This window comes from Solanum dulcamara, chromosome 9 (assembly GCF_947179165.1).
Source record: "Solanum dulcamara chromosome 9, daSolDulc1.2, whole genome shotgun sequence".
NCBI classification, from domain to species: Eukaryota; Viridiplantae; Streptophyta; class Magnoliopsida; order Solanales; family Solanaceae; genus Solanum; species Solanum dulcamara.
Genome location: NC_077245.1, coordinates 70,888,939 through 70,961,027, shown reverse-complemented (window position 1 = coordinate 70,961,027; position 72,089 = coordinate 70,888,939). Strand labels below are relative to the sequence as shown.

Below are 72,089 nucleotides of genomic sequence, written 5' to 3'. Positions count from 1 at the left end.
TATTTTCTCTACTATTATAGAAGCATAAGTCAAACAACATGATATCAACATGTTAATTTATTGTCATTAAATTCATACTTAGGGATAGTTTGAATTTTTCATGAGCATAGTTGCAATATATTTTCCTTCCCAATTACGTAAATGGTATCATACTTAGGAGTTAGGGGCAGTTTGTTTGCATTATATATATGTTATTATTAATATTTTCTTTCATTTCAAATTATTTGTTTGAATTAAATTTGATATGAAGTGTAAGAAAGTAAAGAATATTTTTAAAATTTTATGTTATTAAATTAAAGATATGTAGAATGTACTAAAAATTTTATTAATCTTGTGATCTTAAACATATGATGTGAAACGTTAATGTACCAAAGTATCCTTTAATAATTTGTGATATTAAACATGTGACATAGAAAATTGAAATTAATTAATAGTTATCAAAAAGGGAAAATGCATTTTATAAAGAAACTAAAATGGAAAAACAGCACAAACAAATTAAAATAAAAGGAATATATATCTACAAAATAGTTCTTTTGATTTGTCATTTAAATAATTTAAAGTATATGATGGATAGGGAATCAATTCACCTAACACAACTGACTGACATAAATATTCAAATTACTTACACGCTTCAAAACAAGTAGAATTTATGTGGTTGTTGATACTAATATTTTCCGATTTGAATTTATTAAATGACATTTGCTCTATGTTCAAAAGTGAATTGTACTATTAGCTGTCGAGATAGACAAATCTATTTCATGAATTGAGATATTTCATGAGATTAATTATCACATTATATATATTAGATTACTTATCTCTATCATTATAGTACAAATGAGATAAATAATCTCTAAACTAACTAATATAAATAATCAACTCAAGATAAAATAGTGTTACACCTCATACCAAACAATTCACTAATACATCCCATCTTAATTTATTGAGCCCGTACACATAACATCTAGTTTACTTAATAAATGAGAAGAGAAATTAATGTGATAAAAAAAATAAAAATATTAAAATTAAAATAAATAAATAAATAATTTAATTATTTTTTTGTTTATTATTTTTAATAAATACATATATATATATATATATATATATATATGACAAGTAAAATAAACGTTAGGAAGTAAATGCTTTAATTAATTCCTGTTAGTATTCACTACTGCCATTAATACTTTTGGATTTGGTCGGCATGAGACTTTTTCATTATTTTTTTCTGATTCTTTATGTCTCTTACTAATAGTTGATTTATATATTAGAAAAAAATGAGAGCACGATAAGATTTCACTTTACCTTTTTTTTATTATTATTCTTTCTTTTATTGGATAATCATGAATCTTTAATTGTTTCCTCCGTAGGCAAGACGTATTATTGATGACGATAGCTACCTGAGGTACTTCTTTCCAATTTTTTATTTTTAATTGTCTGTTTCTTTTTCTTTTTAAATTGTCTAGGATAATTCATGTAACCAAATATTCTCTTCACATCACACATGCATATTGGCATTAGCTGTATAATTTTATTTTATTTTTCCATTTAATTATTTGAGAGTTGAGAGCAATAATTTCATTTAGCTGGCTTTTTAAAAAAATAGGTAGACGTGTCTTATTACTCTTCTTCTATCCCAATTCCCAAAATATTCCTCTGATTCACTTTATTACTGGATGACAAATGGATTTTCCATTTTATTTAAGAAAAATATAGCACCCTTCGATCTAATATATGTGATTTTGTTTGATTTGACATAAAATTTAAAAATAAATTAAAATTTTTAAATACTTGTGATTTAAAATCATGTCATAAATATTTATACAATTATAAATTATCTTCTTAAAAATAAAATAAATATATTTTTAAATTGCGTTCTATATCTCGAGGCTTACATCTAATTCAATACTACATAAAACGTCCGCATCACAAAACACGGTGAGAATTCATCCAACTCATGTTTGGTTTTACATGAAAGAAAATAAAAGGTAAAAAATGACTACATTCCATGAATGAATCAAAGCAGATCAGAGGGGATTTGGTTTCTGTGATATATACATCTCTACTTGTATATTAGAGTGGTTTTGTGTAAGGAATAAATATAAATAGTCATGAGATAAAAAAAAGAATAAAATTTTGGAGGATCCATCTCGTAGATTTTCGTGTCTGATAATGTATGATTTCAATCTACAAAAAATTTGAGTTAGTTTCTTGGAGCTCATGGTTCTTTTTTTTCACTTGCTCCGAAATGACTTAGATCAATAAAATCAAAGATGCCATTGAGATTTATTGGACAGTATTTATGATATTTCATATACATTTTAATAATTAATCGAATAAATAAGTCAGCTTTAAAACAAATTTATTGTTCTCTCACTTCATTCTGAATTACATCTTCCCTCTCACTTAAATTGATTGAGAATTTTGTAAAGCAATGTGATTATTTAATGAATTGAGATTACACATAAAAAAATAAAAAATAAAAATTGTTCATTCAAGTGTACGAACAAGACCAGCCAAAGTAGTCCATTATTCTTTTCAGACAACTACGGTATATCCTCTGTGTTTGTCTTTTTAAGGATGTGTTCGGTAAAAATAAAAATAAAAAATCACGAGAAAATATTTTTAATTTTATTTTTTTATATTTGAATTGTAAAAGAAAATATTATCATAAGGGCATTATGAAGCCGAGTAAAAGTAACAATGTAACGTGAATAATATCTCAAAAGATTATTTAATTGTAATAATTTATCTAATAAAATCATTAAGTATTGTTTTGTATCAATAAAATCTCTCAATTTTAGATTTTTATCTTGCAAAGATTGAACTAAATTTATTATTAAAATAATTCGAACATGACAAAAGAATATTTTTTTTATTTCATATATAAAAACATGAAATCATTATGCTTATTCTCCTTGTTTCTCATAAGGCATGATGTCACGATCCAAATCACAAGTCGTGATGGCAGCTTATGTCCCCAACCAATAGGTAAGTCAATTCAATCATTTTATCAATTTAATTAATTAAGTAAAGTAAAAAATAAGCGACAAGCAGAATATCTCATACGTTAAGTCTTTCATAAGTATGAAATGCGGAAAGCTAAAACTACCACCCAAAAGTTGGTGTCATAAGTACGAGAGCTTCTAAAATAGGTTTCAAATATGAAGCTAAATGACCAGTTTAGACGTAATAAATATCATGTCTGAATATTAAAATAACAGAATAAATGAAAAAAAGAGGGAGGTGTGGGCCGCGGAACAGCCAAGCAGCTCACCACAACTCCAAGATAACCCAAGTTCAGACTCAAAAAGCTCCACGAGATGCGCTCGTATTCGAAATCGAATCTGCACCACAAAAGAGTGCAACAAGTATAGTATGAGTACGAAACCACGTGTACCCAGTATGTCTCATTGACCGACGATGAAGAAGTAGTGACAGGAGTATATATATAAAATTCATTCTCAAATTTTACAATTTTACATTATACTTATCAATCAAGTCTCACCAAAATAGGGGTAATCAAACGTCACAAAATATTTAATACATAATCAAGTAAAAATAAAAAAGATAATGAGATACAATGCAACACCACGAGATGATATGCCTCAAATACCAAGTAATCTCACACCCGTATATACACAATACTTCTTGGAATATACTTCGAGAGTTTGTGACCCAAGGGGGACTCGCGAGGTCCATATACCGACACAGACGATCTCTAGGTGTCTATGCGAACGATCTCCACATGTCTATGCGGACGATCTCAACGCACTATCATAAAATCAAACCATCCCCAGCATGGACGATCTCTACGTGCCCAATTTATAACCATAAAATGATCTCTCAGGGACGATCTCCACGTGTCAGATCTTTACTCATACTCAATCTCATGTTAATGCATGTGCACAATATAATATCAACAACATAGGGGATGATGATGCATCTCAATGAATCAAATATCAGTATGACATATAATTACTCCAACTATCACAATTATACGGGTTCAAATAAGAAGCACAATCACACAAAATAAATCAATCAATAATACATCAGCTAATGCCCATATGCTTTGGCATTCTCAAATTACAACCCTTCATTCTATAGTAATAAACTTTTCCTTTATAACACCGGTACTCGTATCAATGCCCGTCACACCATTGATACGAGACCCCCATCTTTCACCCTTACCCGTTATTTATTTCAATTTTTAATCTTTAATTAGAAAAACATTCTTCAACGAAGTCTAAAAGTCTTAATATACCTCGAATGTCGAACACGTGTCACGAATTCTCAAGATCTTGCCTTTTACTTTCGTAAGGCTTCAGAACGTTCTCAATCTATCAAACATGCATTATTCGTAAGTAAACGAGTCCGTAGACACTCATATTGTTATATGTCTAGCCTAGACCCAAAAACTCACCCCAAATCTATAATTAATTACTTAAATTTTAAGCCTGGAGTTAAATTTCAATTTCTTCAAATATCATAAATCTAATGATATTCATATAATACAATATCCTTACTATTTTAATATATACCAGCATGTCAAAACCAAATTAACTATGAAATACTCACGGACTTCTAAGAAACTAACGAGCATATTATAAGCGAATCTTATGTTTTGCCCCTACGGTTACAGAAAAAAGTATTAACGGACAGCAAAAACTTGATCAGTTGCAGGTTTGGAAAGAAAAAATTGAGATTTCTTATATACAATTATGCAACAGGAAGTAACACTTTGTTTTCTTTTCCTTTTTTTTTTTTGGCCCAATGAATATTAACCAATATCATGTAATGATTGCATCATCTCCCCCATTGATTCTTTCAACGGGAAAAGACAAATTTTCAATTGTATTAAAGGACTTCCTATCATTAAAATAGTTAATATACAATCATGAAAATCTATTAAATATTTATTTTCATTACAAAAATATTTATTTCATTTATATGTAAGATCCACAAAAATCTATCCATTAAAAAAAGAGGGAAATGTTATAGTTGTTGTAATATAAAGGGAAAAGTGGAAGTTCCACGTCGGTGGGACAAGTCTTTTAGACTCTTTCAAGGCCTAGCCCACTTAATCTATTTAATTGAGTAAGTCTTTTTATATATATTTAATTATATATATATATAATAACTTTAACTTGGATTTGGACTGGGTCGGATTTTTAATTAAATTGAAGATTTTATTTTTTGTAATTTATTTATTTAATTTAAATTTTAATTAAAAAGAAAGTTGCGTCTGTTTAGAAAATGAATGACTGTTCAGAAAGGTCTCCTTAACAGACTCTATAAATACGATAATTCCCTGATGTAGCTTTTCAATTGCATATGTAGTTTTGGCTTTGTTGTATCCTGATAAGGAATTGCTTGTAATCCTTTTAAGAATATACGGATAATAACTCTTGAAAGATAGTGATCTTTTACGCCTCAAAGCTTTAGTTTTTCTCCATTGTTATATTTTCTAACAAAAGTAAATCGATTCATGGAACAATCATCAATTAACTTAAATGCAATTTGTGTATTAAAAATCATGTGAAAAGCAATTTTATTAGCAATACTTTGATAAAATAAGTTATATATTTCTCACTTGAAAATACATAAGTACAAGGCATTGTCATTCATTCTACTTTTTTTTAAAAAAAAAATTGGTTTAATTTCTTTTCAAAAAAGTTGATTTCGTTATTTTACAAAGAGCTCTACTGGAACTGTTTTTTTTTTTTTTTTCAATAGATAGATTTGTGTGGAACTAGCCTATGAAATGAAATAATTTTTTTTTTTTGAATGAGAATAAATATTTAATGGATACATAAGCTAAAAATTGCTTGTTACACATATATCCTATTTTAACAACCCCCTCCCCCCCCCCCCCAAAAAAAAGGATGTATAGTAAAAAAAATTATTTTTGTTTATTTATGGGTATCTGTTTATATTGATAAATTTAGTTGAGTGATTTCGAAAAATATAAATTTAAAGTCGAGTAATTTTATTGCTACAAAACAAAAATAACTTTGTTAGATTAATTCTCATAGATTCCCTAGACGGATTTCTAGATATTAAACTAAATGTCGCATTAATTCTACACATAAATGACTTAGTTTTAATCTATTTACCAAACATTATATAAAATCTAGAAAATTAATACATCAATAATTTACTTATTATCCAGCTACCAAACGAGTAAACGACCCCTCAATGCAATGCAATCTCTAATACCTGAATCTCTTTACCCACATGAAGTGATGGACGAAGACAATCATGTTGAAACTGTTATCTCCAAATTAATCATGTAATACGCGATTTGAATTTAATCAAGTTCCGGTACAAACTCAACAAAACACCCTAATCTTTCTCTTTGAAAAAAACAACCATGTAAATCAAAATTTTAAGGCCAAACTTGCTTGCAAAGTAATTGCTCCCCCCCCCCCCCACGCCTCTCCCCGTCCCCCCCTTCGATTTCTAGCCCTTGATATGAGTATTCCATTTCATAAATTCACAGCTCCGCCTCTACTTCACTTCCACTCGCACTTAACTCTTTCTTCAACTCTCCCTCATTAATTCCTTCCGAATTACAAATTCATCCACCAAATCAGCTCATCGGAAATGGAGAACCCGCAGGCGAATCGGATAATAAATAATTGCGTCACAATGTTGCCGCCAAGAAGGGGACAAGTAAAACGGATGATTTTTAAGAAATTGCTCAAATCGGTGGATTCTTTGATCGGCGGTTGCTTCCGTCCGAAACGAATTATCCCTCACAAATGACCAGAGAGATCTTCATTTGGTTTTGCTCTGTTTTTCTTAACTTCTCACACGACGAAAACAGATTCAGAATTTAAAGTTTATACATTCTTACGGTAATCTCAAATTGCATTCATAGTGAAATATAGATATATATATATAGCTATTTCGTTGATTTCTCAATACATATACATAAATCTAGATTCCGCCGCTGTTTCTCAGCTAACAAACAGAGCTCCATAAACATTTATTTTTGGGGGTGGGGGTAACTTCTGAATTTTGCTCCTTTTTTTTTATTATATTATTTTTAGTTGATTCATATTTTTTAATTTCTGCGCTTAGGAGCTTAAACTATGGAATTTCTTTTTTATATGTCAGTGTATCGCTGTATTATACTATAGATACTTTGTAATTCTCTTTACTGATGCTAAATAAAATATTTACTTCCAATTAATTATTCTTCTGGTTCAAATTTGTCCAACTGACGACATCACTAATAACTCAGCGTTGATGGTGATTCAGAGTGTAATTTTATTTTTATTTTTTAATTTTTGTAAAGATTTGTATGGAGTAATATATTAGGAAAAGTTTGTAATCTGATTTTATTTTATTTTTGTGTTTTCTTTAATTTATTGACGATTTTTGGTATGTAAATACTTTGTTTGTGCCCAAAATTAGACTCCCTATTGATCGGTTATTTCGAAGTTTAATGATTTGATTATCTATTAAATTGTTATGATTTAATAAAACAAATTGAAAAATTATTTAAAAATAAGGTGATAAATTAAATGAAATATGCACACGAGTTATCATATTGCATTTTGCTAAAAATTAAATACTGTCGCATTTTAGAATAACTTAGAATTTGAGACACTAAAATAAAAGTATGAAATTAAAGTTTAAGTGATAGACTTTATATACCAAATGGGATACATATATATAATCAATTTACTAGTTTTTCTTTATTATATAAATTTGGTGTAGGAGAAGAGAAAATGGAGAGGAGATTAATGTGGGTAATCAAATTACTATCGAATTATCAGTTAATTTATTAAGAAAAAATCTTAAATTATTAAGAACTGATAATTCAATGATTAAAAAGATTAAAATCATTATCAAAATTACTAAATTAATACATGTTGTTGATATATTAATAATTTATTAAATTAATACATGTTGATATATTAATAATTTATTTTTAATTTAAATTATCAATTTCAATTTAATTTTAAACGTCGAACCCAAAATTTATTGAACATAAAGGTGTGGTTATGTCAATAAAATAGCTAGAATTAGGACATCAGCATCCATATTCAAGTGGAAACAAACTTCTAATAATATTATTATTAATGTATTGAACATAAAGGTGTCGTTATGCCAATAAAATAGTTACAATTAGGAAATCAGCATCCATATTCAAGTGGAGACAAACTTCCAATATTATTGTTATTATTTAGTATTATAATAATATGAAAATATCAGGACTCACGTAGCAAATTTCAATTTATTAATTAAAAACATAGTGATTAATTGAACTTGGTCAAAAGAAAAAAGATAGGGTTGGTTTAGGAAACGTGAGTGTGAAAATAAGTTAAAATTCCTTTATTATAAAAATGTGAAAGTTTTGTCTTTCATTTTGTTTTAGAAAACGTGCAACTTTTTAAAAGAACTTTTAAAACATAAATTAAAGTCTACTTCAATTATTATCTTTCTGATTATTTTTAAATTATACTAAAAAATATAAAGTAACTAAAAATCTTATTAAATAAAGAGTAAATATGAAAGAAAAAAAATTTCAATAATTTTTTAAAATTTTAAATAATTTATTTATTTTGAACGATAAAAAAACCCTCAATAATTCACGTCAGAAAGTAGTATTTATGACATAAAATGATTAGTTAGTTTTTAGCTGGCAATTCCTGTTCACTAGACTAGAATCTAAGTGAAGACAACCCATTTAGGTGATATCTGTGAGGGGGGATAAATAATTTTGTTAGAAAATGGATATACATGTTAAAGAAATAGCAGCACTTCAACTTTAAGAATTTCAGCGAACTCAAAAATCAGCAACGAAATCATATAAAGACTTAACTTTATTTATAAGAAGATGTATGCAACAGGAGGAGAAGATTTTATATTGAAAACAGAAAGAAAACCTCTCTATTTATAGCCAACAATAGGTGCGAACTCACCTATTCAGAACAAACTCATTTGTTTAGAACATATATGTTGTCTTTTGAGAAAAGAAATGTCTCTTTGAAAGGAACAAGTCATTTTCGAAATATTTTTGCACATGCACCGGACTGTCCTTTTATTAAAGAAGCTCACGATTCTATGTATCAAATAAATGTGACAATACACTTAATTTTTTTTAAAAAAATAATCCTTCACATAAAATGCTAATAAAAAAATTACAGTTGGCTCATTTATGCTTAAAATATTTTGAATTGGACATCACAATAGAAATAATCGAAGTTAACGCTGAATGTAGACAGTTCATCAATTTCTGGATGAAATATCCATTTAATGTCCAAGCCTGACTCAGACTTTTATCATTCAAATCGCAAAGGGTTATATTTATCCGTTCCTTTTAAAGTAAAAAAAATATTATTATTTTTTTTGCCTTTTAAAAATTTGGACACTGGTCCATTTCACATACTTACAAAAAAACAACCCAAAAGAAAAACTGATCTGTTGTGAAATAAGTCGAATTGAATTAATTCCAAATGTGAATGCAACTTTTCAAGAAAATATCCAACTGATTAGCTGTACATCATAGTAGTAAAGTTCATTACTCTTTCTTTATATATGACTAAGTGAATTTCTCCGTACTTCGTATGATCATGAAAGATTATAAGAAGTCAATATATATTTATTTAAATATATAATTAATTTTAAAAAAAAAATAGTTGATTAATAATTAAAATAAAGTCATAAATTACTATTACGGATTAAAATATTATTACGGACCAAAAGAAAATATAAATTTACAATAATAATTTTTTTATGTAAAAGATAAAATAAAGAGAAATCATAAAGAGAACTAAAAAAACAAATAATTAATGTAATATTATTCTTATAATCTTAATCATTAAAAAATAAAAAATAAAAAAATACAAAATTAATAGGCTAATGTGCTCATTTCTACAAAGTCTTACACGGCTTCTATTTATAGGAAATAATTTATATAAAATACAAAATAAAGAAAAATCATAAAGAGAACTACAAAAAGTAAATAAATAATGAAACATTATTTTTACAATCTTAATCATTAAAAAATAAAAATAAAAAATACGAAATTAATCGGTTAATGTAATCATTTCTACAAAGTCTTACGATACCTCTATTTATAGGACTATAATATAAATACCAAATAATGTCATAAATATAACTATTAATTATTTTAGGGGTTATGATAATAAAAATATGAAAGCTATAAAAATAAAAATCATTAAATTTTGCATTAAAGAATATGAATGAACAGTTAATTGACATATTTAATATAGAGTTATAATAAAGATGATAAACTCACGGGACTCAAAACATTATTGAAAATTTATGGAAAAGAATTTAATTATGTGCAACAAAGTCATAACTTATAAGTTACTACTTTGAACTAAAAGAAATTACAAATTTATGACAATTAAAACTTTATATAAAATATAAAAAGAAAGAGAAATCTTGAGTAATAAAATAAATAAATAAATAAATAAATAAATAAATAAATAATACATTATTATTACGATCTTAGTCGTTAAGTATTAAAAAAATACATAAAATCAACGTACAATCTTCTTATATAAAGGTGAAAGTATAACCATTAAGAAAATTTGATGGAAAAATTTATATTTCTAGTTTTGTTATTATATATAAATATAAATTATTATTATTTTCTTATAATGAATTTATCATAACGGTCATTTAAAAAGTCTTTTATATCCTACAAAGCAATAAAAATTTATAGGATAAACGTTCTATCATACAAAGCAATCACCAAAACTTATAGAAAGGTCAAAATATAGCCATTAGGAAAGTTTGATGGAAAAATTTATTTGCACAACGGTTTGACTTCTTTTTTTCCTACATGGTTATGTAATTTTTTTTTTCAATAGCTAGCTTTCCTCTTTTGTATTTTTTTTTACTTTCTTAATTAAGTTTTTTGATTTTATACGATTTATCTTTGTGTCTACTTTATAACTTTTTATTCAACACTTCTATTGATATAATATACTAAAGTTTTACATCACTTAAAACTCTTGTCAAGTTCTTACAATAAAATTCATGTAATAAAAAAATATGATTTACATATAAATAATAAAAGGATTATACCTTTACGTCAATAATCTTGTTGGAGCTTGCTTAGATTTTTCTCACTAAATTGCTTGATTGAAGTTCGAACTGTTTATCAAAAGAACATCACGAAGAAGGTGAAAATTTTTCATTGAACAAAATTTATTCAACACTTTTATTGACACAATATACTAAAATTTACATCACTTAAAACTCTTGTCAAGTTCTTACAATAAAATTCATGTAATAAAAAAATACGACTTACATGTAAATAAAAAAAGAATTATACCTTTTCACCAATAATCTTGCGGGAGCTTGCTTAGATTTTTCTCACTAAATTGCCTGATTGAAGTTCGAACTGTTTATCAAAAGAATATCATGAAGAAGGTGAAAAATTTTCATTGAACAAAAAAAAACATCTGTAATAAAATAAACAAATCTCATATAAGTAAAAAAAATCTGAAAGCAATATATAAGCTATAAAATATTATTTTATAAAGTTATAAATAAAACTACGATTTTTGGCCAAAAAGATGAGTAGGCTTCACCTAGTTAATCCCTAACTTTACTATGCATATAAATTTGCTCATTTCTTTTGTAACAAAATTTTCTTATGACTCTATTTATAGGACATAATATAGAATACCATATTGTGGAATTTCACTGGGTTATTGTTGTTGTTGTAATATGGAATACCAAGTGATATCATGAATATGACTCTTAATATGATTTAGGAGTTATGATTATCATTAGTCATGGGAGTAATGGAGATAAAGACAATTGAATTTTTATATTAAAAAATATGAATAAATGGAGTAGTAATTGACATGTTCATTTTTACATAATAATAAAAAATAAACAAAATAGAAAAAATTGTCAAAAAAAGAGAAAAAAGATAAATAGATTGCGGGTGCCACATCACCTTTTCTTTTATCTAGCTTTATATTATATATAGATATAGATTAGTTGGCACATTGGAGACATTCTAATGATACTGGTCAAACTAAAAAATATTCTACCCACCACCATTGATATCAATATCAATGACAATAACATATTCAGTATAAATTTATTGAAAAAGAGTTAAATATATATCTATTCAATTGAAAATAGTTTAAATATATTCCTCGTTATACTTTCGGGCTAAATATACCCTTCATGTTATACTTTCGGTTCAAAAATACCCCATCATTATAATTTGGTACAAATTCGCCCTTAATTTTAACGGAAAAATGCTTGAAAAGATCAAAATTAAATAACTCATTCCCAATTTTAAATATAACCCTAAATCTTCATTTGTTTTTTTCCCCTCAAAAGTTATTTATATTTTAAAAATAAAAAAGGTGAAATGTGTCACTTTAGTAAAAAAAAATAAGTTCGACGGGAGTTTACATTTTTTATTACCATGAATGTTTGATTACTAAGATGATTATTATTATAATTTATATATGATGTTTAATCAATATTTTGAATAACATTTGATAAATGTTGAATCGCTAGCACGGTATTTCTTCGCTAAATTTTTTTTGCATATATATTTTATACCTCATTAATATAGCTATATTAATAAGAGATGTGAGTAAATTTTTAAAATTTTTATAGCATTTTCTGTCTTATCATTTTGTAAGAAAAAAACTCAAATCAATACTTGAAAATTTTATTTATTCCTAAAAAAATCAGATATTTAAAACTAGAAATGTGTTATTTAATTTTGTCCTTTTCAAATATTCTTTCATTAAAATTAAGGGCGAATTGATATAAAAAATATAATGAGAAAGGTATATTTGAACAAAAAATATAACATAAGAGATATAATTAACCCAAAAATATAATAAATAATATATTTAAATTATTTTTCAATAATACAGGGGTATATATGACCCTTTTCCGTTCACATTAAGTATCATAATTTTTTTTTAGTAATATGTACAATGACACAAGTCAATTGGCATCAACTAAACAAAGTATTATTGTGATGAATTCATTTCGTACGTCGCTTATAATTTTTTTTAAAAAAATAATTATGCTATATTGCCACGTGTACAATTTGTAGCATCAAGTGTTTACTCATCATAAAAGGATTAGTTTAGTTTTTTTCTTTTTTAAGTAGGAAACTTAGGAGCAAAGATTCAAGTCATGACAAATGACAACAATAATATTTGAGTCTGTTATAAAAATTATTAGCTAATTTAAAGATAATTTAACATTTTTCTAATTAGCTAATTATTAGACATTCTAGAAGAATCTATAGCAATATCTAGATTAACGTAAAAATTTACTCAAAATCCATGTAGGACTGGGTTCATCCCCTTCCATTGACTTTCTATTATCTTCAAAAGGAAAAATCTTTGAAAATCCCAATTGCAATGTGCACTTTTATGTACTTAGCTGGAAATATGATATTTTAACTTTCAATTTTTCTAATTTTCCTTCTTATTCAATGAACTTTTAAAAGTGGGAGGACTGAATTTTTAAATTGAATAATATATGTAGTCAACAATAATAAGTCATGTGATTTTTAAAAAAAATTGGAAAAGTCATCAAGTTTAGAGTGTTATAGTTTGAGGAATATTCTTTGAGCTAAAAAAAAATAGGTTAGAGATATTTTTAGACTAATAAATAGTCAGGGGGGTAAAAAAAAATTAAATTTGAAATATAATTTCAAGTTGGGTTTAAAATTTTCATGACCAAACATTAATTTTTAAATATAAAAAAAATATTATTCCAAAAGGAAAATAATAAAAAAAATATGATCAAATGGGTCCGTAGTTATATATTGTAATTGAATACTGAAGTAATTTGTTCAAACACTTATACAATGTGAACTGCAAACATCTTTTGAAAATTATAAATTGATTATTACTGATATAAAAGTTCATTACAAATGTTTATTTATTGAATGTTGAAGTTGATCAATACTTAAATAATATAATTATTGTAATTTTTTTTTGGAATATTGTAGGTTGTATTTTGCATTGTATTTATCGAAGTCATGCATGTGTATTGTATATTGCTCTACATTTATCAAACATTCTTTAATTGTATATGGCTGATATATTAATTGTACATTGTTTCATATTTATTTAATGCGTTAGGGCATTATTGTGTAAAAATGTCAGAAAAAAAGGGTCAAATTTGCTTTTTACTATTAAAAAGGATTGATTTTACCCTCCATATTATTTGTACAAAAATATCCATACCGTTACTTGTATAGTTCAAAATATACTCCTTCTATTTAATATAATTGATTTTTTGAGAGATTTTTCATTGCTCAAAATAATTGAATTGTTCAAAGTTTCAGATAAATGTTTGAAACTTTTTCCATATTTGCACTTTCATTTATTGAAGTTTTATATTTTTTAGGAGATAAATCACATTACTTGCAAAGTTATATTTATGATTTTACAAATGACAATAGTAAAAAATATAATTCAAATTATGTCCTTGATTATTTTTTTTAATATATATGCATTGACTCATAAATTTAGTTAATATGAAATAGATGGAAAATCATTTTTCATTACAGTTATTCAAAATGCACATTCAATTTTATGTGACATTGACATTTTAGTGAGATAGAATGTAATATGACACGTCATCTCAGCACCAACCCATTTTACCCTCCATATAATTTGTACAAAAATATCCATATCATTACTTGTATAGTTCAAAATATATCATTTTTCACTATAGTTATTCAAAATGCACATTCAATTTTATGTGATATTGACATTTAGTGAGTTCGCATTTTTTTTTCTTGGAACTAGCTCAACTCGTTAAGATTTTGACCTTTTTTAAAATATACGAATTTTACTTTGCTTCTGAAAGAAAATCAACATATTGTCATAAATATTTTTACTTTTTATGAAAAAAAATTATATTTGAGTATTATATTTTTGGAAGAAAAGTTTACATCTCTATAAATTGAAGATACCTCTTTTCATATCACAATACAATAATATCCACAATGTAATTATTTAAAGAGTTTTATTTAAAAAAAAAATTATTTTTTTATGATTTTAATATTTTATTTTATATATATTCATATTACCATATGTAGGTCAATGAATCAAATTCGTATCAAATCATATCAGTATTAATTTTTTAATATAGTTTTTTTTGTCATTTAATTTTTCGCTAATTATAATTTGTACCTTCTACATGATGTCCTAATTATTTCGATTCCAATAAAATCTGCAACTGATATGCGAAATTCTTCGCATGTGCATTGAATTAATCAGTTAATACAAGTGAATTAGACTGCACTAAATAAGTTGGATACGTCATAAAAGCGTGATGAAAAGACTTGTATTACCTCTTTCACCGACTTAATTGGGTCCTCCACATTGATTAAAAATTCAAAAATTAAAAGATAAGATTTCATCTTTGTTCAACACTTGACTGTCTGTCCATTGGTCAAGTTTCCTAATGAAGAAGAATTTCTTGTATTCACACTTGCTGATTTAGTATGTCTAAGAATTTTGACCATTGAATTTATAATATTAAAAAGTAGTCTTTATAGTACTATTGAAAAAGTAATCCATTAATATTATTTACATTTATATACTTTTGCCCATAAACTTTGTGACTCGTCCGTCTTTGCTCTAGATATTATTATTGTTAGCTCGTAATAATTATATAAAGGCAAAATCGAATCACTTCGATATCGAAGCGATAATGACAAAAATGAATATTTTTTTAATGAGAAGTAATTTATTCTATTTTGCATCGTTTAAAGTATTTTTTTTTATATAATTAGCCAATTATTGAACCTTCTAGAAGTAATTGTAGTATCATCTAGAATAAAGTGAAAATACTCAAAATTAATCTAGGACTAGGTTCAACCCCCCCCCCCCCCCCCGGCCAATTAACTTCCTAATACATCTTCAAAAAGAAAAATCTTTGAAAATCCCAATTGCAATGTGTAGTTTTATGTACTTAGCTGGAAAATTGATATTTTAAACTTTTAATCCTTCATCTCTTTTTATAATGAACTTTTCCAAATTCTTATCTGTTTTTGAAATTGTTCTTTTAGAGTTGAAAGTCTAAAAAGACATTCAAGCCAAAAGTAATTAAATTTTATTCAAAAGTAGAAGAGCGTCAAATGACCTTTTTTGAAAAAGGGGCTCAACCTACATGAACTATTTCTGATATTTTAAAAAAAGTGAAGAGACTGTCAAAAATTATCTATTACGTCACACAAGATAGAGGTAAGGTCTATGACCCCATTCTTTCCAAATTCTACTAAAAAGATGACAATCAATATGTTATTGTTGTGTTCGAGTTATAGTTCAAACACTTGACTATACAATGGTTGGTAAAGTAGCCCATTTGTCATTTTCCTATCCTAATTAAAAAAAATATTCTTATTCACATTTTGACCATTGAAATTATACTAGTACTATTTTATTCAGTAAAGAAAATTCAACTAAATTTGTCTATTTCGAGAAAAAGAAAAGGGAATAAGGTTGTCTGAGTGTGAAATTAGTTGAATTGAATTCATTGGAAATTAATATGAAAGTTGCAGGTCAGTCTTTGAAAAATAACTTTATGTAAAAATTGTCATCCTATAAAAGGTAGCAAAGACTGACCTGCAACTTTCATATTAATTTCCAATGAATTCAATTCAACTAATTTTTACTAATCATAAGATGCCTGGAACTTTCATCTTATGATTAGTGGCAATCATAAGCTATTGTTTTCCCTTTCTGGGACAATTATTTAATAAGTAAACAATAATTCACCATATTTGATATTTTCTCTTCTAATTTATTGTTTTCTTTTGTATTGAAGGTTTATTAGAAATAGTTTTTTTTTTTACCATACCCAATATAAACCTTACGCATGGATCATATTGAATATGTTATTGTAATTTACGTCCTTTTAGATTATGATAAAGTTTAAAAAAATTATAACGATATTTTCATATATATTTTTTTTGCTGCTATAACGAAATGGTTGAAATATTCCTACAATTGTGGGATAATGATTGTTAGATTAGTTCGCTTCTAAGCATTTTTAACAGCATGCTATAAATGTTAGTAATAAACTTGATATTATTTGTGTGATTTGTTGTATTAATAAAATTTTGAAAAGGAACCATTAAACTATATGAAACAATGAATGAGACCGATTCTCCCTTAATTAGAAGTTTCACTTTCGAGTCTTCGATATGAATTTTTTTTGTAAGGAGCAATACTCCTGAATAGGACCAATTCGGCTCAAATTCAAATTAGTCGAACTCCAATACGAGTACCGTAAAAAAATCATATTAGTAAAATTGGAAACTAAGGTTGGCCAACCCAGGATCCGACCAAACAAGGGGCCCATAATCAGCCCAGACCAAGAAATCATACTTGGGCTGAACGTTGTCAAACTGTCCTTTTTAGCATTTTGGAAAACTATATAAAAAACCCTTTCAAAAAAAAATTGCCATAAATTTTATATTAGATTTTAAAAATTTATTTTTAAATATCTGTTTAGTCGAAATTTAATCAAATTTTGAAAATATTATCTTTAAATATTTTCAAGTTTCAATTCCACTCAACAAAACTTTCAATTTTTTTTCAACTAAGATACATGTCCAAATACATTTCAAGTTTCAAAAATCATAACTTTTAAAAAATTAAATTTTCAACTTCAAATTTTATGATCAAATAAAAGCTTGAAGTTTCATTTTTCGAATCTCAGGCTCTCAGCCAATGTTAGTCATTGATTTATCGTAGAAAATATATAATTATACCCCAATATTTATACAAAATAAATAAATACAGCACTCGTTTTTTTTTTGGGGTGTTTATTTCGATCACTCAACTCTAATGAGTAGTGTCATTTGGTATAAGTGTTGGGAAAAAAAAAAAAGCTTCAATGATTGATATGCTGAGTACTATTTTCTCTATGGCTCTGTCTCAAAATAAATAGCATTTTGCAAAAAAATTAATAACAAAAAAAGTATTTTTAAAAATTTAAGACAAAATTTAATATGATTTTTTAACTATATTTTTATACTCATTTTTCTTAAAAAGGTTTAATTTTTAAAAAATATTTATTAAATATTAATAGTAGTTTAGTGTCACGCCCCATATTTCTCACTTCGCTAAATGAAGAGCGAGTTTTAGAAAAAGAGTTTTTCAATTTAAGTACCTATTTTGAAAAAAGAATTTATGTTATCCAAGTCGTCACTTGAAAATAAATTTTGTTGTTCCATGTTATCTTAAAATCTCTAATCAAAAGGGAGTTGAGTTTTTATTTTTATTGGTCTACGAACTAAAATTCAGATAAGAAATTTTGTCAATCGAGAAAAAGGTATCAAACACCCCTTGAGTTCCGTAATTCTAGCACAATCGCTTTATTACTCATATCTGGCTGAACTTAATTTTTGAATATCTTATGCTTATGAGCTTAAAAAACTGCTTATGTCTCACCTTCTTTGATTTATTTTAAATTTGTTTCAAAACTGTCTTATTTAAGTAGTGTATGGTGTACTGACACCAATCTTTTTTAGTTTTGCCACAAATTATTAATTTGTTTGTATGTCGCAACTAAAATTTGCATAATGCTCTTCATATCATAATATTTACTTGTTATTACTATTAGCCTAATCATGCTCCTAACAGTTCAATTAAATAAAATTTAATTATTAAAATCATTTAAAAATTCAAATCTTCTTGTAAAAGTCGAAAGGCTATAAATCATTTTTTTGATTTAAACTTAATCGTTCTAACTCACTAAGAAAAATGTTCAACAACCAAAGTTTATTACATAGATCAACATAAATATGTTAATTTAATACTCTAAATAAGACTCATCACTAAAAAAATACAAAGAAAATTACATATTTTATTTTATTTTACTTTATTTTCTCAACAAAAAAAATAGGAAGACGGTATTATTAAGCATACAAAGTGAAAAATAGCTTACTTCATTAAAACTAAATTTCATTCAAATATCAATTAATTTTATAACGTAAAGTATCGAATTTCATTATAAAATTGACATAGCGTCAAGTATTGAATTTCATTATTAAATTAATTTTATTCTAAATTTAATAACATCAAAATTTTCAATCCATTTCATACTATAAAGTCAAAGTTAAACACACATAAAATTTGAACAACTTATAATCATTAAAATCAAGTCTTATACAATTATAACAATAAATATCAAATGTTACTTTTATGAATATTATTTTTTTAAAAAAATAAATCATGATAAAAAATCACAAACTCAAAATTGTAAAAGCAAATCTCGAACTCCACTTTATTTTTCTTTTTTCTTTTTCTTTTGTTGCTGTGCGTTTTTGTTTTTTGTTTTGCTCTCTTCTATATTGTGCCTATTTTTTTCTCTGTGTGTGTGCTGTGTGTGAATGTGTATGTAGTGTGATGATTTTTCTTATTTTCTTTTTTTGTTTGTGTGTGTGGGGTGGGGGGTTGTGTGTGTTGTGTGGGGTGGGGTGGGGGGGGGGGTTGTGTTGGTTGTGTGTGTGTTTGTGTTTAGTTTTTTTTTTTTGGTCAATAAAACATATAAATAATATATAATGATAGAGATATTAGCTAATTATTTTTAACGGATAAAAATATAGAAAAATTAAGTAGCTAGTTTTAAATAAACGTAATTGAAAAAAATATTAAATTACTAGGTTATTTATTAATTATTTAAACAAAAATATATTTTTGTATAAATTTTCTTTTTTTTTTGAAAAATAGAAACAAATTTTATCCTAAAATGTAATTCAATTTTTTGTAATTTTCAAATTTAAATTTATTAAAATAAGATAAAAATAAAAATATCTAATTTAGATCTAAAATAAATATTTAAACACTAAAATGTGTGAAACTTTATGTTTGGTCAAAAATAAAATATTCACATTTAATAAACTACATGTTATAGTCATTTGCATTTTTGATCAATTTAAACATAAGCAAATTATATCAATGTGATTAAAATAGTTCTATAGCATTATTATTATTACACTAAATCTAATAATCCTATGTAAATTTAACCATTATACTGTAAGCTTTTAAAAATATTTGAGCCTATTTGGATTGATTTAGTTCGAGTGTTTTTAAGTTAAAATAACTTTTAAATGATTTTGTGATCTGAGTAAAAAAAAAATTAAAAATCTTTTAAATAATTTTAAACCAAAATAACAAAAATAAATCATAAAATATATCCAAGCAGACTCTTTATAGCGTATAAGAATGTAAGAGCCTATTTACATTGATTTTTTATTTTTGATTTATAAGTCAAAAATTATAAGTTAGAAATTCTAACTTATACCTTTTATCTTATTTTAGCATTTTAGATTAAAACTGAGTGTTTGCAAGTACTTTTTTTAATTTATTCAAACACTTCAAAAATACTTAAAATGAGTCAATTCAAACAGGCTATAACTCGTTTGGATTGACTTATAAGTTGATTATAAGTTGTTTTCAGCTTTTTGAGTGTTAGACTGATCAACTTAAAATCATTTTATACTTAAAATAAATCTAAAAAAATAATTAAATTTATTTGACTTAACTTATGTTAAACAACTATAAGTTTGAGATACCCAAATCAAAAATTATTGATATGTATTTCACACATAATAAAAATTTAGGGCATCACATGGTACTTTTCATTCCAAATATTATCAACCCCTATCCTAGGCTGCTGCACCTTTTTTGGGATTATTATTCTAGAAGATTCTTCCTAATCTTAATCCTTAAGCAAGAAGGGGAAAAACAGTTTTCCTTTAACTTCCAAATAAACAGAATAATAAAAGAAGTCAACTTCTAATAAGTCTGATTGTTTATTTCCCTTTATTTATTTAAGAATTTAGTTTTGTAATTTTTATTAAGATAAACTGCACTATTTTACCTAATGTAAATCTAAATCAATTATGTAAATCTAAATCAATTATGTAAATCTAAATCAATTAAATTTCGAATGCCAAATAATTATAAAAAAAATCTCCTTAGTACTAATTATTTTCAGAAAATATTTTTTAAAAAATAAATAAATAAAACAAACAAACGTCATTAACAGTAACTGCAGTGAGCTAAGCAATTGTCACTGCACTTAGCAGCCTTGGCCCCCAAGTAATTAAATTTTACACTTTAGTCCTTCAACTCACTGAAACTGCTATTTAAAGGTGGACTCTTTTAACAAAATTTTTTAAAAAATTCCTCTCATTTTCTTCACTCTTAAGTCTCTGTTTTTTCTCTGTTCTTCACTCAAAATCAAAAAAAAAGAAATTCACAATCTGGGAAAAAAATATGGAATTAGAATACAAGAAGAAGAAGCGGAATTATCTTCCTCCACCAAGACGGGGACAAATAATGGTGAAAATCATGAATTCTTTGATAAAATCTGCAGCTGAGTTTGTTAATGGCGGATCGAGAAATAAAAAGGAAAATGGAAAATCCCCAGGAGAATCTCCAAATTGTTTTGATTCTGGTGCTGATTCTGATGGATCATATAGATGATGGGTGTTTTTTTACAAGTTTTATGAAGATGGGGGAGTTTTAATGTAAATAATGGGAAATTCTGTTTCCCCTGTTTTTCTTCCTTTACAGCTTCATGTTTATAGTATACCTTTTTTTTTATTTAATTAAAATCTCTTTATTTTTATTTTGTTTGTTGTTGTTTCATATTTAATTATTATGAGTGTATGAAATATTGATTATGAAATAGAAATGAGTCTATTTGTTGTATAAATGCCCAAATGATTCAATTATTAAGAGTGTGTTGTAAGAGATCAGCAATTATTAAGCAGAGTCTTCTTCCCTCTTTGCCTTTAATTATATCGAAAAATGACTCATAAATTTTATTATGATCGATTGTTTCATTAATTATCTTCGGATTTCATTATCAAAAAGTGTTTCCACGATTTTTTGTACTAATTTCTCCAATCATATTACAAATTTTCCTGGCATAAATTTTACTTATTGTTAATAGATGCGGAAGCTTTAGTTCAGGAAGAAATCTTGGAATTTGTTCTCTTTTTAACAAGTACTACCCTCCAATTTTGATTTTGAATATTGGATCACCAATTCACCATGTGATAAAATGTGCAAGTTTACAAGATTTCAGGATGAACAAAGACCATATTTGAATTGTAAAAGTCTCATGAATTCTCCTACTAATTAAATATTAATTTCAGTATTGATTTGACCCTAAGTTTAATATGGTACTTTATTTGACAAAATTATAATATAGAAAAGTGACAAGCTTATCTCCAAAAGATTTGATATGCCTTTTGCCTTCTTTACATAAAAAGATTATTTACACAATAACAATATAAGTGAAGTTTGGAGATAATAAAGAAAAGAGTCCAAATCAATCTAGAGAAAAAAGTAATCCAATTATAAGAAATATCAGATAGTAACTAAATAATAAATGTACGACAATAAAATAAAATAATAATCGAAGTATAATAAAAAAACAAATAGTAACAAAATCAAAGGACAAGCAGCTTCGTGCTTTCCACAACTTTTTATTTAAAGTCACGTCTTTAGTAAGTTAAAATTATGTCATGCCATGACTAATCACTTTCCTTGATGCTTTTTTGGGTCTAATTCTACCTCTACTTTTCCTTGATGTTTTTTTTGGGTCTATCTCTAATTCACACCTCCGCACTGGAAAATTCATACATTCACTCTTCATATGTTCGAATCATTTTAGTTTTGCTTTTCGCTTCTTGTCGTCCAGGAAAGTCACTGCCACCTTGTTATATATATTCTCATTTTTAATATTAGCTCTCCTAGTATGCTCACACATACCTCACAACATTCTCATTGCTGTCACTTTCAACTTTAGAATGTTTAACTGACCGACATAACTCCAACCTATACAAAATATGTATTTAATATATATTACAATAATTTTTAGTTATTTTTTTAAACATGATTTTTTCAATTGAAATTCATTTCTCAAAATTTAAAGTAGAATACATGTTTTGTTTAAATACAATTTTAATTTTTAAATATTACTCATATTTTAACTTTAACTTCAAATACATTTTTCAAATATCGCTCAATTTACGTCCAAACACGCATCTACCTAATTTCAATGCATAATGTTTAATATTTACTTGTGCACTTTCTAGCCATACTTTTCACGTTTATTTTCGAAGATTAGATGGAAATAGGTTACAAAAACCTACACGAAAGTTTCATAAGTCGTTTTCTTTTTTCTTTTCTTACTAGTTTCTTCTTCTTTTGAATTTTGTCGTGGTATCTAAGTAATTAAATTAGTCAATTTTTGGTTGGCATCCTCTTTAATTAGCAACTAAGATAATGATAAAGACTTAAACTCTTACAATAAAGTCAAATAGTATAATATTATTTATTAGAAAGAAGAAGCCATAGTTAAAGTAGCTCATGGACATTGGTTGGGTTGTGATGCAGTGATAGATTGATCCATCCTTAATCAGAGGTTTTGGATTCAAATTCTGGATATGACAAAAATCTTGTTGAGAGCGCCACACTTAAATAGACCCTGCAGTACGCAATTCAAATTTAATTGAATTTCCACATATTTCGAACGAGTGGAAATCCAAAAAAAAGAAAGATATTTTTTCATGAGCTGAAGTAGGAAAGGGGTTGACATCCATAAGTTGTATTATTATTATATCTATACTATTCTATAGTAATTTTTCAACTACGCGTTACAAATTTGGTGGTCGTTTGATTTAAAAATTAGGTTATCTCATCATTATAATTATGAGATTTTGGAAATCTATATTCTACTATTATTACTTTAATTAGTTTTAAAAGTAATTATTTAATTAAAAAAATCTCAATTTGTCAAAATAAACAAATAAAAAAGAGAATCTAATTTTTATATAATGAACTTTTTCGCTTTATACGTTGGTCCACAATTCATCAAATATCGACCTATCGTCTTTTTTTTCAGTCAGCTACCTCGCTACCTCTCAACCGTTTCAGAAAACTTCTCCACTTTCAACATAATTGTTTTCCTAATGCGAAAGAATGGGGTAATCATGCATGATACTTCTTGACCCCGTCTTCGAGGAATAATAGAACTAGCGATCCGTCCAGTGTGGTTCTTTCGCGATATGATATAGTCTTTGAGTGTCTTCCAATGATCTTCTAACTTTAAAAGAAGTCGGTAGAAAAACTCTATTATGCACCTACGACGGCCCCTTCTCTCTACCTTTCCTATCTCTTGAGTCTTGACCATAGAAATAAACGGAGGGAGTAGTAACTTAGCTAAATTATTATAAGATAAAAGTAATCGAACAGAGAAATGAAGTTTACCTGGTCAAGGAGATTAAGTAATTTAAGGAGAAAGAGCATATAAACAAGAATAAAGGCTGTTAAATTTTGAATTGATTTAATCAGATTTTAGTTAATACAGTAATCTTGAACTAAACACGTTGACTTGTTAAGTAAATGACACGTTTGATACATTTGCCATTTATATATACAAAATTATTATTGTTCTACAGTTATGTGATACATATATACATTCGTATCATAATTATGGTATATTATCATATTTAAGGCATAAAAACAAGGGAAAATTACACAAGATGACAAACATTATTAGTTTATTACTCCATATGGGTATAGTATCATTTTATTACCATTTGTGGGTATATTTTGGTGAGATTTGCTATAATTTATTTATATATTTCGCTATACAATTCGTGTACTGCATTTGTATAATTCGCTATACAATAGCATTTGTATAATTCGTTATACAATTCGCAGTTTTTGTATAACATTTGTATAATTTGCTATACAATTCGCAGTTTTTGTATAACGTTTATATATTTCGCTATACAATTAGTGTACAACATTTGTATAATTCGTTATATAATTCGCAGTATTTGTATATTTCAGTATATAAATAATTCGTGGATATAACGTTTGTATAATTCGCTATAGTGTTTGTATAATGACAAATATATATGTAATTAGGAAAACTATATCCATATGGAGTTATTATACTTAAAAGATTTGTCATATATAAAATTTTCCCCAAAACAATCCAAGAATATAATTCTATTTGTGAGATTACGTTGAGTATATATGTTATTATTGAAATAACAATCAGATGGTAGATTTCTAAGATAAAACAATGTATTTATCCTACTAATGTTCTTCTTCCAAAGTTTTTAAAGAAAGCCAACATTAGAATTAAAATTAAAACTAAAATTTGTCTAATGTACGTAAAACCAAATACGAGAATTGTATGTTTGCTGGAAACTTCGATTATTGACCCTCGACATCACGTAATTAGCTTTCTTGTAATTACCATTCTCTTTATACAAATAATTTTTTAAAATTATATTTAATTTTCTCTTTATACAATAACTTTTTCGTACAAGACAATCTAATCTAACGTATAAAAGAAACATCCGATTGACGAAAGTAATTACATAAAAGTTGATTACTTTGCCTCATGTCACCCTTCCAAAGACATTTCATGATAGTTGGTAGCAACATTATTGTTATATTCCGTATTTTTGCTTCTTGGACTATTCGTGAGCTAACGGATATAAATTCAAAGACTTTTAATTTTGAATTTTAAAATGACATGATTTGTTGTAAATGACTAGTTATATGGATAATTTATGTGAAGTAAAAGACATCTCAAGAAGTACCCTTGAGCCAAATCAAAATAGAAGCCATCAATTTTTTTTTTTCTTAAAGTCATGTTTCGGGTAAGCTGACTTCGGGAGGCCATAACCCCTTTATAATTTGGTAATTTAGAAAAACCCTCAAAATGAAAGTTGTAGAATATTGAAATATCTTTCCAACCATAGGTTGTGAGTCTAGAGGTGACATCGGAATAAGGAGATATGCATATTTTAAGACACAGGGGTCAAGTTGGATAGTAGATTCGGCCCAACCCGATTCTAACTCGGGTCAGGCCCAATAACCACATCCTTAAGGGATTTGTTTAAGTTTCTATCTTCATCCTCAAATAATAAAACATCCATAAATTTCCAGAAAGAGAGAGAGGAAGTTCTTGAGAGAAAATCTCAATCCGACAAAAATTTGAGTTCCGAAATCCGAAGCTCATGAAGAGAAAATTGTTGTACGTCGCGTTGGCTTCAATTTGAGCTAGATATCAGCCAATAAGTAGAAGATTTAATTTGTTTGCTGCACACTTAAGGTAATATTAAAGTCCTTTTTTCATTGTTAACAAGTTTAATTAGAGTTTTAACGGATTAGAACGGAGAAAATAGTGTTATAAACTAGTTTGATGATTTGTTGAGATTTATGGGTCAAAGGGTTATTTTAGGTAGCTTAAATTGATGGAATTAGCTTATTAATGATGTATAATAATGGTTGATATTATTTTGATGTTTTTGATGAGTTGTTGTTCTTGAATTTGGAGGGAAAAGGTGTATGAAGATTATGAGTGTTCAAATCCGTTTTTGGGATTGTATAGCTGGTAGTAATTCTGGAATATCTCATTGTGTAGATCTTTGATTTTAGATATTAAATATTTTTTGGAAAGATAATACACGTACCTACAACTCTTAAGTTTATGTTGTAGTCTATGTCTACTGTTTTGATGTCGAAAAAAAGGGATGAGTCATGAGACAAATTCTGTCCAGATTCTGGATTGAAAAAAATCTCTCATGTATAGCTGTTAGTGTTTTGATGATATCTTTTTGTACAAAATGAGTTTTGAATTGATTTCTTTTGGGTTGAAAACTTAAGATATAGATCTAAAAGTTTCATGAGGTCATTAAGTCCAGTTTTACCGTTTTCAATTTCAAAATGTGGACACAACTTGAGGTACTCGGTTTTCCGAACTTACTGTTTTGGGTAACATAATTCGGGTGGCAACATTCTAGGCTTATTGTCAATAATAAATTTTGCTTTATGTCAATATTTTGGATTGTTGATATTGCTTGATGATTATATGGTTGATTTGAAAGTGGAAAAGTAAGCGGTATAGGGGAGGTGCTGTCCCATTTTTTTTTAGAAATAACCTAGTAACGGTAGAATACGTTTTATTCATGTTCATAGCTTAACCATAGTGCTTAACGTTTTAATATAGGTTGAGAAAATATTGGGCAACATATTCGTATAAACGCTAAAGGTATGTAAAGCTAACCTTTCTTTCTTTTGGCATGATCTTATGAAATAAATGGACGACGAATGTATAAAATTCCAACGAAGCTCTTATTCCTAGATATACTAGGATGGCGAATGTTCTTAATTTTCAAAATTTATATCGTTATGTATTGACTCATATGTATGATTCCAGCCATCCAAGTTGGTATAAGTCGTATTTTAGTATAAATCATACTTCTGTATAATTCATATTTGGAATAATTTATAATGTCAATCGGAGGTTACTTGAATTGAATATTGTCTTGATTTTCAAATGATTGTTCATTTGAATTATTCTATTGATTCTCAAATGATGATTTAAATGCATATGGTTACCCACTACTCTACTCGTGCATGCCTTAATGTATCTTTCACCAAGTCCCGGGCCGAGTATGTATTCGTGCACAGTTTCACTGCATAATTCACCGAGTTCCTCACTAGAGGGCCGGGTACGGTATATATGTATATGATGATATGACATGAGGCCATGATGGGCTGAATATGATATGTATGTATACGACAGATTCACCGAGTCCCTAAAGGGCCGGATATGATATATGATATAAGCATGCATGACTTTATTTCATAAGGTACAGGTACAGTGACTTCTTGAGTATCATACTTGTTTCGGGAAATCTCTACTTTAGCTATGATGTTTCTTATTGTATTTTATGCTTATATACTCAGTACATATATCGTACTGACCCACTTTCTTCGGGGGACTGCATTTTATGCCCGTAGGTATAGATACTTATTTTGGAGAGCCGCCAGCTTAGGATTCTACTCAACGAGTTTGAAGTGCTCCATTGTCTCGGAGCCTGAACTTTTGGTACTAATCCTTATAATGTATATATTTACGTATTTAGGGGTACGGCGGGGCCCTGTCCCGTCATATGCTATTGTTAATCCTCTTAGAGGTCTGTAGACACATGAGTGAGTTGTGTATAGATGTTATCCGGTGTACTAGTATGGATTATGTTTTTGGACGTTTACATTCGGAGTGAAAGCCTTGTCGACTTACGTATTATGTTATCGTATTTTTGACAATTAAGACTCCCCACGAGATAGTTGATTTTGGTATATATATAAGTGACAATTTGAGATGATGTGCTGCCCGTATAAATTCTATATCATGTTTAATTGCTGATTGACTATAGATAATAAGTGTGTATACGAGTGTCCAATTCGGACACTAGTCATGGCCCACGGGGTTAGATCGTGACAATTATATTTCATTTTTATCATGTGAACCAAATATTCCCAAGTCCCAATTGATTTTCACTCTTTTTAGTTAGTAACTATCTAAATTTAAATTTTATCATATGGTTGATAAACCACAACAATATTTATGCCTTTTTTATTTTGGATTAAAAATTTCTTGATTTCTTAAATGTCGTATTCAATTTAATACCATCATAAATTGAGACGAAACCAATAATATTAAAGACATTTCCAATCCATAACATCAAATTTTACACTAAAATGATGTCAGCATTATTTTACTATAAATCAACTCCAACCCACAATACTAAATTTTAAGCGAGTTATACTAAGTGGGAAAACGATCATAAGAGTGAGGAGGGAGGGAGGGAATCCCATTCAAAATTCAAAACTGAAAAAGCTCAACAAATATCGGGTCGGACTCACTTACCACCCAAAAAGACCCAAACTTTGTATCCGTTCATACTTTCCTTCCCATAGCTTTTTTTTTGGTCTATTTCTTGAACAGAGCTCTTAAGATTCTTCATATTCCAAATCAATTTCTGTCAGAAGAAGAAAAGGGATACAGAGAAAGCAGAAATGGAAACTGAAAACATTGAAAATTCAGTGGAAATTAAAGGAATTCCAACTCGCGATGGCAAATATGTTGAGTACACTGTTGTTGGTAACTTGTTTGAAGTTACCTCAAAGTATGTCCCTCCAATTCAACCCGTAGGCCGTGGCGCTTATGGAATCGTCTGGTATTTCATTCATTCCTAAAATTCTTCTTTTTGAGCTCTTTTTGAAGTTATGATTTTTGGAATTTGAATTTGTGTTGGAAAACTTGAATTTGTTTGAAGATCAGATTTTTAAAATTTTATTCCCAAAATCTATTGCCAATGTACAAAGAAGAATTGAACCGAAAAACAATGGGTGTAGTTAAATCTGCTGCAAGACTCTTTTGGGTGTGTAAATTGCGGATTTAGAATTTAGAGTCAGTTGGGTTTCATGTGGGTGTGGTACACACACAAACATGATCCGAACTGATAGAAATGAATGCAGTAATACTGGGTCAGCTCATGTGTGTGTAGTTTGGATTTCATTTTTTCCTAAAGTTTGGTTCTTTTGTTAGAATTTTTGGGGTTTCTTTGTGTAGTTACATAGCTCATATGTCAGATAAACAAGAAAGAATTCTGTGGTGAGTAAAGTTGTGAATAAATTTCAAGTCTCCTGCCTTAGTGAGACTGAGAAACAAGTGTCAAACTATAGGAATTATTTATGTTAATTGGAATGACTATGGTTAATTGATTTGATTTGATTTGGATTCTGTTCTTGTTAGTCTTATTGGGTGGCAAATTAACTTTTTGTTGGGTTCCTTTGCAGCTGTGCTACAAATTCAGAGACAAAGGAGGAGATAGCCATCAAAAAAATTGGGAATGCATTTGAAAATAGAATTGATGCAAAGAGGACTCTTCGCGAGATCAAACTTCTTTCTCACATGGATCATGAAAATGTATTCTCGAATTAATTGCTAACTAGTATAGTGCTTTTATCTTAGAGATTTGTTTCGTTTTCCCCTCAATCTTTTGTATATCTTTTGTTTGATTGTGCCAAATGCTAATGGAATCTTCAGTATGACTGTCATGTATCTGCGGATAAAGACTATGTTTTCACTCAATAGTCTCTGAAACGAAGTTTATTACTTTGCGTCTAGTGTCTTTTTCAGTATAATCTTTAATTTGGTTATCAATATTCCTAGATTTTGATATTGGTGTACTGGTTCTGCAGATCATCAAAATTAAAGATATAGTAAGACCACCAGACAGAGAGGAATTCAATGATGTGTATATCGTGTATGAGCTAATGGATACTGATCTGCATCAGATAATACGCTCTTCACAGGCTCTCACAGAAGATCACTGTCAAGTATGTCTGTCTCTCTACTTATGCTCATTTTTCATTAAATTTTAAATAATGTATGTATAACAGTTACTCTGTGACAGTTAGAAAATCCAATTTTCATTTGAATAGAATGTCTTAGTAATTTGTTATACGTGCAATTATAATTGACGTTTGATGAATAGATCAAACTTGCTGGTTATGCTAATTACTGATTCTTTGTTTCATGATGTGCTACTAAGTTGTACACTGTGGAAATGGTTAGTTTACCCTGACACATTTCCGAGAATGAGAAAAGCAATTTGTTCATCCTAGCTGTTCTGGATTTATTTGACAGAAACAGTGAGAACGGGATAGAACTGGGAACAACTTGAATATGCACTATTATACAGCTAACTGCACACTCCAAATTATCCATTTTAAGGTTTGAAGATGGCTACAAAATTTGAAAGTTCATTTCACATTTTATGGTGTTCTCAGAAGAAGCTTTTCAACAAACTACTCCTATGAGTGTTGGGGGAGCAAAGGACAGATTTTGCTATATCTAATAACTTTTGTTTTGTCTTTGGCTAGGGCGAATGTAGCCTTTCGGCTATGGGTTCATCTGAATCCATAACTTTCAACACGGAATATAGATTTATTTGTAAAAATCCACTAAAATCTCAATAAATATTACATTTGAACCCATGATTTTTAACATTACAATGAATTCAATATTGAAAATCTTAAAAATTGAATCCATTAAATTTAAGTCCTAAATCCACCTCTGGACTCTTTGGGGACTTGGGAGTGCACATGCTTTTGGGATATCCTGGTGGATGTGAGAGGGTTCTGAAATTTTGGAGGAGGCAGTTGCTAGTCCAATCACTACTGCATTGGTTGGATTAGCATATCAGCTACTCTCTCCATTTCAATTTGTCGAGCATTATTTGACTTGGGTCAGAGTTTAAGAAAGAAATAAAGACTCCTGAGATTTGTGGTCATAAATATGCCATAACATTTGTGTAGGTATAAGACTTCTGATAGTCTTAAAACATGTCATAAAGTTTGTGGCTTAATATTAGGGAAATCTAGAAATATGCCATTCTCTTTTGAACAGACTAACAAGGAAATAGTGCCAAACGAAGTTTAATGGAGGGAGTAACTCCTTTCACTAGCATGTTTATTAGCTGGTTTGCTTATGGTGTTTAAGGGAGATCTATTTAGTAACCTTTCTGGATCTGATGCTATTTGCAGTTTATGCTTGTTCCTAAAACAGTTCCATAACTTCTAATTACACATAGGAGAAAATTTGAGAGAACAATCTGTTTCCTTCTGTATATGATTGGTTATGTTTACTTTCATGCTTCATGAAGTCTCAAATTGGAAATTTTATCTAAGTTCATCATTTCATTTTCTTTATTTTGTGTCGTTGGTGATGGCACAGCAGTTTGTCAGTTTCTATATCTTCTGCTGCATACAGGTTTTCACTCACACAAAAGAAAAAGAAAGAACTACTTATTGCCTGACCAAGCTTTACCATATTTGTGCAGTCATAATTTACACCACATCAGTTTGGCCAATGTCCATTGAATCCGTCTTTATTTACTTGTATGGCTTGATACCGGAGTTTTCAGTATCTCAGTACTAGAAAGTGAACGATGGTAGTTTAAACTACTTTAGTCTTAATATGATATTATTCAGTGGGCCTGATCATCCATTGAGTTCGAATGGTGCACCACTGGCTCTTGGAGATTTCTCGGTTACAAAAATAAATAAATCAGCAAATGATCTCACTTGCAAGTTGCAACTATTTAAGCTGTGTTTTTCAAATAATTCTGTATTAACTCCTATTTAACAAATCCACACTTTATTGTTTTAATGCATGCCTAGTTATATTGTGTATATTGGCACAATGGAATACTCACTTTGGTTTGGCAAAGTTTTGTAACATCCTCTTTATGATGCTTTTCAGTACTTTCTCTATCAATTATTACGTGGACTCAAGTATGTACATTCTGCTAATGTTCTGCACCGGGATCTGAAACCTAGCAACTTGCTACTCAATGCAAACTGTGACCTCAAGATTTGTGATTTTGGGCTTGCTAGAACCACTTCCGAGGCAGATTTTATGACTGAGTATGTTGTTACCCGATGGTATAGGGCACCCGAGCTACTACTTAATTGTACTGAATATACTGCAGCCATTGATATATGGTCAGTTGGTTGCATTTTGATGGAACTCATTAAGAGAGAGCCTCTTTTTCCCGGGAGAGACTATGCTCAGCAATTGGGGCTTATCATTAAGGTATGCCTGCTTCCACTGATACGTAGTTGTATCTTATTCTTCTAAATTAGCCAGATATTAGTCCCTCTGTTTCAATTTATGTTTCTTAGTTTGACTGGGCACGGAGTTTAAAAAAGTAAAGACAACTTTTGAATCTTGTGGTCTTAAACTAAAGATATGTATAACATACCAAAATTCCTTTTAATCTTGTGGCCTTAGACATGTCATGTGATATGTTCAAATTAAAGAGTTCCCAAATTATGAAAGAGGCGTTCTTTTTGATACAAACTAAAAAAGAAAGTAAGACAAATAAATTGAAATGGAGGGAGTAGTATATATATTCATTAACTATCTCTAATGCTCATCTATAGTTGATCTACTTTATTATCAGTCTTTATAGACCAACTATGAAGCCTGTTTTGTTGCTCTTTTCTGTAATTAAGTTATTAGGTTCACCAGAGGAGTCTGATCTTGGATTCCTAAGGAGTGACAATGCTAGGAAGTACGTTAAGCAGCTCCCTCGAGTTCCAAAACAACCCTTTTCTGAGCATTTCCCAGATGTTTCCCCTTTAGCCCTTGATCTTGCAGAAAAGATGTTGGTTTTCGATCCAGCTAAACGCATAACCGGTATGCTCATTGGCAACCACTGCAATTTTTGTTTACTTTTCTAAAATTGTTTGCTCATTAGATTCTTCTGTTGATTTCATGTGCATGCAGTTGAGGATGCGTTGAATCATCCATTCATGATAAGTCTCCATGAGATAAATGAGGAACCAGTTTGCGCTTCTCCTTTCAACTTCGACTTTGAACAAGCCTCTCTAAGCGAGGAAGACATAAAGGAGCTCATATGGAATGAGGCTCTAAAGTTTGATCCTGATACAACAAAATGATGATGATCCATACTATATTTCCTCAACAGCTTGTTTCATCAGTGTCTGGAGTGTGATTTGGTTTTGGCAGGTTAGCCATTTGTAACATCTGTTTGATTGTTCTTTTAAACTGAGCTTTGGAGAGTTGGGTTTTGCCTCCGTTCATACATGGGGTTGTTATGGGGAGCGCACGCATGATGGGGGTAATCAATGGATTCATATACTCAAGAATCCTTCCCCCCTCAAAATTTTCTGTAAAAAGGAAAAAAAAAGATGTTTTCTGTTTGCAAACTCAAAACTGTTTGTAAACAAATCATAGAACAGAAGAACAATAAGGATGAAAAAGAAAGAAACTAAGTGATCATTTGGGAATATGCTGTTGTATAAGATTTTGATAATATAGTGGTATTGATATTACAATTTTGATTTGCTTTTTTTGCCTTGAATTTATGTTGATCACTTTTGAGTTATGTTTCCCTTTCCCTTTCTTCTTGAGACTATTTTGCATGTTACGATTTCTTTGTATCTCCATTAATTTATTCCATGGGAATGGGTTCTTAGTATAGCTGGTTTGTCTGGAAATATACGTACCCATATTTTCCCACAACAACGTGCATTTCGTGTCATTGTTTGTTGGCCTATACCACAGGCTTTAATTCCGCTACACCTATTTATAACTATGTTGCTCGGATTCTTTAGAAAATGCTGCTTGATGCGTGTCAGCAACGTTTTTTTGAAGAGTCCAAGCAACATAAATTTGTAATGTTTATGCTCAAATTAATACTAGATTGAAGTATCCTTTCACAAAAATGTTTGCTTTTCGTATCAGCCATTGAGCAAATATAACAATCAGCTTCTTTAAGGCCAGTCTGACGCAAGTGAAACATGATACTTCATGACTGTTTTAGACCCAACTGCACTTTTGATATCGTTATTTAATTTGTAACTGAAATTAATTTTCTTTTATAAGTTTACTCACTCCGGAAACAATTTCACACATACGTGACTAAAGCTGCGAAAGTTCACGTATGAAGGTTTGGTTTTGTTTAAAATGCGGCCTTCTGACTGCCAAACATCAACCATATTTGCTTGAAGTTATGGTAGCCTTGGCAAGACTTCAGATATATAATATCTTGCCGAGGCCAACTTCACACATTTTTTACTGAAGTTGTGGCTTTGACAAGGTCCAACTTCAGACATTTAAACTTTAAATGTTCATTCTTGTAAATCCAAAGTCCACATGATATTCAATTATTTTGACCTCGACAAACAAGCTAAGCATATACAACTAACATTGATCTTATACTTTATTCTATGTATAATTTAATTGCTCAAATTCTAATATTAATATTATTTTACAATACTGCGTAATACAAAACTAGGGTAGAGAAAGCCGGCATTCTGCTCACTCTGGACAAGAATTTCATGATTTTTGAGTCACATTCCTCATTTCATGACTTAAATTAGAACATTGGGTGATAATAGAATCAACCTCTATGTGAAGATGACTAGGGTGTAACACAATCATTATTCTCACACTCCCAATGCATCTGAAGTGTTCCTAACAAATAACAATTTATTCAGTGTAATTTCAAAAGTGAGGTCTAGAAAGGATAAGGTATACATATGCATACCTTACCCAGAGAGGTTGTTGTCTGTTTCCAGCAATTCAAAACAGAAACAACGGGAGTGTAGAATCCATGACAAAATACTATCAGAAAACATGATAAAACAGTTTGACAAAAAAGAGCAGTAACTATAACAAAATACTACATAATTGTACAAGAAACGACTTTTTGGGACATCCCCTCCTATCCTCCTTACACGTCCGAACCATCTCAGTCTCGTTTTGTACTAAACATGAATGTTAAATATAAAACCTTACAGTGACAGTGAATCCTCAAAATTCACATCGAGAAGTTGGTCAGTCATGGTTTAAAGACAACAGGTTGAAGGAGGTTGGCCAACAGGTTTAAAGACACAGGCATACTGAATTGAACCTCTTTAAGAGAAAGGAGAAAAGATGCCACATCGGGTGGCACTGCCGATTGTCTTGTTATTTTTCGTTGCATCTTCAGGATACATTCGATGTTCAGTATATTCCCCCATGTCAACAGACCTTAACTGGCTCGATCTTACAAAAAAGGTCTGCAGTAACAAAGCTCAAACTCTCTGCCTATACGACTATCAGCGATGGGATGAATTTCCACGCCTTGAAACATTTTTTTTTTGGATCTAGACTGGAGGACCTCAACAATAACTATGTAGGCTACTACAGGTACACAGATTATGACTGCAGCACTCAAATTCAGAGTAATGTTCATATTTGCACTAGTTTTAGATCAAAGCCAAGTGCCCATGACTTAGAATTTAAGAACTTGTTTGGGTTGCCTTCCTCGCTTTCCCATAGCCTTTTCCAGAGATGTATGAAAATCATCAAAAGGTGCTACTTCCAACCTGTATGAAAATGAAGGACTGTCAGCAAGCCGCAAAAACATTTTCAAATTTCAACTGTTTAGAAGAATCATTGGATATTTAGTTTTTCAATTTCATTAAAATTCTAGTTATCACAAGGACATCCTGACATCAAGTGAGAGAGGGGGGTTCATACTCGTAATTCAGTTTCCCATCTCTACATAGGCCCAAAAGATAGTCTATCATGGATTGGCGTTCTTCAGCTTTGTCTGTACTCATCCACCTCTGTAGCCAGAATCCTGTCAAGGTAAGCTCCTGAAAATATAGTTTCAAAAACAGTTCAATATTTTTTTTTTCCTAATGGCATACACTATCACATCACTCACTAGGTTCCAATATTAAATTTTTACAGGTATTAAATGCATATACTTGAGGCTCTTATTTGATCCACTCCCCAACCACGTTAAATATTCTTTGTTTACAATCATGCATTAAGTAGACTACTTATTGAGGTTTGTTTTCTTGTTTTCCTTTTGCAGGAAATTGGGGTGGAGAGGCAAGACGGTGGCCAATGTTGAGCTGAGCCCACACATCTGGTCAGGCAAGACTCCCCATACAGCTCGTTGGCCTCATTGAGGTTTTAATACTTTGTTTAGAACAGTTAACATTGGAGAAGATGAAAAATTCTCAAAAGAAAGGTACTTATGTATGACTTGCAGGTTACGAGAATTTAATAGATTCTACCTGATAACTCAAAGATTGCAACACTGTGGATGTATCTCAAGATCCTATTTTACCATCCAAGGTCTCACAACTTTATTCCACATTGCTTTCCTCAACCGTGCTACTGCTCATTCAGGAATAATTGAAAATAGTTCTACCATAGAGCTACTTCTTCACAGGAAGAACATGAAACTGTAATGCTTGAGACTTGCCTTGAATATAAAAGACGAAGTAGATACAGTTATCGGTTTCTTTGACATCCCCCCATATGTCACCATAGTGCCACCCTGCCTGCAAGAAACATGCTATGTCTTTATATCTGGAAAGTTGAATTGACTAGAAAATAAAATTAAGAATACCATCTTACTTCAGGAATTTTAGGATCAATGAAGCAGCATTGCCACCAACACAATTAAAGCCCAAAACAGGTTCAGGTATATTGCCCTACAACATCAAAGGAAATAATAAAAACATGTTTACAAATGGAAAATACCGATTAAAAAAAAGGTATAAGAGAAGTTAACTACTCCCTCCATTGATTTTTTAGCCTTGTGCACACCTATTAAGAAAGCTACTTTGGAACTTTAATTAAGGATGCTATTGACTCTATTAACCTTTAGTTCTTCTCAAATTTCCTCATGGGAAATTACAAAGACTTCTTAGAAGTTTGTTCAATCATTTATTAGACAAGGGTAATTTTGAGGGAAAAATAATTAATACCTTCTTGGTTTCTTTAAAAATCACTTACTTTGGACCAAATTAAAAAAGCTAAAAAACACTTGAAAGGGAATGGAGAGAAAACTACTTTAGAACATTGTACCAACACATTGAAGATGTGTAGGGTTGAAAAGGGAGAGAGGCAGAGAGTAAACTGAAATGAAGGAAAATGCCCTGTAGTAATGGCACTACAGAAGCAACTCAGTACACAAGTCATTATCAACTTAAGATGGTTGTTGATTGATACCAGGAGACCTCTGACATTCTTCACTTCCAGTTGGCTTTCAGTATACACTTCATCAGCACCTAGTTGCTTGAGATTTGCTTTTGCTTCATCTGATCCTGCCCTGAGAGAATTGAGTTTATGATCCTGTGATACCTCATGCGTAGCAATTTATATTAAATTAATAGGACCTAACATCATACACATTAATGACTAAAAAAACTGAGACCTTATTTGTGTGTAAATTCATTACTTTACTTTCATTTGAAAATCATTCAAAAGGAAAGAAATACAATTTATACAGAGACAATTTGTTTGGAAATGGAGAACGATGTTAGGAAGCTCCTCATATATCAAACTCATCGTCCTTAAGTGAAATTTGCAATTACGTGAGACAGCCTTGAAAATTCTAGGAGAGATTGGTAGCTACATAGAAAGAAAGATGTTCTCTATAGGCTGCAAGTTATCAAACGATTACAGAAGTTAGCAGCACTACTCGGCGATGACTCAAGCTTTCCTGGAATAGTACCACTAAGACGACTCTTGAGAAAATTTAGCTACAGGGTTTTAAATGCAGGATACCAGAGAACCATATCTAAACATTTAGATAACCAATCAAATGGAAATCCCTCTAATTCGTAGAGATTATCAGCCTCTTACAAACTTGCAGATATTACTTATTAGTACCATTATATTGCTGAATGCTCTGGTATAAACGAGGCAGTTCTCAGGCTATCCAAGTTTAATTTCAAACGCAAGGACTCTGTGACAGCAATAAAAGGGGAAATATAGGATATCAAGAAATGATATCATAATGGTAATTATAAGGACATTTTTACTATAGTGAGGAATTACATATGCAAATGGAAAGGCATCTATCTATGCAATCTTAAACATCAACCAAAAGTAGCATGTTGCTAAGGGAAGCAAGATTCACACCAGAGAATAAAGCAAGTTTTCAAACCAGAGAATTAGACTGTTCTCTGAAAAACTATTTTGAGAAATAAGATAACTCAAAATACACCAAGACTACAACATATTTGCAGCAGAGTTAAACTCCACCTGTCTCTAATGATATTGATGCTATGAATCCCACGAAGTCGAGCTAGTTGAACAACACATTGCCCCACTATGCTGGTAGCACCATTTTGCACGATAGTGTCTCCTGCTTATGAAAAGCATTAGCAAGGAGATGGAAGCAAGAAGTGACCATTAGACTCAAAATTGGACAACCTGATTTTAATGCAACAAAGTCCTCAAGCATTCTCAAGGCAGTCAAAGGATTGACAGTAACAGTTGCAGCATACTCCATCGGGGTGCTTTTATCAATTTTCTGCCACACAGTTTGCTCTTTTACTACATAGGTCTGCCATGTCCCTGCAAGAAAACATTGGTGTGTTGACGCCTATCAGAATACCAAATTAAGTGCCTTCAGTGGGTATTAAGTCTACTAAGGCTAGTAAGGTATATTTCGGGTGCACAACTTGATGTTTAATGAGTAACAGATTTCTACCTGAAGAAGGTGGGGAAGGGATAACCCAATCTCCAGGGGAAAGACCCTTAACTGCAGAGCCAATGGCATGTACTTCTCCAACCCCTTCATATCCCCCAACTGCAGGCATCGGTGGTCGGACAGGATAAACTCCTGCAGTACGATAGATTTAGGGAAATTACAGTGAAATATGTTTCGTTTGTGAGAAACTTAGCCTTAATAATGAAAGAAAAGAATTGGATGCAGCAGGATTTTCCATCAATGAGGTCGTGTGATCAAAACTTTAAGTGATGTATTTAGTCCTTATTTGGGACTAAGGCATAGTTGGTTGAGTGATTGATTAAATGAAGGAAAAGAAACAAATACCTTTAGTTCAAGAAGCCATAATTTGACGAAAACCAAGTTGCTCAAAGAAAAACTAAATATTGCTTCTGCCACCACACCCCTAGTCCACCGAAGTCAAGTTTATTAACTTTTAAAAAATATACAACTAATGAGATATACTTCTGTCCAAACGTAGACATTGAGAGCAAGTTGAGGTCATAGAAATATCTACTTTTCTCTTCTACACGACACACCAAAGTGCATATGGAATACAGCCCAACACTCTTATTAGATGTAGTTTTATAAGGCACACTCTTATCAGATGTTCATACTGGAAAATTGGTAATATCCAATATATTAGGTGATATATATAGCATTAAAAGTAACAAGAATAATCAGATTCCTCTCTAATATAATACTTTTCCATATTGTATCTCACCAAACACAAACACCAATACAATTCCGTATTCAGAGTCAGACTAAACAAACACAAATTGAACATTACCATTTACCGGACAAGTGGTAAGACCTTTTTTATGAACATAGTTTTGAAGAAGAAAAGGACATGCTTCCAACTTTATCCCCCCTGACAGAATTAGTTAGGATTCGGTTAATATTACTGTTAAGTCTGTCAAAGTCTGTTAAGTCTATTAGGTAGTTAGTTATGGTTAGTTAGGTTGCTTTCATTTACCTGTTTAATCCTTGTATATATACACACATCAAATGTAATGCTTATTCATTCATTGAGTAAGAAATGTGATGTACATACAACAACCCAGTGAAATCCCACAATGTGGGTCTGAGGAGGGTAAAGTGTACGCAGACCTTACTCCTACCAAGGTAGGACGGCTGTGTCCGAGAGACCCTCGGCTCAATAGAGGCATAAAAAGAGGTCAGATAAGGTTAAGAAGTTCAAAGCGATATGGGAAGTAAATAACGAAAGCGACACAGATAAAATAGAGTAATCAAAGTACAGAAAGTAATAGATAATAACAGAAGTCAGAGCACAAGAAATTATAGTGCGCTAATGCGCCTACTAATACGGAAGAATTCACGTGTGAGCAGAATTGTTCTTGGGCGAGAAGAACAATTGTGAGCCCTTGTTTCCGAGGAAGTGGAAGCAAGTCTTGTGAGCCTTTCCATATACGAGAGTCCTTTTGTAAATCTGAGCGAGAGATTTAATAAAGGTTGGGCAAGTTGTCCGTATTGCTACGTGTCTTTGAATTATATTGTTTGTGTGTTTGATATTTATACGTCTAAGTGTCAAACGTGTTGGTAGGCTGAAGTCGGTGTGCGACGCTGACTGCCGTGCATGGGTGTTTTGAGGCGGAAAAAAGTGGGCTAAAAATCACCCTCGTAACAAGACTATGTACTAGCCTTCTACCCTAATATAGGTCCTCAACACCCTCCTATCTAAGGTCATGTCCTCGGTAAGCTGTAACTACGCCATGTCCTGTCTAATCACCTCTCTCCAATATTTCTTTGGCCTACCCCTACCTTTTCTGAAATCATCCATGGCCAACCTCTCACACCTCCGCACTGGGGCATCTGTGTCTCTCCTCTTCACATGCCCAAACCATCTTAGTCGCATTTCTTGCATCTTGTCTTCCACCGAGGCCACTCCTACCTTGTCCCGAATAGCCTCATTTCTAATCCTGTCGCTCCTGGTATGCCCACACATCCATCTCAACATTCTCATCTCGGCAACTTTCATCTTTTGAACGCGAGAGACCTTAACTGACCAACACTCCACCCCATATAACATGGCCGGTCTAACCACCACTTTATAGAACTTGCCCTTAAGTTGTGGTGGCACCTTCTTGTCACATAGCACACCGAAAGCGAGCCTCCATTTCATCCACCCTGCCCCAATACGATGTGTGACATCACCGTCAATCTCCCCGCTGCCTTGCATGATAGACCCAAGGTACTTGAAAAGAGAAATGTGATGTACATGTTCTGCATATTTCTTTCTTCTAGAATGATCTTTTACTTTATATTTCCTTCTTTCTCTCCTCACCGAGCTCAGCCTCCATTAATGGAGGAAATTTAAGGATTTCATCTCTTTCAATCTCACTTTCAACATGATATCAGAGCCCAAAGGTAGGCTCGTTTCATTCCGCATTCAATTCTAATATGTGAGTACTGTCTTCAGTTCTCCTCTCCTTAAAATTTAGGGTTCATAGTTGAGTAATTGAGGAGTTGTGTTTTTCATTCTCTTTCAATTGATTCAAGTGTTCTGGATCCATTAGAATACTGCTGATTTGCTGAACTCTCAATTTGCGCGATCAATCCTTATCGCCTTTTATCTCTCATATTATTACATCTGTGATAATTTTGTTTCCAAACTTTTGTGTACCTATGGATGACACTCAAGCTGATCAAGCTAATACCAATTCAACCGCGTCCACTATGAGAATGGACACTGTCAGTCCATTTTACCTGCATCCGTCAGAGAATGCTGGATCTACTCTGTCACCAGTTGTTTTCGATGGAACTGGTTATAGATCCTGGAGACGAGCTGTGCAAAGAGCTCTATCAGTGAAGAGCAAAACAGGTTTCGTCAATGGGAAAATTGTGTAGCCTAACCCAGAGGACCTAAGTTTTCCACATTGGGAAAGATGTGATGATATGGTGACTTCGTGGATCCTAAATTCCCTATCACCAGATTTAAGAGATGGTCTACAATATGTGAACAATGCTAAAGAGCTTTGGGAGGAGATGGAGGATAGATATGATCAGACAAACGGATGTAAATTGTACCACCTCCGAGATTAAGATCTGGTGCAAGGCAACATGAATGTCATCATGTCACTGGTTACTACACCAAGATGAACACTATTGACATCACTTCTCAATGCAATTGTGAGTGCACTTGTGGTGGAAAGACCAAGATGCACAAGGCTGAACAAGACAGGAGGCTCATACATTTTCTGATGGGCCTAAGTGAGGTGTACACTGCTGTAAGAGGAAGTATACTGATGATGACTGTTTTGCTTAGCATGGCACAATCTTTTGCTATACTGTCCCAAGAAGAAAGACAAAGGGAGGTAAAGCCTCATAATCACACTGCTTTGGATTCCACATCCCTAAATGCTTCTACTTCAACACAAACTGGGAGAGGTTTCAAAACCAATTACAATTCCGATAGAGGAGGTGCAAGTAGCTCTGGGAGCCCCAACAACGATCGACTTGGCCCTAGCACCAGTAACTCCTATTCACAAGGTAAACCCAACTTTTTCTGTGACTACAGTAGAAGGCATGGCCACACCAAGGAGAAATGTTACAAACTCCATGGTTACCCAACAAATTCTAGAATCCCCAAAGGGAAAGGTTTGGCATCTGCCGCAAATGCATACACATCAGAGGATGGGATCAGCCAAAGTGAGGATAATCCTGAGCTAAGGAGACAAGTGCCATTGAACTTGTCTAAAGATCAATATGAGCAACTGCTCAACTTTTGAGAAACCCTGCAGGTTGGAAACACTGGAGCTGACAACTCAGGCAATATGTTGAGTGGAGCTGTGAACCTGGCAGGTATACTTGCTTGTTATTTTTCAATGACTGAGATAGGAGATCAATAATGTACATGTGCTAAATCAACTGCTGGCTCATGGATCATAGACTCAGGAGCATCACATCACATGACATACAATAAAACTATCCTCAAAAACATTAGAACACTACCATATCCTTTCCTAGTCAGCCTACCTAATGGATACAAAGTTAAAGTAACTGAAATAGGAGATGCTTATTTGAATCCAGCTTTGACTCTATATAAAGTGTTGTTCGTACCTAGCTTCAAGTTCAACTTAATATTTGTTCATTGTTTAGCCCTACAACTCAAAGGCATGGTTAGTTTTAACAGCTTCTCTTGTCTTTTGCAGGGCCCTTCTCTGAAGAGCCCTTTAGAACTTGGTAGAGCCAAAAATGGCTTGTATTTTCTGTGCACCAAGTGCCACAACTGTTGTGTCCAGTCTGATGGTACTAGTTCATCTCTCACATGTCAGTCTGTTCCTTCTTTGTTTAGTTGTGAAACCTTTTTAGCTGAAAATGAATATAAAGCTTCACCATCCTCTATTGTAAGAAATTCTCCATTTGCAAATAAAGGAACTCATTCTGTTGTTGATCCTACTTCTTTTACTGCAAATTCTTCTATTTCTGGTTCTTCTTCTATCTCTCATACTCATGATACTAAACTCTTATGGCATGCGAGATTAGGATATGTGCCTTTTGTAAAGATGAGGACTATTTCAGCCATACCTATGACATTTTCCACCAAACAGCCCTTCACCTGTGTCAAATGCCCTATGGCAAGATAAACCAGGATGCCCTTCCCAAAAAGTACCAATATAACTAGTCAAGCTATTGAATTACTACATATTGACCTATGGGGGCCATACCATATTCCAAAACATGATGGTTATAATTATTTTTTAACCATGGCGGATGATCATCGTAGATCAATCTGGACACAGTTACTCAGATGCAAAAGCAATGCTTTGCAATCTGTAAAAGCCTTCATTTGCCTCATAGAAAACCAATTTCAAACAAAACTAAAAACCATTAGGTCTGATTATGGCCTAAAATTCACAAGTGGTGAAGCAGCAAGATATTTCCAAGAAGAAGGAATTATACACCAAAAATCATGTCCACACCCCAACAGAATGGGGTGGTAGAAAGAAAGCATAAGTACCTCTTAGAAACAACAAGAGCCCTCCTTCACCAATCAAAATTACCTATGAGATATTGGGGAAAGTGTATCCTAACTGCTACTTACCTCATTAACAGATTACCTACCAAAACACTACAAAACAAATCACCATATGAACAATTATACCAAAGAAAGCCCACATATTCTCACCTTAAAAGTTTTGGATGTCTATGTTTCCCCACCATTTTGAAAAACCACAAAAACAAATTTGAACCAAGGGCAACACCTCACATTTTTATAGGATATCCTTTCAATACAAAGGGTTACAAGGTCTTGGACTTAGCCACAAAGAGAGTTCATGTATGCAGAGATGTTTCCTTTCATGAAACTGTTTTTCCCTTTGTCGTTGCTCCTGATGGTTCCAGTTTTAACTATGTCTTAAAGTTACTTGTTCATCATCCTAATAAATTGACTTGAATACGTAATGAAATGAAAACTTTAGTTGATGCTGATTTGCTGGATACAGACACATCCCATGAAGTTACTCCTAACCAAGTGACCAACAACAATTTGGAACCCACACTAGACATAGGTTCAAATCCACCCACCATTCCAGCAGTATCATCACCTACTCCTAACCCCATTATTTCCAATTTGTTCCTGCAACACCAGCACCCAGAAGAACAACTAGACTACTTCATACCCCCAACAATCTTAAAGAATACAACTACACATTACCTAATCTGCATTCCTCTGCCTCAACACCTGATTCACGCCATTCTCTTACTTCATTCTCACCAAACCATGAACATGTTTGTTTTACCACTTTATGTTCAAATAGTCAGCAGTTGGTAAAAGCCATCTCACATGAATGTGAACCTTCTTGTTATAAGGAAGCAATCTTGAATCCTGCCTGGTAAATGGCAATGATACAAGAGTTTGAAGCATTGTATGCAAATGATACATGGGAACTGGTCCCTCTACCAACAGGCAAGAATGCCATTGGTTGCAAATGGGTGTACAAAATTAAGCATAAAGTAGATGGTAGTGTGGAGAGGTTTAAGGCTAGGTTGGTAGTAACGGGATACACACAACAAGCTTGAATTGACTGTACTGAGACATTCTCAACTGAAGTTATAATGACTACTGTGAGGACCTTGAGCTGTTTGTCTGTGAAAAGGGGGTGGAGTTTGTATCAACTGAATGTGAATAATGCTTTTCTCCATGGTGACTTGCATGAGAAAGTGTGCATGACATTGCCAGAGGGCCTTATGGTTGACAACAACAACTTAGTTTGTAGACTCAAGAAGTCCTTAGTAGGCAGTGGTATGACAAGCTGACCAACAACCTATGTTCAAAGGGATATACGCACTCAAACAGTGACTATTCACTATTTTACAAAAGATAGGGCAGTTCTTTAGTTTTTGTTGCCATATATGTGGATGATGTAATCCTAACAGGTACTGACTTGGAAGAAATCACCTCCTTGAAGGCTTTTCTACATGATCAGTTCAAGATAAAGGACCTTGGCAAATTACATTACTTCTTAGGTTTGGAGATATTGTATAGGCAAGATGGTGTTCTTATTTCCCAGAGAAAGTTCACTACTGATCTGTTGAAAGAGTTTGATGTCATGAACTACAAGGCTACTATATCTCCACTTGACTCTGCTGAAAAGCTCAATGCCACAGATGGGAAGTTGTTGTCAGATCCCACTCATTACAGGAAGTTGGTTGGCAAACTTAATTTCCTCACAAATACAAGGATGGACATTGCATTTAGTGTTCAACACCTTAGCTAGTTCATGCAATCTCCTAGAGAACCACATCTAAAAGCTGCCTACCATGTCCTTAGATATCTGAAGCAAGACCCTACCTTAGGGATTTTTATTTCAAATAAACCTGATCTTACTGTGAGATTGTGACTCAGATTGGGCAACATGCTCAGATTCAAGGAGGCCAGTTAGTGGATATCTAGTGCTTATAGGAGACAGTCCCATTAGTTGGAAGTCTAAGAAACAAGCCACTATGTCACTATCATCTGCAAAAGCAGAATATAGGGTTGAGACAAGTAGTTGGGGAATTAGTGTGGTTTGAGAGATTGCTTGATGAATTAATGGTGAAAACTTCTTTGCCTATACATGTGTTTTGTGACAGCCAAGTAGCAATTCACATTGCTAAGAATCCAGTTTTCCATGAGAGAACAAAGCATATAGAAGATTGTCATTTTGTTAGGGACAAACTTCAACAAGGACTAATTGCACTTCACCACATCTCCGTAGATTCACAATTAGCAGATATATTCACCAAGGCCTTGGTACGAGTCAATCACTCTACAATTTTGGGCAAGTTGTATGTGCTTACCTCACCTCCAACTTGAGGGGGGGGGGGTGACAAAATTAGTTAGGATTCTGTTAATATTACCATTAAGTATATTATGGTTAGTTAGGTTGGTTTAATTTACCTGTTTGGCTAAAATTACTTTCAAAACTAGACAAATAAATTGGTAAGGAAGGAGTAATAATTGTCAACATAAATCTCTGCACATATAACCACTGGTATCCTAATTTTTTCAGTGTAATATTTATAAAATTTTACCCTAGAAAGCCTTGTGTTACCAGGTATCATTTCACCTTTACATAGAAAAATATACTCACTACAATTAAGAAATCAACATTGTGTCATTATGGATTAAAAAAAAAAAGAAGAAGCTAAATCTTAGTAAAATAGTAGAACCTTCAATTCTATTGATATCAGAAGGATTGATCGGAGCCGCAAGCATTCTAACGCACACATCATTATCTTTAATTTCCACTGGCGGAAGCTCCGTCACTCTGCAAAACATAAACATAATTAGAAGTCGGTACTATTAATTTGAAAATTACGACACTTAATTTTTGCAAAATTCAAACTTCTAAATTTTGACTGTGAATTCGGATACAGAAGCTTTTAAGTTTTTTGAAATAAAATTTATATATTTAGTATAAATCAAATATTTAAAAGGAATATACAAAGAAAAATTGGGTGACTCTTGAACTTTTAACTGTACAGCGTAAATTGAGATAGAGAGAATAAGAAAATTAAACGGAAGAGAAGCGGTGGAGTTACTTAACCTAGTGACAACATCAGGAGAGCCGTGTTGATCGTAGACAACGGCCTTAGAAGGCGGCGAAGTGGAGGCGGAATAATCTCTCACGGCGGAGGATAGAGTACGACAACGGAGGAGGAGGACTCGCGATGGTGAAACTCCATTTACAAGGGCTTTAAGAGATACAATCCTCGCAATCGCCATTACAGTTCCTTCCAAAATGAGCTATGTTTTTTTGACTTCTGATGAAACTTAAACAACGTGTTGTTGCTGAATTTGCCAAAATTTTTTATGACCAAATTTTTCAGACAAAATTTGAATTCACACGGGAAAATTTTTGTATTAAAGGTAAAACTCTTTAATAAAAGCGATTTCGACCAAATTATTTAAGGCAGAATGCCTAATTTTGCATTGTCTTCTACTGCAAACATTCATTTTCAAGCGGGTATATTTCGACATTTAATTATTACGATAGATTATTTGTTTATATATATTTTCTTACTTTTTTTTCCCTTCATAATACTATACAATAGACATAGTTTATCCTAAGTTTGAATTTTATTGTGATTATTTCTTTTAATTGTTTGTTTTTTGGACTAAATTTTTTAAGAACAAACTTGGTTAGAACTCCATATTCTAAACCGATAAAAACTATTAGCCGAAATAAGGGGTTCCAACTGTTATTATTTATTAGATTTAATGGCTATTATCCTAATCATATAATATATATTTTTCTTGCAAAATAAAAAATAGATGCAAATTTATTATTTTCAGCCAAATAAAAATGGTATATCCATAATAATTGAGTTTCTGTTGTGTATTTTTTTCAATTCCTTCTTTAGATGCAATAAGTCAATAACTATTTATTATAATTGTGTATTTTTAGCCAGCAAAATATTGAGGTTAAAAATAGGCCAATTTCGAAATGCCTTTCTGCCTCCCTAAGGTGAAATTGGTCGATGGATAAAGGATAATAAATATTCCCTCCCCTATGTTTAACTTGGCACTCTTATTAATTATAAGTCATTTAAATATTAAAAAATAAATAATATTTGAGGGCTCGTACAGTTGTAGCAGGATTTGAAAAAGAAATTAATTTGATAGTCTGGATAAAATAAATATAAAATAATAAATTATTTTTTGATTTTCTAAACTAGATAAGTAAGGTTGTAAAATTATTTTTAGTATATTAAATAAGTACAAATAGACAGGAAGTAATACCCAAGTTAAGAAGAGTAATTAAGATTTAAGACAGACTTTATGATTTTTCCCGGTCACCACCAACATTTTACACTTGCTGATTTTGACCCCATCACCTTTATTGTTTGACTTGATGACAAAGAAGGAACTTTGACACATTTTTTTTTAATGTACATAAAATATTAATCATCTGTCATATGAAATTTACCTTAAAAAACCTTGATGAGTTCAATTATGGGAAAATAATTTTCCGTTCCTATATTATGATTTTATTAAATGAATGATATTTATATAATAAGCCATATTAAGAATAAATGAGCTATACTTAGAGCCCGTTTGGATGAGCTTAAAAAAAACAACTTTTATGTATGAAGTGCTTTTAGAACTTTAAAGTGCTGAAAGTTATTTTTATAAATAAGCAGTTGAGTGTTTGGATAAAAGTGCTTAAATGAGGAAAATTATGTGAATTTTAGGGTTAAAAGAATAAAAAAGATAGTTTGGGAATTTAGTTAAAATATAAAGGATATAAAAATAATTTCCATGGTAAAAAAATGACTTTAAGCACTTTAAAAAAAAGTTAGGAATCCTAACTTTTTATTTTTGACTGACTTTAAGAACTTTCTGCCTTAAAGTTAGTATTAGACAAACACGTCCAAAAGCTGAAAAGGGGCTCCAACTTAAAGCCAATCCAAACGGGCTCTTACACATTGTTATAGATAGACCAATCGGAGTTAGACAAAATTACATTTTTTGGATACAAAATTGTACATGTACAAATATATGTATTGTGAATGAGAAAAAAAAAATCAATTCTCTTTTCTTGCTAAGTTCTTTAATATGCAATGTGAGAGGGAAAAAAACGAAAATTACGCGATATGACAAATTTTACTATTATTTTACATATTTAGGGTATAGTTTAAAAATAATTACGGCTCGCAGCAAACATAGCTATCTATTTACGAAGTATGACAAATATCGCTTGCCAGATATACAAATATATATGTATATCAGTTACCATTATACAATTTTTTCTGACAAATATACATATACAATCGACAAATATACATATATAATTCACATCTCTCCTCCCTTTCTCGATCTCGCTTGCCTCTCTCCTCCCTCTCTTGATCTCGCTTGTCTCTCTCCTTCTCTCTCTCAATCTTGCTTGTCAGATATATAAATATATATATATACTAGTTACATATATATAATTTTTTGACAAAATATACATATACAATTCGATAGATATACATATACAATTCGCATCTCGCTTGCCTCTCTCCTCCCTTTCTTGATCTCGTTCGTCTCTCTCCTCTTCTATCTCAATCTCACAGTGTTTATATATTTCGATATACAAATAATTTGTGGGTATAACATTTATATAATTCGCTATAGCATTTGTATAATGACAAATTTTATGTTTGCTATTATAAGTAATTAGGGAAACTATACTCATATGGAGTAATTATGCTTAAAAGGTTTGTCATATCTGAAAATTCCCCCAAAAAATATAATAACTTTTTTAACTAGCCAATTGAATCATTTCATTTTTGTGAAATTACAATATACACTCCATGACCCAAATTGCATAATAGGTGTTAATAATAGGAATATGTTGAATATCCCCATTGCATTTTGGGATGTTTACTTTCTTATATTTTGAACCTTATAATGATTACGCCATTGTCACGTGTATATTTACGAATATCTTCCTTGTATTCATATGTTTCTCCTGTATGTTTATGATATTCATAAATATTTGTGTGATATACAATGATTTAGATGATATACACTCGTGATATATGTTTTCACATTGATATTTTTAAATCAATTTCATATTTTAATTTTTACTTCAAACCAGTCCAAATAATCCCCAAGCTTCATCAATTTTTGTAGATAATTTTGTCTATGTATTTCAATGAATTACAACCACACTCACTCAAAAGAAACCACTATTAAATAAGATTGTTAGTATTATAGATGGTAACTGTTTTTTTTTTATTGTTGTATCATTCTAAAATTTTCTTTGCTCTAAATGGTATGTGACTTTTCAGGTGGGATTGTACGGATTTACTTAAAATAAATAAATTTTTATATAAATAAACTCTTTTAGGTTAATAATTATCTTTTTTATGGTATTTTTTAATTACAATCTATAGCATATTTATCATAATTAATAACTAAAATCGCACCATAACCCCCCCCCCCCCTTCTCTCTCTCTCTCTTCCCCCTTCCTGCGTGCTTTTTTTTTTAATCTATTTTTTCTCTTTCTCTTTCTTTTTCTTCCTTTTTTAAAAATAATAATTAAGTATCCTAATTTAAAACTACTTTAAATAGCAAAATATTTGAAATTCACATATAATACTTATAATATATTTGTATTAAAAATATTTTAATTATATATATATATATATATATATATATATATATATATATATATATATATATATATATATATATATATATATATATATATATTCACCACATTTATTGAAAGATGCCTATAATATGTTTCATAAATTGATTGCAAAATGTATTATAATAATTTTTTTTTTATCTTATTAATAGTGCCAAAATATATTATTGTATTATAAATATTTTAGTTATATATTCACTACGTGTATTGAAACATGCCTATAATATATTGAATTCAAAATCTATTATAATTAGTTTTTATTTTTTTCTCTTATTAACATGATGTATTATTGTATTAAAAATATTTTAGTTATATATTCACCAAATGCATTGGAACATGCATATAATATATTGAATCAAAATCTTTTATAATTATTTTTTTCCTCTTATTAACAAAATATATTATTGTATTAAAAGTATTTTAGTTATATATTCACCACATGCATTGAACCGTTTCTATAATAAGTATAATATATTGAATTAAAAATGTATTACAATTAGAATTCAATATTATACATTGTTATGAATTCAATTATTGTTATTTCAACAAATATAATATATTTTTAACAACGTAAATTAATTTGAATAGTACTAGAATGTTTGAAATTCACACATAATACTTATAATACATTTGTATTAAAAATATTTTAGTTATATATATTCACTATATGCATTGAAATATGTCTATAATATGTATAATATATTGAATTCAAAATGTATTACACTTATCGTTTATATTTATTTCTTTTATTGTGTTAGAAATGCATTATATATGTATTTATATAAAAATATTATTTAATTTAAACAGTAGTAAAAATATTATTTCTATGATATCTAATTCAAAATTAAGTTTTAAATTAGAAGAATTAATTATTATTTTTAAAAGAGAGAAAAAAAAATGGATAGAAAAAATAAGGAGAAAAAACATACAAAAAAAAAAGAGAAGAAGGAGAGAGAGAAGGGAAAGAGAAAGAAAAAAATGGTAGAGAGAGAAAAGAGAGAAAGAGAAAGAGAAAGAGAAAGAGAAAGAGAAAGAGAAAAAACAAAGGAAAAAAATGGAAGAGAGAGAAAGAAAAAACATTTTTGGTATTTTTATTTTTTTACTATTTCAGATAAGAAAGTACTATCATTTTTGATAAAAGTAAAATATTTATGGGATCCAGTTCCTACTTTTCAAAAGTCATAAAAGGTTGCTGCCAATTTCCTTCTTAGTCAAAAATGACTGTCAGTTATCTGCTATGGGCATTAAATTTGACGAAGAAATTCAAGGCTTGGTTCTACTTGGTTTCCTACCAGATTCTTGAGAAACATTTAGAACTTCATTGTCAAATTCTTTTCCTGATGGTGTGATCTCTATGGATTCCGCCAAGAATAGTATCTTGAACGAAGAGATGAAAAGAAAATTTCAAGATTCTTCTTCGTCGAATGTCCTGGAACTTGCTCCAGGAGGAGAAATAAATATCATGGTTCTCAAAATAGAGAATATAAAAGGAGCAAATCTAGAGACAGATTTAAAGATATTGAGTGCTATCATTGTGGAATGAAAGGGCACATAAAGGAGTTTTGCTGGAAATTGAAGAGAGAGAACAAGGACAGAGAGAAAAATAAAGAAGATGACAATGAAAATTGCCTAAACACCATCACCACCGAAGATCTTGTTACCATTCTTGATACAAACATAATAAATATTTCTTGTGATTAGTCAAGCTGGATTGTGGATACTGGTACCGCATCTCATGTGACATCAACGAAGAATTTTTTCTCTTTCTATACTCCTGGTGACAATAGAACCTTGAGTATGGGTAATGAGACTGTATCTAGAGTGATTGGTATTGGTACAGTTTATTTGGAAACTAGTGTTGGAACTAAATTAGTTTTGAATAATGTAAAACATGCACTTGATGTTCGTCTGCATTTAATTTCTATTGGTTTCCTAGATAATGAAGGATATATTAGTACCAATGGCGGTGGAAAATAGAAATTCATTAAGGGTTTCTTGGTTGTGGCTCGTGGTAACAAACATTGTGGTCTATATTAGACTATAACTTCTACTTGTGCTAATATGATGAATGCAGTTGAGAGCGATAACTCTTCAACGTTATGGCACAAAAGGCTTAGCCACATAAGTGAGAAAGGACTTAATGTTTTGGCCAAGAAGAAATTATTGTCAGATTTCCAAAGTGCTAAATTAGAAAAGTGTGAGCACTGCTTGGCTGGAAAACAAAATAAAGTTTCATTTAAGTCTAACCCTCCTTCAAGAAAGACAGAGTTGCTTAAGTTGGTTCACTCTGATTTATGTGGTCCAATGAAGACAAAGCTCTGGATAGTGCACTCTACTTTGTCACTTTTATTGATGATTGCTCAAGAAAGCTTTGTGTCTACATCTTGAAGACTAAAGACCAAGTGTTAGGTGTCTTTAAGCAGTTTCAGGCTTCAATTGAAAGAGAAGCTGATGTATTCATACTGATAATGGTAATGAATATTGTGGACCATTTGATGAATACTGCAAGCATCAAGGTAATAGACACCAGGAGACTCCTTCTAAGACTTTTCATCTTAATGGATTGGCTGAGAGGATGAATAGGACCTTGATGGAAAGAGTTAGATATTTGCTTTCTGAAGCAAAGTTGTCGAACTCTCTTTGGGGTGAGACCTAATTGGCCGCTGCATATGGTATTAACTTATCTCTTGCTGTTGCTTTGCAAAGTGATGTTCCAAATAGAGTTTGGTATGGTAAAGATGTTTCTTATGACCATTTGAGAGTATTTGATTGCAAAGCTTTTGTACATATGACGAAAGATGAGAGGTCAAAGTTAGATGCCAAGACAAAGTAGTAAATTTTTGTTGGATATGGCCTTGATGAATTTGGTTACAGACTATATGATCCAATCGAAAAGAAGCTTGTAAGAAGCCGCAATATCTTTTTCATGGAGAATCAAACCATTGAAGATATTAACAAAGCGATAAAGCTATAACCTTCAAGTTCTGATGGCGTAGTCCATCTTGATCAAGTTCCTCATACAAATGTGCATGATGTTGATGGGCCTGATGATCATGGTGATGCTCAGAATCAAGTCCCAGATCAATATCTTGATATTGATAACAACAATGATGTTGTTATTGATGATGCTTCTGCTCATGAAGTTGTGGGCGAATCAAATATTCCTCTTAGGAGGTCTACAAGACAACGTATTTCCTTCTCTCGTTATTCACCTAATGAGTATGTGCTACTCATTGATGGGGGTGAACCTGGATGTTATGAAGAGGCCATGGATAATGAGCATAAGGATAAATAAATTAAAGCCATGAAAGATGAGATGAAATCTTTGCATGAGAACCACACTTATGAGCTGGTGAAATTGCCTAAGGGTATGGGTGCTTTGAAGAACAAGTGGGTGTTCAAAGTTAAAGTTGAAGAACATAGATCGAAGCTCAGATACAAAGCTAGATTGGTTGTTAAAGAATTTGGTCAAATGAAGGGTATTGACTTTGACGAAATATTTTCTCCTGTCGTGAAAATGTCCTCTATTCGTACATTTCTTAATTTGGCTACTACTCTTAATTTAGAGATTGAATAGATGGATGTGAAGATGAATTTTCTTCATCGTGACCTAGAAGAGGATATTTATATAGAACAACCTGAGGGCTTTAAAGTAAATGGTAAAGAAATTTTTGTGTGCAATCTCAAAAAGAGTCTCTACGGGCTAAAGCAAACTCCTAGAAAGTGGTACAAGAAGTTTGAATCTGTTATGGGGGACTAAGGCTACAAGAAGACTTCTTTAAATTATTATGTATTTGTACAAAAATTTTCTGACAATGAATTTATCATCCTTTTGCTATATGTGGATGATATGTTGATTGTGGGTAAGAATACTTCCAAGATTGATGAGTTGAAGAAAGAGTTGTGTAAGTCGTTTTCTATAAAAGACTTGGGTCATGTGGATGATATGTTGATTGTGGGCAAGAAAACTTCCAAGATTGATGAGTTGAAAAAAGAGTTGTGTAAGTTATTTTCTATGAAAGACTTGGGTCATGCCAAGTAAATTTTGGGCATGTGAATTACGCGTCTTAGGAATGAAAGAAAGATTTATCTGTCACAAAAGAAGTACATTGAACGTGTATTAGAGCACTTCAACATGAAGAATCTTAAGCGTGTTAGAACACTTCTTGTTGGTTATATGAAGTTGAGCAAGAAGAAGCGTCACACAACTAGGGAAGAAAAAGAAAGCATGACCAAAGTTCCATATTCCTCCATCGTCGGAAGATTAATGTATGCAATGATATGCACTAGACCTGATATTACTCACGCAGTTGGTGTTGTCAGCAGGTTTCTCGACAATCTAGTAAAACAACATTGGAAAGCTATATAGTGGATACTCAAGTATCTGACAGAAAGCTCAGGTAAATGTTAATGTTTTGGAGGATCAAATTCAATTTTGAAGGGCTATACAGATGCTGATATGGCAGGTGATCTTGATAACAGAAAATTCACTACTAGATATTTGTTTACTTTTTCAGGGGAAACTATATCATGGTAGTCAAAGTTACAAAAGTGTGTTGCAATGTCTATAACTGAAGCTACGTATATTACGACTACTAAAGCTGTAAGGAGATGATATTGCTCAAGCAATTTCTTCAAGAGTATGGCTTGCATCAGAAGAAGTATGTCGTCTATTGTGATAGTCAAAGTGCAATAGACTTGAGCAAGAATTCTATGTACCACGCAAGGACGAAACACATAGACGTGAAATATATTTGGATTCGAGAAAAGATAGAAGACGAATCTATATAGGTTGAAAAGATCTCTACAAATGAGAATCATGTAGATATACTAACCAAAGTGGTAACAAGGGAAAGTTTGAATTATTCAAAGAACTTGTTGTCATGAGCTCTCTCTAAGAAAATAAAATGCCTTATTCTAGTGAATGGGACTGGAGGGGGAGATTTGTGGGGTCCAGTCCCTATTTTTCAAAGTCATAAAAGGTTGATGCCAATTTTCTTCTTAGTAAAAAATGACTGCCAATCTTTCAACAATTTGCAATTGCAAATTGCAAATGTTGATCAAAGAAAGTGTAATTAATGCTTATTTAAGTAAATGGGCCTAAAGTAAATAGTCTCATATAGAATTGTCAAAATGAGTTTGTACCGTAAGGTCGGCCCATTCCTACCCTTGAATTAAGTGGGGTTGGCCTAATTTTTTTCAGCTCATTTAAGAATGAGACTTTTTAGTCCAACCTCATTTGGCTAGCCAGCCGGCCCGTGGGTCTTAAATTTTAAAAATATTTATTATATATATATTTTAACTTGTGTTTTATTTTGCCAAATCTTTAGCAAATAGATAATTGAAGTTATTATAACTATGAATCTTTAAAACCTCTTTCACTTTTGTCTTTATACCTAATTTCTCATTTCTTCTTTCTGTCTAGTTTATGAAAAAATAACCGTGATGTATGTTGTTATAATAAATCTTATGATTATTGACTGTTGTATCTTGAATGTTTTATTGTTTTGTAAGTATTCCAATAAAGTGTGAGGAACTCATGGACATACGAATTTTTGACGTTTTCGTATTGTGTTGATCAATGTTTGATAGTCTTTCTAAGAGGCCAATATTGTCCATTTTAGGGCTGAGTTGAGTTGCTAGTTTATAGACCTTTCAGTTAAAGGGGTTAGCCTTTCCTAATCCATTTAACTCTCTAGATCTTTAGGGTTGGGTTGGATTGGGTTGGGTCATCCTATTTTGACAACTCTAGTCTCATATCATATTAAGATTATTTTATTTTTATTTAGTCTTACCAAATTGTTGTGGTTTTATGGGGAAGTAAAATTGGAGGTTCTTGAGCCACTTCTATAACTCTAACTCTAACATTTTAAGGGTAAATAATAATATTGTTATAAATGGGATAAAATGTAAATAATATTATCTTTGTTTCCATTTATGTGAAGATGTTTGATTGAGTTTGAAGTTTAAAAATAAAAGAATGACTTTTAAAACTTATGAAGTTTAAGAATGTTGGTGCAATATACCGCAATTATAATAAATTACGGTTAAAAATAAAATGACAAAAATTGAATAAAAGAGTACTCAGGTTGAGGCGCGGATATCTCGCTCTCTTTAAGGAGATTCAAGCTCACTTCGGCATAATCTACACCGATTCAGCAGTAATACTCCTGACTTTTCCCCTCCAGGATACAACAACCCAACAAAATTGTACAACTCAAACAACTCCAGATAATTGAAGAGTTCAAAGCTCCACAAAAAAACAACTTTCTTTAACATATAATTACTCTCTTTTGTATAGTGAATATAGTTGAAGACTTAGAATGATTTCTTGTCTCAACTCTCTCTTTCACTACTGCACACTACAATATTTTTCCACACTTAACATATTTCATCTTATCTTATTAGACATATTTTTTACAAAGGAAGAAACACCACTATTTATAGGTTAGGAATCCTTCCTTGTCTTGAATAGAAATAAAGTGGATAATAATGTAAGTAAATGAATAGAGGAATCATGCCTTGGAGATTACATGAGTTACAAGGCATAATGAGGTAGAATAATGGGCAAATAAAGAGTTAGAGGTTATAGGAGTTACATAGGAACTTATTTCCATATTCTACCACTAACTCATACAAATTAATATTATTATTTTAATACTAAAATATATTTTGCTCCAATATTCCCCCACTAATTTGAATATTGAAATAAGGGAGTACTTCACCAATTTAGTTGAAGGTAGACTGTCATGCATAATGAAGGTGTTATTTTGTCACGATCTGAATTAAGGTGTAATGACACTCATCTCAACCTACTGAAATAAGTTAGCCTTATACCCAACGAAAATTAAATGCGGAAGAAAATAAAATGAATCAAACTTTAACTTAATCAAAAATACATAAAATAAACTCAAAATCCCCCAAAATTGATTGTCACGTGTACAAGCCACTAATACATTATCGAAGTATGAAAGAAAATACATTCACAATGTCTTATGAAAATACAGTCATAATATCTTTATCTTTAGAATAAGACTAAAATATAATAAAAGGATAAGAGGTGTCCGATAGATGGATGTAACAACTACCTCTATTTGAAATGATAGCTTCGGATGTGGTAGAAAACACTAGGAGATCAAGGAGGTCCGGGATCACAACCTACACAAGTATAAAAGCACGGAGTGAGTACCAAACAACACAGTACTCAACAAATGGACAACTAAAACTAAGCAAGGCTCAATCGATTACAAGTACTCTTGTCATCCCAACTGAACTTCTCTCACTACAACCTGCATAAAACCAGCTCAACTCTAAACTTTGTACAATAATAATAATACAGTCCACGAATACTCATCAATACTCTCATCAAGTGAATCATATGAATTCAAGTTCATCATATGCAGAGCAATAAGGGGTAAACACGAATTCACAAATATAAAAAAGGTGTGATGTAATGCAATGAAATAATTCATGTCTGTCCTATCGGTACACATCCGCTAAATCACAGGCCCGAACCCATGAGAGATATTTCTCTCCATGTAACCTACCACAGAGCGTGCATCCCGTCCCCTCAACATACATATCCTGCCATGGAGCGTTTGGACCAATTCCTTTGTTTCATAATATCTGCCATGGAGCGTGTGGCTCGACCCATTTATTTCATATGATTTCCAGTCTTAGCACAATACATTAGAACCAATGCAATCAATTCATTTTCATATAATTGACGATAATAGCATGATATCAATAATAATTTTCATATTTCATATCAATATAATCATTTCACATGTCCAAAATAAGTCAATAATCTCATCACACCAATCATACCAATACATGTCATTAGATTAAAATTTTATACCTCTCATATCCATTTTTAAGGTCAATCATATAGTCAATAACCCAGTCCAATTCTCATTACTTCCCAACACACATAACAAGCAAAAACTAGCATCTACAAGCTTAAACTGAGGTTTAGAAGTTCACTTGCCTCAAATAATCAAACAATCACTCCGGGATATGAGCCTTCCCCTTTCGTTGGGCTTCCAAATCAATGTAATCTAGTCAAATAGATAATCACAATAAGAATTTGAAACTAACAACACTCGTATTATTATATATCTAGCCTAGACCCAAAAACTCACACAATTCTACAATCAAGTCCTAATTATCAAGTCCTAATTATCAAGTATAGAATTAAGTCTCAATTCTTCCAAACACAATAAATTCAATATTATTCATATAATACAATACACCTAATTTAATTATATTTATCAATACTTGAATCAAGATTCTAAAAAGAAAACTTCATTGAACTCTTTTATAGCCGAAAGTAATAAACTCCACAACTCAAACCATGCATAAGTTCTTCCAAATGATCAACAATTGACACAATTAATCATTTCTTACCTTGCCAATTCATACCATGACAAAAACCAACCACTACGAATGTAGACTTATGATGCAAAATATGAAATTTCGATTCAAATCGTGTAAACCAATCCCCTTACCAATCAACATTATCCCATACCTTGAAGATTTTATGCAATCACATACCTTAGCTTATCATTAGAAACTTATACGTCTATCTTACCCCGTCCTTCATTAGGAATCCAAATTGTGCCAGTTGTCAGACTTAAGACTACTATAGAACTTATCATAATATTAGATCCAAATGTCCATAGACTCCGCTCTCGAAGCATGCTCAACCCGACTGATGAACACCATATACTATTCATATAACCAGAACAAGAAGGACGAAGCCATGTGTTCCTGAACCCAATTTTCCACATAACTACGCTACTCATCAAGGGAGAACCCAAGTAATTTGATACAAAGAAGGAGATGATCAAGTAAACACATGATGAACAGTACATCCAAACATACAAAACCTCTAATAATGCCGTCGAATAACTAGAACAATAGCTGTGATTGTAGAGCGTGTGACCCAACCCCTTTACTTCATAATATTTCCAGTATCAACACAGTTTACCAAATACAATGCAATTAATTATGTTCATATAATTCACAATAATAACATGATATCAACAATAATTTTCACATCTCATATCAATATAGTCATTTCACATATCTAAAATAAGTCAATAATCTCATCATATCGATCACACCAATACACATCATTAGATTATGATTTTATACCTCTCATCTATATTTTTAAGGTCAATCAGACAATTTGTGTTTCAATGACGAGTAAGGTGATCAAACTACCTGCGCATAATATGGTCGGCGTAACAATACTGATATTTATCGATAAGCTACCACCTGTTTACTAAGATCGTCATATATTACTAGTGCGTGCATTCCAGGTAGTCCAGCCATAAACGATGAGTGTTCGTCCTTGGTCTACGCGGATCAGGGGTCAATAACTCAGTCCTATTCTCATTACTTTCCAATGCACATAACAAGTAAATACTAGCATCTACAAGCTTAAACTGAGGTTTAGAAGGTCACTTATCTCAAATAATCAAGCAATCAGTTCGGCACTTGATCCTTCCCCTTTCATTGGGCTTTCAAATCAATGTAATCTAATCAAATAGATAATCACAATAAGATTCTAAAACTAATTACACTTGTGTAGGTTCTGAGGTCGGACAGTGACCCAATTATCTTTCATTTATCCGAGGCTTACTAGAGGAGACTTGAGAGGTAGTTGTTGATGTTGGTGATCTTCTTGTTCCTCTTTACTTGTACTTTGTTTTATTCGAGAGATAGAGTTTTGAGACTTGTGTTTATTTCAGTATCCTTATATTTAGAGGCTTGTAAATGTGACAACCAGTCCGTGGAGGATTTTGTAGTTGACTAAGACTTTCGCTTTTATATTCAAATTTCTTAATTTTGATTTGTTTCTGCTTTTACTACCACATTTTGTTGGGTTAGACTGACTTGTTCGATAGGAAAGGATAAGTGTCATCACGCTCGAATTTTGGGTCGTGACAACTTTGCATTGAACCTTCACTTAGTAAAATAGTAATCTTTACTCCAAAGTCAGTAATGGTCTCTAACTTGAATTATGACTGCTTTAGGGAAATAAAGTATCACTGCTTACACACGATAATCAAGGTGTCGACATATGATTTTTTAGCCAGCACATTACTTCCTTGTGCTATCCCAATTTTCATGAGTGTTTTTTAGAACAAGCCCCATGCTCATAGAAAGCGGCCTACTTTTACCATTACATAGGTGAAATCCGTCAAGGGTGCTCTTGGAATTTGACACCCCACTCATACAAGATACAAACTTTCATTAAGAGTTGTTAAGCTCAACCTTCACACATTACATGATAAATGCACTCACACCATAAGGATTGAATAAAATAAATATTAGTGCATTTCACAACAAGTCATCATATAATTTGTTTTTCCCATTTAACTTGATTATAGGCTCTCTAGTCCTCAGGTTAGGTTTCCTAATATATGACTTAGTAATTATGAGCTTCAATTTCATCTCCCTCGATATGATTCAGATCCTTTATCTTGCTAAGGCCTTAGTTTATGAATCTGCACAATTTAACACAATTAGCAAACAGTATACCACTGATCAATATGATCTCACAATCTTGTGTTTTCTCCTTATGAGTTTGAATTTATCGTTATAATAACGATTTTGTACTCTATCAATTTAATACTGTTGGTATCTCAATTAATCAAAATTAGAGAAATTGATTTTCTCAAAATAAAGTGATTGATATAAATAAGTAAACTTTACCTAAATTTCATAGTGAAAAAACCCAATTACAATGTATCCCTCATTTTTCTTAAATTATCTGATTTCCCTTTTTTTCAAATTTCCGATACATTACTCACCTTCCTGATACATCTGTTTTTGGGTGTAAAATAATTAATGCTTGTGAGTTATTTATGGATAGTAACGTAATTTAAGTTATGATCGATTATTTCAATCAATTAGAATGCTAAATAAGGTAAAGAATCCTTTTAAAAACAAAACATTTATGAAGATCAAGGAAAATTCTAAAAATAGAGCATCAGTGCAAAAATAATTCAATCATAATCATGAGATGTATCAGAATCTGATACATAAATATGATGTATCAGAATTATTACATTTTGATACATGAGAATTTAATACATAAACAAGATGTAGCAGACACACTAAAGGTTGATACGTGAGGTGTTGATACATAGAAAAAATGTATCAGAAACATTAAATATTGATACATGATAATCGGATATATCATCAAGATGAATCAGATTCATTAAAGCTGATAAATGAGATTCTGATACATAAATAAGATGTATCAGAATCACTAAATCTTGATACATGAGATGCTGATACATATACAATATCAGAAGAATTCAAGTTTGATAAATTAGAATCTGATACATTAACAGTATGTATCAGAAACAGTCAAGTTTGATAAATTAAAATATGATACATTAACAGTATGTATCAGAAGCAGTCAAGTTTTATAATTAGAATATGATACATTAACAATATGTATCAGAAGCAGTCAAGTTTTATACATTAGAATATGATACATTAATAGTATGTATCAGAATCAAGAAGCAGTCAAGTTTGATACTTGATAATATGATATATAAACTTTCATCTTATATTAGAGTTTCATACATGAGAAAAACTTAAAAGTCTGGTAATTGTACATTCTTCTAATACAAAATTCAAAAAAAAAACTACTCGACGTTCATCGGTTCTCCTTGACTAGAAGATATGAAATCTCTTTTTGATTTTTTAGAATCATCGTTATCGCTAACATAACCATTCTTGGCCTTCCGACAACCAAAATTCCACAATAGTGTGACATATCTTGAACGGAAGAATTCGGCATGTAGTCCATTATTTGGAATAGAAATTCTATCCTAAATAACTTTATACCTTCTTCACCTATTGATGATTCAAAATCATCAAGAAAATTAGCCCTATATGCCATGCCGAATCTCAATGGGTGGGACGGAATCTTCTTGATGACATATTTCATTCCCTGCATTGACATAAAAAATGGTTAAATACAATTTGAACTTTATATATAAATACGATGTATCATATGCATTAAAATATTTGATACATGAGATTTTGATACATACAGAAGATGTATCAGAAGTAGTAAGGCTTTATAAATTATAATCTGATACATAAATGTAGATGTATCAGAATCATTAAAACTTGATACAATAGAAACTGACACTTAAACACGACGTATCAGAAGTAGTAAATCTCCAAAAAATGGCATTTTAAAAAAACACTATGTATCAGAAGAGTTAGCGCTTGATACATGATAAGCTGATACATAAATAATATGTATCAGAATAAAAAAACCTTCATAAAAACTTCATTAAAAAAAAATCTTAATTGAACCCATACCTTTGGGAGATTAGGGCGTGTTGTAACCCCTTCAATCTTGTTGTCTAGTTCTTTGGGTGCATGTTTAGCTGGAGCTTTCGACTTCAATTTCTCACGTAGCTTATCCATCACTGCTGGATCATTATGATGTTTGGATCTAACATCGTCGTAACCTTTCTAAGATGAATCAGAACAAGGTGAAACAAGAATTCTTTGATTTTTATTCGACTGTTTGAGATCATGAACGGATTCCATATGTATCATTGAAGATATGAGTTACAAAAATAGAAAAATTTACAGAAGAAAGCAAATGATATCAATTTTAGAAGATTTTTCAAAGATTTACAGAAGAAATCAAACGATACAAATTTTAGGAGAAATCAGATTGAATGAGGATGAAGTGAGATTCCATATAAGGAAAAATTAAAATATACCTTAGTTAGAACCTTGAAATTGAGTAACAGATGTACTCATAAATTCAAAATCTCAAAAACTGATGAAGAGGAGCGAATTAGGGCGAGGATTTAGGGAGGAAGAGTGATGTATCAGTGAGGGAGTGAGAGTTAAAGGAAAAGGAGGAATTTTGGAATTTTTTTGGTATAATAGGGAATACAAGTGAATATGGTATTAGAATATGTGTAAAAGGGTAATTTTCCCTATAAATAAATCTCTAAATCAATTCACTTTTTTCACTAGTTGAAATTAATTTTTTTTACTTCAATCTCCACCATAGATTTAGCAAATAATAATTACTTTTTTCATTTCCATCAAATATCACCAAGTTTTCTCTTTTGCACCAACAAAACTTGTAAGTATAGCATAATAATTCTTCTCATAAAACAAGCCACCAAATTTTGTACCAAGTAAATATACATAATTTGCTTGTATATGCTATACTATACACGCAATATCATTTCAAGTGCAATTATCACATCTCATATTTATTGTTAGTTTAGAAAACTCCTTTTAATTTGTCACACAATTGAATCATATTTGGCTCAAAAGTAGTTGCAAGACTCATACAATCAACAAAATAGTATTTCACAATTTTTCAATATAATGTGATTTGTCAAAAAAAAATCATCACATGTTTTTATCATTTTTTTTCATTTCATGAATGAAATTTATCTGACCCAAATATTTCATATCAAATGGTTATTCAACATAATTTTTTATCATTTTTTTGATAACATATTAGAGCCAAAATTCATCAAATCATATCCACCAACAAAATGTGATTTTTTCAAGACTAATAAAGGCACTTGTAGTACTCGTTTTAGAGCATTTCTCAAATATGCAAAAAATCACAATGATTATTTTCTCATTTCATGAACTCCCACTATTTTAAGAATTTTGAATATCACTTTATGTTCATGCCCAAGTAATATTCATAAAAAATATTAGGTAAAAAGTATTTTTTCTTCTTTACCTTTCCTCCGCTTGAATTGAGCAAGTAGAAAAATACTTTAGCTGTACATCACTTTTCTTCCAACTCTTGAAAATACTAAATATTATAAATTTTAGTATAATATATATATTTTTATATAACTATATCTTTAATTACTATTTATGTGGTTATTCAAAAATAATCTCAAAAGGTTTTATTTTTCACTAAATACAATGTTATTAGATTAGTTTAATTATAGTATGTATTTTTACGAATGGAGGATTATGGTGTTTTTGTGCTTCATTGAGATTAGTGCACGAGACTTGAATATTCTCCAGTTTTTTTCTGTGAGATTACTGTAATAGAACAATGAATGGTGATTTGATTAGTTGATGAGTTATTTAGTTTTAGTTGTAAATCTTTTATTCTGCACCCGCATGTAGAGAATCAGTAGTTATTTTTATGCCTTGTAAAAAGGGTGCACGTTTAGGTCTTATTGTTGTGTTTGCTTCACTGTATGCGACCTTACAGTAGCTTTACCATGTGCCCCATTACTGTTTACGATCACGTGACTTGCTGTTGGGATGCTTTGGCACCTGAAAATGGTGTCACGTGACCTGCTGCTACTTTGGGAAATATTTTATGGGAAATTAGCTTTTGAGTTTTGGCCGTTGGATTATGTTGGGTTCGATTATCGAGGAGGCAAAGTTAGTCCAACGGACATTTATGTGCCTTTGGATGGTGTGTGTAATCAGAGTTCTGAAAAATCATCAGGGCCCACGTGATTTCTTTTCTGAATGCTGAGTGACGTGACGTGTGATGAGATTAATACTATGAGTCGTTTGGATAGATTTAAAAAAATAACTTTTATGTATGAAGTGCTGAAAGTTATTTTTATAAATAAACAGTTGAGTGTTTGAATATAAGTGATTATATTAAAAATAAGTGTTTGAATTTTAATGTTAAAAGGATAAAAAGGGTAGTTTGAGAATTTAGTTAAAATATAAGGAATATAAAAGTAGTTTCCATGGTCAAACAAAATGGCTTTAAGCACTTAAAAAAAGTTAGAAATCCTAATTTTTCATTTTTGACTGACTTTAAGAACTTTATGACTTAAAGTTAGCATTAGGCAAATACGTTCAAAAGCTAAAAAAGAACGGGCTCTATATGCAGTGGGTAGTATGTGGTGGTTAGACCGGCTATGTTATATGGGGCGGAGTGCTGGCCAGTTATGGTCTCTCACGTTCAACAGATGAAAGTTGCCGAGATGAGAATATTGAGATGGATGTGTGGGCATATCAGGAGCTACAGGATTAGAAACGAGGTTATTTGGGACAAGATTGGAGTGACCTCGGTGGAAGAGAAGATACGGAAAATGCGACTGAGATGGTTTGAGCATGTGAAGAGGAGAGACACAGATGCCCCAGTGCGGAGGTGTGAAAAGTTGGCAATGGATGATTTCAGCAGAGGTAGGGATAGACCGAAGAAATATTGGGAAGAGGTGATTAGACAGGACATGACGCAATTACAGCTTACCGAGGACATGACCCTAGTTAGAAGGTTGTGGAGGATCCACATTAGGGTAGAAGGCTAGTACATAGTCTCATTTTTCTTCCCTATTAGTAGGTGCATTAGCGCACTATAATTTCTTGTGCTCTGATTTCTGTTATTATCTATTACTTTCTGTACTTTGATTACTCTATTTTATCACTGTCGTTCTCGTGATTTTCTTTCTCATATATGCCTTATCTAACCTCTTTTATGCTTTTATACTTTAATTGAGCCGAGTGTCTTTCGAAAACAACTGTTCTACCTTGGTAAGAGTCAGGTCTGCGTACTCTTTACCCTCCCCAGACCCCATGTTGTGGGAATTTACTGGGTTGTTATTGTATTTTTAAAATTTTTAGTTTTTTCTAAAAAAACAACTCATTCTTCCACATCGAAAATTCATGAAGAATTTGGGGTTTTGGAGTCTATATAAAGGCTCATATTTTCATTAAGAAGAAGAAGAGGTGGGAGGTTTTCTAGTCATCCCAAAGTTAGAAATTTTCTTAACTTGGTTAGAATTTTGGTCTCTTCTCCCCATCTTAAAAGTTGTGAAAATTTCTAGCTTTCAATCTATATTTTCCTTTGAGAAAAATAGAAGATTGAAGTCGAAATTTAGGCTAAGAACAGTGTTCTTATAACGTCGAACTCAAGAAGGTTCGAGTCTAAATTTTTAATTTTTCTTTTTACGAATTTAAGTTCCACTAAACTCTTGGATGGTGGTGAAATCGTCTTCCACTCGTCGTCTTTAGTAACGCTGCCTAGAAAAAAATAAAATTTTTTCTTAGCTTTATTTCATGATTTATATTTAGTTGATTCGTAGTTTTTTTTAGTTAGCATGTATTAAGAATAATTAGTTAATGATAAAAATTTCTTATAGTTAGCGTGTGTTAGGATTAATTAGTTACCATGTGTTAGAATTATTTAATGAAAGCTTTTAATTTTGTTAATGATTTTTCCAAGTAGTTTTCTTTGATAATATAGATGATCATGTTTTCAATTCCTTCTTTTAACATGATTTAGATAACAAAAATGTGTTTAAATTATTATTTAGTTAGAACTTTCATGGCCTAATTGATTTAATTCTTTCTTTAAAATTTGAGTTAGTATAACATATATATTAATTCTGTATCCACTAGTTAGTTGAATATATTTCTTCTTTTCTTTACTTTCTCTACATATATACATGTTGTTAGTCACCTCTAGGACGTCCATCAATTTGATACCTTAAAATATCATGATATATTCCTTAGTTTAGTTTAAAATAAGTAGATGCTTATATAATTTTATTTTGGTGCATGTGATATCAATTCGAGTCCATCTTTGGACTCCATCCTTACATATTGTTGAGTTTTGAGTCTTTCATCATCTTGCTCAACTTGCTGGAAAGTTGATATATGGAAAGAAAGCTAATATTCATGGTTTGAATATTGATATTGGATTGTATACACAAAATATAGATGAAAAACAGTGTCGTATATACTGATATACAGTATCTTTACAGTCTGATATGTAAGAAAATAATATTGTATAAACTATATATCAGTGTATACATAGTCTGATATGTAGTGATATACCACAGATACAGGAAACCAACATGTGGTATATAATGTGTATACAGTTCGATATACAGAAATAATACTGTATACACTGTACACTGTATACAGTGTATATAGACTATATGTACGGCTGCGATATACAGAGAAATTGTGCTTAAAACCAAATCGCAGATTGCCCAACAACTTAGTCCAAGCGTACAGAAAATAAGTGTCAGACCATATTTTTATGTGTTATTTATTGTTTATTTATTTTGATTCGGATTGTAATAATTTATTTATTTATGTTATTTATGCTTGCTTAGATATTAATTTTAATTTGTTTTAATTGAATTAGATTCTCCTAAAGATAAGTCAATTCATGTTAAGTTACTCTTTAAATGATTTTCTACATTTACTTAGTCAATTGATAAACTGTTACTTTTTTTTATATACATGTATATTATTTTCAATGTTTAAGTTTGATCTTTTATTAAAAAAAATAATTTAAGGTCTTTATTTTCTTTTAAATTAATATTTTTAAACGTAAGTCAAATAATTTTTTAAATCGTCAGATAACCGCACGTTAGCGGCCACTTTGAATGCTAACACCTTCTCAAAGTGGAAATTTGAATCCTTACCCATTTTCTCTAATTTTAAGACTTAAATCTGTTAGGATCTTTAAAATTAAGTTTTCTTGATTTTCCTTAAATAATTAAGTGGCTACTTTATTTTCTAAAATTATTTTTTTCTCTAAAAAGTTGAAATTAGTTTTAAATTATTTTTTTCGACATAACAAAAATGGTGATTCTGTTGGAGACTTAATTATGTTCTAACCATTAGATTTGACTGCTTATTTGACTAACTGTTTGAGTTTGTAATAATTAGTAATTCTTGCTTTCCTTAATTGTACAATCACGTGTTTAATTTATATATTAAACTGTCATTTGCATTTAATGACATCTTCCTATTGAATGTATAAAGAGCGATTTTTCAGAACCACAGTCGGACTTTTTATACTTGACCCTTTTTCGGAATGATCGATAATTTATTAATACACCATGCGTCTAATGGTTGTCGTAAGTTCTAGCCTGAGTTGTCCCTTGAGTTACCAGTCTTGCAAAAGCCACTCTTAGTCAACCTAACGTAGAGTGAAACCAAAACCCTGGTTTAGCGCATTAGCCTAAGATGACGTAATGCCCAAGGCGTATTGGGCCCATTAGAAAGACCACCTTGAGTCCAAAATGACCTTTGGCTTAAATGGATGATCATACGTATGCGTTTAAACTTGAAGGTTGTATACGTCATTTGGCGAACCTTTGTTCCTTAGGGATGAGAGCTTATTTTAATAATTTAGTCTAGTCGAAAAAAAATAATCTTCATGAGTTGCTATTCTATCCAAAAGGTGTTGGCGTTCGGAGATGTCAAGAAGTCAAGAATGAAAGATTTTCCATGAAGCCTTAGTTTTGGATTGTACCTCTGCGTGGGACCGATTATTTGTATCCCCATTCAGTTTATTCATAAAGCTTGTATAAATATGATTTTTTGGGGTAATGAAATATTTCAAATGACGTTATACAACCTTCAAATCGTTAGGCCTATCCTTGACGCAAAAAGGTCACATATCTGTTTAGGATGCGCAATAACTATTTATGTGCTATATTTTATAACTGTTTTTGTGAATATGTTGCTTCATCTGAAGACATGCTTGTCTACACTTTTTCGAATTTTTTCTAAAGCCTCCTAGGCATAAATATTGAGTCACTATCGAAAGTGTGTCCAAATACTCCATGAATCTTTAGTTTCTTAAAAAAATTCGAACTTTACTCTCAAATCATAAATTTTGCTCTCTCATCTCAAAAAAAGGGTTGATGTTACATTGAAAAAAATTCAAGTTAGTCGAACTACGTAGGATCTGAATTCTGCTTTGGGAGATACGTAGCAGCCTTTCAAGGCTCGGTCATGTCTTTGAAGTTTTTAGTTTTTCCTTATTTTTCAAAGAAATTAAGAACTTCTTCTGCATCTAAGAAGAATGAGGGTATAAAAGTTGAAACGCAAGAAATTCGTGATTCAAAACAAGTCAACCTTTCTCCCACATTAATCCTAAAATTAAAATGGGTCAATTTCTGTCTATTTAGTCTTTCTTCGCCTTTACTCTATACTTTAATTTAATATTTAATCGACTAATTGATGTTATTGGAAACTATTTAGTCTTTCTTCACCCATGGATTAGTTTGTCTTCAAACAAAATAACATTTATATGTTTAGTTTTTTGTGTGATATTTTGCATTAATTATTACAAACACGGACTAATACTTTGGCTTTTGAGTTCTTCTTCTTTAGGGAGAGACTGATTTGTGTAGGAAATCAAACTTGCTTACTTCTCAAAGATCGATGGTTTAACAAAGTTGATTCTTTTTTCCTTGTAGAGGTTGTTATCAAAGGCCATCATCCGATAAATCATTGGATCTCAATTTTGAGAGGTCAATACCCTCTCCCAAACAAGTATTTACAGAGTAGTAATACAAGCCAACACATATATCAAGAGTCACAACTTAATATAGATTCTCAGTCACAATATCCTGAATCAACCAATGCATGAAATATGTCTCACATGATCATAAAATGCATATACTCAGTCCTCTCATGGAACCTATAAACAAATTTGTTAGGGTATAGGGCGCGGTACCTAAGCCAGCCATTATTTCATATCAGGGATGGTATCCAAGGAAACCATCAGTATATTGTATCGGTGTGGTACCCGTGTCAACCATCAATCACAAACAACATGAACAATCATATTCACAATGAACAATCACACTTGAAACCACAAATAAATAAACAAGTTTATTACATGACATTATCAACATGTTGTCATTTTACATTAGCCTTTGTTCATATGCATTGCACAAGTAATACTACAAAGAAATAGACATGCGTACATATATAACTTGTGAAATGCCTGTAATGACCCGTTAGGTCATTTTGAGAAATAGTCCTCTTGCTTTCATAAAATATACTTCTCGTAAGTATTAAATAGAAATTTTGAACTATTGTTTAATTGTGTTATTTTGTTGCGGATAATTTTAGATAATTAATTTAATTGATGGGCTAAATTAATAATTTATTTAATACTTTATACTATTTATCTCAAATTTATTAAAATAAGTAGAATGAGGTTTGATATTTGTTAACCACCACAAAACATTTGCGACGTCTTAGTAAGAAGACGTGAGTACTCCTCTTTGAAAAAATTTGGTTCAGGTAACCAATTTTCTTTCTCTGAAGAATGATGTTTGAAATTTCAAGGACTTTATATTCTTTCTTAGAATATGCAATCATTACTTTTTCCATACTTTGGGGCAATTATGTTTGGGTGGTAAAAGGAGATTAACACCAAAGGTAAGTTATCATGTCTTTAGGTGTTGGGTTTCTTTATAGCTAGAAGACAATTTAAGGGCATAAACTTCTAGTGATAATTAAAAGGTGGAGGTGATTTAAATCCAAATAGTGCAGCCGTGACATTGACAATAGAGGAAAAATGAATAAGGTCTATTTGTTATTGTTTGTTAATTTCTTAGGGATTCATGAGCTTTAGATAGTTAAGTTAGTTTTGACATATTGATATATAAGTAAATAATAGACTTATTATGTTATATGCATATCATTAGATTTATGTTATTTTGAAAAATTGAGACTTAACCCTAGAATTAAAATTTAGGAATATGAGACTTGAAATATTGAATGGCATCAAGATTAGGAGCTTGATTATAGATTTTGGTGAGTGTTTAGTCTAAGATAGACATATAGTAATATGATTGTTGGTAGTTTCAAAATCTTATCGTAATTATTTATTTGAATAGATTGTATTAATTTGGAAGCCCAACGAAAAAAGAAAGCTGAAGTTCCGGAGTGATTATTCGATTATTTGAGACATGTAAACTTTTAATACTCCGTAAAATCTTGTAGAATTTTTGAATTTCTTTATTTTGTGTGTGTGTTAGGAGTAATGGAAAAGAGGTTGTGGGCTGTTTCTTACATGAATTAATCTAAGTTGAAATACGGAGTTAACAAAAAGGCAATGTGTGTAAACTTGTGATATGAAAGTGTAAAATTCCTTGATTTTGATATGGATGTGTATTTGTTGAAATGCTTTGATAGTTTCATTGTGATTGTGAACTTCTTGAACTTGTCATTCTTCATTATTGTGTGAACATACCGATTGTATTTTATTCTTGAACATTTTGATGAGACATACACATTGTGATGCCAAGGTCTTTTCCAGCGAGATTGTGTTGCCGAGGTCTTTTTCGATGGGATTATGTTGCTGAGGTTATTTTCGGAGAGAGTGTGATGCCAAAATATTTCTAGCGAGAGTGTGATGCCGAGGTCATTATCGGCGAGAGTGTTATGCCGAGATCGTTGTCGGCAAGAGTTAGATGCCGAGGTCATTTTTGGTGAGAGTGTGATATCGAGGTCATTACCGGCGAGAGTGTGTTGCCGAGGTCATTTTTGGCGAGAGTGTGTTGCCGAGGTCATTTTTGGCGAGAGTGTGTTGCCGAGGTCATTTTCGAAGAGTTTAAAAGCTGAGTTCCCATAAATTCATATAATATTATCAAAAACATGTGGAATTTACCTCCCTAGAACCTAAAAGTCATTGTACCAAAACTTTATCTAAGAGTCTAGAATAAGG

General features: G+C 31.1%; 2 protein-coding genes across 3 annotated transcripts; one reads left to right on the top strand and one right to left on the bottom strand.

The window, feature by feature from the left end:
- The first annotated feature begins 28,673 nt into the window (after nucleotides 1-28,673).
- Nucleotides 28,674-33,770, top strand: LOC129902119 (mitogen-activated protein kinase homolog NTF6). The gene is made up of 6 exons (XM_055977168.1): nucleotides 28,674-29,071; nucleotides 29,694-29,823; nucleotides 30,099-30,236; nucleotides 32,164-32,496; nucleotides 32,919-33,102; nucleotides 33,193-33,770. The coding sequence occupies exons 1-6, from the start codon at nucleotides 28,911-28,913 to the stop codon at nucleotides 33,363-33,365; spliced, it is 1,119 nt and encodes a 372-aa protein (XP_055833143.1). The 5' UTR covers nucleotides 28,674-28,910; the 3' UTR covers nucleotides 33,366-33,770.
- A 1,461-nt stretch (nucleotides 33,771-35,231) lies between these two features.
- LOC129902118 (enoyl-[acyl-carrier-protein] reductase, mitochondrial-like) lies at nucleotides 35,232-47,312 on the bottom strand. Of its 2 annotated transcripts, none has more exons than XM_055977167.1 (10): nucleotides 47,005-47,312; nucleotides 46,628-46,725; nucleotides 38,936-39,067; nucleotides 38,656-38,799; nucleotides 38,485-38,587; nucleotides 37,447-37,546; nucleotides 36,850-36,926; nucleotides 36,695-36,773; nucleotides 35,956-36,074; nucleotides 35,232-35,801 (listed from the first exon to the last, which is right to left on the bottom strand). In XM_055977167.1, exons 1-10 carry the CDS (start codon nucleotides 47,181-47,183, stop codon nucleotides 35,708-35,710), a joined length of 1,125 nt encoding a protein of 374 aa, XP_055833142.1. In that variant the 5' UTR covers nucleotides 47,184-47,312; the 3' UTR covers nucleotides 35,232-35,707. The 2 variants fall into 2 exon arrangements, 1 of the variants encoding a protein (XP_055833142.1); XR_008770050.1 differs by lacking the exon at nucleotides 35,232-35,801 and adding an exon at nucleotides 36,504-36,606 and having other exon boundaries at nucleotides 47,005-47,311.
- Between the last annotated feature and the right edge of the window lie 24,777 nt (nucleotides 47,313-72,089).

Excerpts from the sequence above, each read along its gene's own strand:
- LOC129902119 (XM_055977168.1), top strand. The coding sequence starts at position 28,911 with ATGGAAACTGAAAACATTGAAAATTCAGTGGAAATTAAAGGAATTCCA. Across the intron at positions 29,824-30,098 it reads CTCACATGGATCATGAAAAT|ATCATCAAAATTAAAGATAT; the intron begins GTATTCTCGAAT and ends CTGGTTCTGCAG. Across the intron at positions 30,237-32,163 it reads TCACAGAAGATCACTGTCAA|TACTTTCTCTATCAATTATT; the intron begins GTATGTCTGTCT and ends GATGCTTTTCAG.
- LOC129902118 (XM_055977167.1), bottom strand. The coding sequence starts at position 47,183 with ATGGCGATTGCGAGGATTGTATCTCTTAAAGCCCTTGTAAATGGAGTT. Across the intron at positions 37,547-38,484 it reads ATCAATATCATTAGAGACAG|GGCAGGATCAGATGAAGCAA; the intron begins GTGGAGTTTAAC and ends CAATTCTCTCAG. Across the intron at positions 36,075-36,694 it reads CTTCGTCTTTTATATTCAAG|GAGCTTACCTTGACAGGATT; the intron begins GCAAGTCTCAAG and ends CTATATTTTCAG.